The sequence below is a fragment of the Lontra canadensis genome, unplaced genomic scaffold, assembly GCF_010015895.1.
Source record: "Lontra canadensis isolate GAN:19392208 unplaced genomic scaffold, GSC_riverotter_1.0 scaffold1, whole genome shotgun sequence".
NCBI classification, from domain to species: domain Eukaryota; kingdom Metazoa; phylum Chordata; class Mammalia; order Carnivora; family Mustelidae; genus Lontra; species Lontra canadensis.
The window spans coordinates 129,899,960-129,972,048 of NW_022630995.1; the positions used below are offsets into that span (position 1 = coordinate 129,899,960).

Sequence of the window (72,089 nt, forward strand, 5' to 3'; positions counted from 1 at the left end):
GAAAAGGACTTCACGTCTTTCCTCTTTGGTTGTATTTCCTTAACAAAATTAGGCTCCGGAAGATACAGTTCCTTCTTTTCTCTCCCCAAATCTGTGCCATAAATTGACAAATTATTTAGAATTCTCCATTTGAACCTATCATATCCAGGACATTTCTGTTTGGGGAAGAAATAAGCTTTTCAATAAAACACTCCAGTTATACACGGTTTAATGCTTTCCTTTCCCCCTTCTTTTCACCCATGGAGAAACCTAATCTTGCAAAGCAGGAAAGCCTATAACTAGAAAAATTACTCTTTTCATATACAATTCAAGAATACTTCTTTCTCCTCCCTCCACTACCTCCTAGCTTTATATTTTCTATCAAGATATAAAATTTATAGTTTATATGTTACCTCAAAATGAAGTACTTAAAATTATTTCATAGCTAAAAAGCTAATATTATCTGACTAGACCATACTGAAATATTGGTCCATGATTGTTGTTTATACATATTGGGAAAAGAGAAAAACAAGTTGTAAATACTTACTCTGAATTCATTAAAACTCTTTTATTTTCTAGTGCCTAAAACATTTCAATTTGTCTAGGAAGAAAAAAAAAACAACCCTCTTATGAGGTGATTTGTTTAAAGTATTTTTCTATGAATTAGTACACAGAGAAAGTTACCATTTAGGGACATATAGAAAGAACACAGATGGTCACAGAGAATGATGACATTACCCTACCTCATTGAGACAGAAAAGCATGTCCCAACTTGCTCTGTGACATCTGCCATTAGGAAGAAGAGTGTTCTTTCACAGGGAGCTAAAACTCAACATCAGTCTACTTAGAAAGGTGTTTGTCATGACACCTCACAACTCCTGCATACGTCCCCAGGTGACTGCCATTCTCAGGGAGAGTGAGAGTGGCCCATAACTAGGTCCAGGGGAGGTAGGAATGGCCAGTGATACATGTCTGATCTTGTGATCTGAGGTGAAATGAAAATATAATTTCTTAATAGAGACTGTGCTTTTAAAATGTAGAGATGGAGTCTTTGTCATGTCCTCATTTTGTCTTTCTTCACTGCAAATGACATGTGAGGTGGCATCCTATCGGGTATGCAGATCTGCAGATCATTAAATAAGAAAGAAGACAGCTTTTCATTATTTATTTAGCCAGAACATACAGTACGTGAAATCTGTGGGTTGCAGACAAGGTTTCCATGGAAACTATTCTATATGAAAGAATGCCTGACCAGGCTGGAAGATTTGCTGTTACCATCACTGGCCATGGCGACATTTGCAAATCCCACCACCATCTTGACTTTAAAAGTAATTTGCATGGTAAATGGACTCTGTCTATCTTCTCACTGTTCTGGAAATCTTAGGTCAAGCAAAAGTGATGCTTATGTGTTTAGTGCATTTCTACAGATTTTAATGTGACTTTTAGTTTCGCTTTTGTTTTTTCTACCCATAAGAGTTACAGAGCTGCCTGAGTTTGTTTTTCCTTTCTACAATGACTAGTAATTGCGCTGATTTTCACATTTTGTAAATTAAACCCAAGAAATTACTTTTCAAAGGCTCCTTAGGGAATTACTTAAGTAGATCCTGCAAAAAAAAAAAAAAAAAAAAAAAAATCTTATGTATGAAATAGCCAGATGTGACTCCATCTCTTATATACATACCCTTTGTGGGTTTTTACAAAGTGGCAAATGTTGAATATATTCTAGATAGAAAGCTGAAAGATTGACTTGATGTTAAAAAATTGATGGATATCAGAATCAAGGGAGGAAGGAATGAGGTCCAGCAGAAAGGGAGGAAGCAGAGGGCACATTTCTTTGGTCATCGTCGACCCATTTAAAATATTTAAATTCAGGGATGCCTGGGTGTTTCAGTGGGTTAAGCTTCTGCCTTCTGTTCAGGTCATGATCTTGGGGTCTTCGGATTGAGTCCCACATTGGGCACCTTGCTCAGCAGGGAGCCTGTTTCTCTCTCTCTGCCTCCGCCTGCTTGTGCATGCTGGCTCTCTCTTACTCTCTCTCTCTCTCTGATAAATAAATTAATAAATAAATTAATAATAAAATCTTTAAAAAATGTTTTTAATTCAGAGAGCTACCCTGAGAAAACTTCCAGTAGGTTAATTCTCTACTTTGATCACTACTATTCCCTTCTCATCTCTGAGCATAAGGTAAACGCAATACGCAATCCTATTGTTTTTCTATTTTGTTTTGTTTTGAAGGCAGTGTCAGAGGCTTGAGTAACTAGAAGGAAGGAGTTGTCTTCAACTCCACTTCCAGTAGAGCAAGATGGGATGAAAGTTTAGAACTCCGTTTCAGACATGTTCAGATATTTGTTAGTCGGGTAGGTAAAGATGTCAAGTAGCCTGTGGATTTCTGAATCTGAGCAAAGTCTCGAAAAGAGATGAGTGTAATTAGAAAACAGAAATGCACCAGGCACAGAGCCCTGTGGCCCTCGCACTTTGAGAGAGGAAGAGAACAAACCAGAACAAAAGACCGAGAAGCAGAGTAACCTCACTGCCTCACCCCGGAGAGATCATTTGTATTTTTGTCCGGGTGAATGGCATCTCTTGGAGTTGTGCAATTGATGGCCCATCTGAGAAAGCATGACCAGTGAGACAGAATAAACAAGAGAGTCTGATATTCTAGAACCCAAGTGGAAAAAGCTTCAAAGAGCAGAAGTTGAAAAGTCCCCCAATAATGGGTCCGTGATTAAAGGAGCGAGACTGATACAAAGCAAAGGTCAAGCAAAGCTTTATTTCGTGCCAAGCATCAAGAATCAAACTGAACGTTCGGGGCTGCACCTCTTACAGAGAGGACGACCCCTCTCTGCTTCACAGACTAGCTTTTAAGGGCAAAGGCCATGTGGTTGGGCCTGGCCATGCACAGGTGGCCAATGAAATTTTAACACACAGAGAAAGCTGCACAGTCATGCTAGGTCACACATAAGTGACCAACTGAATTACAATTTACCCTATAGTAGACATTTGAACTAGCCTATCACCTTGGTCAGAATTGGCGCCCAAAAGGCTCCCAAAGGGTGGGGCACATACTCCTTGGTAGCTAGGGAGACAGTATGCGCCCCCCTCCCCACTGATTGGATGTCTCCACCTGGCCTGACCCACCCTTGTATTTGGGCTTTGTTACCTGGGACTAGTTTCTGGGACTTGTTTTTAAGTCAGTCCCCTGGGGGGAAGGTGGGCAGGGACAGTTTAAGTTTTACTACATAAACAACAAAATGACTGTTGAATCCAAGATGGAATCGCTCTGGCTAAATAGGCCCTTATAAAGTTAAGAGTGATGAAGGCAGAGATTCGACCAGCATAGTTTGCTTTGCAGAGGTCATTGATACCTTTGACAAGAACAGTTGCCTCTGATCAGTGGGGGACAAAAGCCTAATTAGAACACACTAAGTCAGAAACAGAAGAATTAGAGACTGGGATTATAGATCATTTTTAAATAGACTTTTTTTTTTTTCCCAAAAGAGAGCAGAGAAATAGGACTTCAGCAGGTAAATTGGGCCAAAAAAGAATGATTTCTTTTAAATTATAGGATGGAAGAAAAAATAGAAATAATCTATTGTTATTCCAGTAAGAGATATTATTATTATTATATATTACATGTAATATTTTATATCATTTCCAGGGAGGAAAGATTGGTGATGTAGGAGCAAGGAGGGGGAACTGTTGGAGCGATGTCTTTAGTAATCAAATATGGTGCAGAAAGACATGATATCCTTCAAATACAAGCAGCCTCTAAAGAAGACAATCACAGGGGACTGGAACAGATGCAGGTTGATAGATGAACATGGTGATGGGAATCTGAATGTTTTGTGAGGTGTCACAGATTGGGTTCTCTGGTGGCAAAACTGAGAAGTTCAGAATAGTGAATGTGCATTAGGGATCAAGACCTGAGGAAGGGAGGAGGAGGATATAGGATTGGGTTGGAAGAAAAATTCAAAGTACAATGCACTCTGAACAAAGCTTTAACCAAATCCCAGAGAGAGCTCTGAATTTGTCCCTCGGTGCCTTTATGCCACCCCCATTCCACTGTCCCTAAACAGACATTGGATCTGGGGTCCCTCTGGAAGTGTGCACTCGGGCTCTTGTTAGGTTGACCCCACAGTGCCTGCTTGCAGAGAAGCATAGCCTCTCCCAGTTCTCCTAGCAGCTGGGCTAACGGCTTTCCCCTTGAAGGGAGGGTGTGGAAAATATTCTCAAGGTCCTTTGCATAGAATCTTTTTTTTTTTTTTTCCAGAACATAAAAGCAAAAAAAATGGATACTTGTAAGTGAGGAAGGACAGTAAAATTGGGGGTGGGGGAAGTGGAGGGCTTAGCGCTAGAGGAAAGTTGTGAGTGACCCTATTGCCCGGACTGGTGAATGGGCTAGGGAAATACTATGCATTTCCAGGCAGTTTTAAGAGCCCATTTTATGTTTCGGAGTCAAGGTGCTTTAGTTTTCTCTAATCATGTTCAACTCTGTATGTGAAAAGAGTCAGAGAGTGAAAGAGAGGAAGAATAGAGAAATCACACAGTTAATAGGGGGCCCAATCATTGAGGGACTTGCAGGCCATTTAAGGCCCTTGTCTTCTTACTCTGAATGAGATAAGAAGCCATTTCAGAGTTATTTCCATCCTTTTTATTTTGAAAAATAATACACATATAGGAAATTGCATAGAATATAAATGGACAGCTCGTTAAATCATCATGAGGGGATCGCCCATATAACCCTATCCAGGTCAGAAAACAGCATGGCCAGCCCTGTGAAAGGTCCACTCTTGTCCTCTTCCAATTATTATTTCCTTCCCTGCGGTTAGTGGTATTTACTCTCTTGACATTTATGGTATTACTTTCTTGCTTTTTCTTTTAATAGTTGTGCTATCAAACCTTGAATCTGTAGACACTAAAGATTAGGTTAGCTAGTTTCTACTTTTCTTTTTTCATCTTCTCATAAATGGCATCCAACAATGTATTCTTTCTGTGTCTGGCATTTCTAGTCAACACTATGTTCATTCATGCTTTTGCATTTGTAAGTTCAGCCAACCACGGGATCAGACTTGGGTTCGGTTTTCAGAAATTTTCTAAACCTGCAGCTACAGAAGATAGTTTTGTGGTGGCAATTGTTTTTGCTTTTATCTCAGGACAACATAGAAGTAGTCTGAGTCCATACCCAGATTGTGAAATTAGAATGAATGTATTTATTTATTTTTAAAGATTTTATTTATTTGAGAGAGACAGAGGACAAGAGCTAGAGAGAGCATAAGCCGGGGGGAAGGGCAGAGGAAGAGGGAGAAGAAGACTCCCCGCTGAGCAGGGAGCCCAATTCAGGGACCCCATCCCAGGGTCCGGGGATCAAGACTTGAGCCCAAGGCAGATGCTTGTGGTTCCCCCTTGAGATCAGAAGTTAAAACCCAGAGCTCAGCTCTTCCTCTCTCCAAACCCTCAGGTGCAGTTAGAAGCAAACTGACTGCGGGAAAAGACTTTATTCTTCATTCCCGGGACAGTGTTTTATGGCAGCAACTACTTGATCACTTAAAACTTCTCTAAACAGGAGCTAACTAATTGCTGTATGCCAAGGGCTACTCCTGTTTTATTGACCATGACAATAGGTGGGTCAATGTTACCTTTAAATCTCGTTAGAAAAGCAACTCCAGATTTTTATCCTTAAAATTCTATTGCTTCTACTCAAATTCAATCCCACTCAAGGTTCAGTCAGAAAAATAGAACCATTAAAAGTATTATAAAAATAATAATAGCAAGTCAAGTCACTAACAGGATAGAGGCAAGGATCGTAGGAGCACGCAGGAAAACTCAAGTTATGTATGTCTAGCCACAGAAGTGGAACCACAATGGGGGATCTGTGGATTCGTGGGGAGCTACCCCCTCTGAGGAAACTGTAATAAAGCACTTGGTGGCAGCTGGGCCAGGAGCTGGATAGAGCTAGCAGCTGGGACCTATCTCTGTGTCTTTCAACTATGTCTGGGGCCAGGGGCTAACAGAGCATTTACCTTCTTTCACTTCCCCTCGTCCTGTCCTGCATGAGTGCCCCTTTGTTCAACTAAAATCCAAAACCTTGCAGAAAGGAGATCCTGGAAAATGTATTTCCCAGGCTTAACTAGGAGTAATAGTGCTAAATGGACAAGTTCAGCATATTCTGTTTATAGGATGAGCATTATTGACTGATTTCACATATAAAATCAACCTTACATTCCTGGAATAAACACTGCTTGGCAGTGTTGTTGTATCTATTTCTTTATATTTGCTGAATTCATATTGCCAAATACTTTGTGAGTAGTAGTATTTTTATATCTGTCTTTAAAAATGAGACCTACCTATAACTTTCCTTTTTTGTAATGTCCTTGTCAGATTTTGGCATCGAGTTTATGTTAATCTCATAAAATCAGAAATTCTCACATTGCTTCTTCTTTTTCTATTTTCTGGTAAAATTGCATATTTTTCCCTATAATATTTAGTAGGAAAAAACAATATCATTAACCCAGGATGAAACTATGAGGTGAGATCTCCTTATTAAGGCCCCCAGAGCTCTCAGTCATCTGGCCTTCAGTTCCTTTCCAGCTTTTGGGATTGTTTTCCTCCATTCCAGCCATACCCTCCACATCCATCATACCTATCTGCCTGCTGGCTTCTAAACATGTTCACCTGTTTTACACTTCCATAGTTTTTCTCAAGTTTATTCCTTATATTGTAAGAATCAGCTCCAGAATCATGTCCTCTGTAAATTATTCCCTATTTTCTCCCTTTCCCCATTCCTACCCAAGGTAGAATTGAACTGTTTCACCTCTATGTTCCCACCATACTCTGTACAAACATACACTTGTATGATACAGCACCTGGTACCCTTATTTGTGTATTTCCTACAATTGCTGTAATGGTTGTATCCCCAGCATCAAATGGATGACCAATAATAAGCACAAGACAAAGGTTTATTAAATAAATAAGCAGTTGGAAGCTCAGTGTTTCAGGACGCCTGGGTGGCTCAGTCAGTTAAGCATCTGCCTCCAGCTCAGGTCATGATCCCAGGGTCCTGGGATCAAGTCCCACATAGGCCCCTTGCTCAGCAGGAAGCCTGCTTCTCCCTCTCCCACTCCCTCTGTTTGTGTTCCCTCTCTTGCTATCTCTTCTGTCAAATAAATAACTAAAGTCTTAAAAAAAAAAACAAAACCCCAAAAATGTTAAAAATCTTAAAAAAAAAAAAAAAAGAAAAGAAAAGAAAAGAAAGAAAGCAAGCTTAATGGCTCTATAACCCCAAACTCCAATAGGGTGGTTAACCTAAAGAAATATAAACAGCAAATTATATGTACTTCTTTATCAGTTGTTACAAGAGATTCACAAGATTTGTGCTTCTGTTGTTTTTTTTTTTTTTTTCACATTTGCAAATGAATCTAGTGCATGATCTCAAGTGGCTTTCTCATCCTGAAGCCATTTTACAAAGTAGAGAAAATTTGGTGGGGAAAGCAAATCTCTCCTAAAATACTAAGCCTTCTCCTCTTAATCTTGAGTTTTAAATTCTCTGGAAACCTTATTATATATATGTATATCATCCATTATTCTTTGCTATCTATAAGATTAGCTCTCTAAAAGGTATATTTATGGATAGAGCGACATATATACAATCTTACTGGATGACCAATATAGAGATCAGTCAAAAAACCCCACAGTAAATATATCATTCTTAATAATTTGATAACCATATTTTGATATCATCTAAAATATGAATTTTAAGCATATTTATTATCTTGAGAAAAAAGATCATTAATTTTGCTGCCAAAATGCTATCATTTCCACATTAGTGTCGATAGAGTATTTATTATCAAAACCAGTTCTAAAAACAAGTGAATCCATTTTCTATCTATTTCTATCCATTTCTGATCTCTCTGGGCCATTTTTGAGGTACATCTAACTTGAAAATCTTTGCCAAAATAGATTTCTGATATCCTGAGAAATAGTTTGAAGTCATTAAATAAAAGAATTATCACTAATACTGTGGCATTCAACTGGAATGAACACATACCAACCACTGTATTCTAGAAACACAAAAGAGAATCCCACAGGTTATGAATCAGCAAGAAGCATCTGGCAACAAGGTTGAAACTACTCTCTCTTGAATACCTTTTGTGTGCTCAGAATACAGACAGATGTGATCAAACAGTGCTGGTCCTCAAGGAAATTATACTTCGATATGGGAGATTGATATAATCGGTTACAATGAAATGTCATGCGTATTATGACAATGTAAGTGGAGTACTCTATGAGAATTAAGCCTATTATTATACATCATGTTGCGTTTACAAAAACGAAACTTTTAAAATGAACATTTTGAAAGAGATAATGCTGCTTGACCACATTGGGAACAGTCTTTAAGTGCCCTTAGGGTCCAGGGCACTCAGTTCAGACAGCTATATGTAAATGTATCTAGATATATTATTTGACTAAAAATTCATGAAAACTAAAGAAGTATATCAACAAGCATGACTGAATTCACATTTTAATGAGCAAGCTATACACATTCCTTAACAAAAATAAATTATACAACTAAAACAGATGGTGATATATAATCTTCCACATCCTCTGTCCTGAGGAAATGGAGAAATGCCATTGCTGATTATGCCTGGACGGTCTCATCTTGACTTAATCTCCATTTCTCCTTCCAGAAATTTTTCTGGATCATTTTCTGTGTTCCATTCAGGTCCTTCCCTTTTCAATTGTTCCCATGTATGGACATTAAAGTATTTGTAGAAATGTCCTTAGACTTTGTTAATTTGGTCAAATTTTACCTCTCATCACAATATGCTTAGAATGGGGCCATAGACAACTAAATTTGTTAAACTGAAGATACTGTGCCTTTCTTGTAGTGTAAGAGTGATTTCCTATCTAGAGTCTAAATCATAAAGAAATTTCCCATTGGGTAGAAACAGACATGCTAGACATTTTCTAGACAACTATTAAATGTTTCCTCTACTTCTGGCCATAATCATTTGGAAGTTTTTCCTATACGGCCATTTGAAACCCAACATTGTCTAAGGCAACTGTTTAAGTTGAGGTCCATAGATAACATTCTTGTAGGTATAAAAATTCTATAAGAAATTGAAGGGAGATTTGCATAGAAAGAAATTTAGTTTCATAACTCAATGTTTCCCAAACTGTTGTCTTGGGGATCTACAACATTTTTCTTTTTTTTTTTTTTTAAAGGTTTTATTTATTTATCTGACAAAGAGAGCACAAGCAGGCAGAGCAGCAGGTAGAGGGAAAGGGAGAAGCAGGTTCCCCGCTGAGCAGGGAGCCTGATGCGGGACTTGATTCCAGAACCCTAGGATCATGACCATCTGCAGAAGGCAGATGCCCAACTGACTGAGCCATCAAGGCACCCCTCCTCAACAGGATTTGTGCATTATCAAATTTGAGAAACATTTATATTGTTATATATGCTCTAAAAGGAGAAAACCTTTTGAAAGACTCTCTCTTCATCCTCTTTCTTTTCATATATTACTTTAGAAACAAGATGAAAGTCAAGGACCCTCTCTCCTAGAAAAATGTACATCTCACAGGTTTTTAGTGGGTTCTAGATCACTGGGGAAACAAATCTCAGGTTAAGAACCACAATGTCTACACTAAAGAAAGTATTTTTCTAACCTAATACGAAATATTTTAATAGTTTTCTGGACCCCATGGTCTTTTCACAAATTGTCCTCTTAGCAAGACTAGAGATATCTCTGAGAAATGTTCACTAACATGAATTTCTGCCAGCTGTCATCCATGACAAATATTTCCCAAAATGTGTTCTGGTAAGTAATGGTACAGAGATATGGTCTACGAAGAAAAATAAATATGAGGAACAATTTTATATTTTATATATTTATATGTATGTTTATATATTTTATATTTTATAGTCTATATAGACTATATTTTATAGTCCATATATTACATTGAACCATGTAAAAGGCCTACTGCATAGGGAATTTCATATGGTTCAAACTAACTGTATTTGAATATGTTAATAAAGTTAATGCCTTGTTACTATCTTTGTCCCTTAAGTCTTTTTCTGTTCATAATCTTGACAAACAGAATTCATTTGAGCCTATGTTGTTGCCAATAAATATACTAGCATACAGTATACTCAGTCAAAAAGCAAACTGACACTAAGGAAAAATAATTATTTGCTTTGCATAAATCAGCTACAAACACAGCTTACATAAATAAGCCTCATGGTCCCAAATCCTGTTTAAGATGAAACACTGCATGACGCCTAGTCAAACAGATATTTGCAAGAGCAATGAGATGGGAGAGAGAAAATGTTTTCCCAGCACTCCTGTGTGTCATGGGAGCACACGATAAACAGTTTTAAAAGCTGCAATAACAGGTTCTGCACAGTGTAGTGGCTTTTGATGCAAAGAGAACATTTGAGAAGTTCATCTCTGTCATCCAAACATCACAGACCAACATCATCTGTTTATCACATTTTAATAGGGATTCTATTCCAATAGATTCTCTTCTTTTGTATTTGTTATATTTTGTTACTATTTGGTTATATGTCTTGCTAGAAACAATATTTAGCCCATATATCCTCTGTATAAATAAAAGGCTTTTACCATATAAGGTTAGTTTGCTCTGTTCAGGGCGGTGGGGGAGGGTAGGTGTCATGCAGCTAACTACAAAATAAACCATTTATTCCCATGTTATCAACCTTTTATGTAGAAACAAAAGGTACTAAAATACTCATAATAATCAGGCTTTTTTGTACTAGCCTTCAAAAAATATACATGTACATATACACATATAAGTACAATATGTATTTTTTATTGAATGTGCAGAAGAAAATTTTTTCTTCCTTGGCTACTTTTCATTATTTTAGTGTTTGATAAACAAATTTGCCCTTTGTTTCCAGGGCACTAAGTGACTATACATGTCTAATACACCAATGATAACAATTTAGGTCCGGAGTGCACACAGAGTCAAAAATGAGATGCAATTTCACTGTTGCAAGCAGCTCAAAACAAGTACTTTAGTCTGATGGAATATATTAAGAAGATATTTCTCAACTTTAATTTCAGGCACACTGTAGTAATTGTTTCCTTGGTTTTCTGGAACATGACTGCCACATAAGTCTGGGATCAGACTAGGTCTCAGAGTGAGAAGTAAAGAAAGGCTTTTGGAATTCTGGTAATTTATCTGCAGAAAAATTTTTTTTTTTTTTTACTCTCGCTGCATTAAATTATAATGTAGAATGTATTAAATCATAGATTGTGTGGCTGCAACATTACCTGGCAATGAATTTTCATAAATAATTCTATTTTATCCAGTCTACATTCTATTAAAATTGTCTTTTTATAATTATACTGCCGAGCTTCTGCGTCAGAAAAGATTTTGTGAATGTATAAATGTAAACACACAAATTCATTCTACAAAAATAATTGTTTTAAATTTGTAAATTTTCTTTCTTTTTTTTAAGGATCTACTATTTAATAATATACTAACTTATTTTTCTAGTACTTAATTGAAGGAGACCATAACTATTTTCAAAAATTCTAAATACCCTAACCATGTGAAGATAGCATCCTAAGCAAAAAATTTTCTCAAGTCAACCTCAGGTCCCTTGGTGAAAGAGACTGGGAATGGGTAAGAAGTAGACAAATAAGGAATTATTGCTCTTCCTGTGGTTGAATTCCTTGAATTGTGTTACCCAGAGGAGAGGCAGGATTGCGTTTTTCTACAACAAAAAAGATCTCAGTAATGGTACACTTTATAAACGAACTAGCAGAAAGCACTGAAAGCAGTTATGATTTTTTAATATAAATTTTATGTAACTGAATGCAAACATGAACATTATTGTCCAAAAGGACATATAAGTATGATGCATTATGGGGGCACCTGGGTGGCTCCATCAGTTAAGTGACAGATTCTTGAGTTTAGGCTTGGGGCTTGATCTCAGGGTCGCCAGATGGAGCCTGGGCTCTGCACTCCGCAGGGAGTCTGCTTGAGATTCTTTGTCTCCCTCTGAACCACCCCTCCACAGTGCTCACTAGCTCTCTCTCAAACAAATCCTTTAGAAAAAAATTCTCTATTTGCCCCTCCCCTCCACTGTTCTCTTTCTCTCTCAAAAAAAAAAAAAAAAAAAAAAGCATTACATCTGAGATTGTCTCTCTCTAAATCATTATAATTGTTATCTTAAGAAACCTTGTCCTTCAAAAATACACTAAGACTTTTAGCACCTTGAGATTTAAAATACCACTTCTATTTATTAGTTTAAAATTATAGTAGACTAGAACTTGGATTCTACTCATGTCTTACTCATCAAATGTTCTGAATTTTTTAATGTACTTAGCGTATACCAACTCGAAGCAAGCAACAACAAAAAAAATGTAGCACATAAAGCAGTGGAGGTAGAGGGCAGGGAAGAATAAATTAGAATGTGGGTGGGAAGAGGGAGAAAGAAGGGAAAGCATTCTATACTCCTCACTGACCCAAAACAATGGAGACCTTGGCACACAGGCACCCTGGTTATTCCTTTCATCTCCCCTATGTCCAATTAGGATTGACAATTAGGTCTACTAATATTTAGCTGCAAAGATACATTTTAGTATTTAAGCTTAACAATTAAGTACATGACTAAGAGACGTTCTTTGGTAGGTTCTGAACTACACATTCTATTGTGTAGAACCCAGTTCTTTCAATAGCTATTTCTATTAAGTAGACAAGTCATCCAGTTATCATGAACTTCACTATCCTTTCTGGGGAAAAAAAAAAGGCGGGGGGAGAGATTCATCTTGGTAAAACAAATATATTAGCTTAGGCAATCATTTTAATTTTGCCACTTGCAACAACATGGATGGATCTAGAGAGTATAATGCTAAGTGAAATAATTCAGAGCAAGACTAATACCATAGGATTTCATTCATATGTGGAATTTAAGAAACAAAACAAAGGAGAAAATACCAAGAAACACTCTTAACTACAGTGAACAAACAGATGGTTACCAGAAGAGGTGGGTGGGGGAATAGGGTTAATAGGGGAGGGGAATTAGAGTATACTTATAATGATGAGCACTAAGTATTGTATTGTCGAATCACCATATTATATACCTGAAACTAATATAACATTGCTATCTTAACTATCCTAGAAATGAAATTAAAAATAAAATTTAAAGAAAAAAAAAATTGGGAAAGCAGAAGACAAAAAAAAAAAAAAAAAAAAAAAAAAATCCCAGGTCTTATCTTACATCTACCGAACTGGAATCTGGGGATAAATTTCAAGAATGTACATTTTTAGTAAGCTTTCCAAACCTTAGGTGATTACTGTGGGTGATTTCTCGGCACCCTGAAGTTTCAAAATCCCTCAAGTATAAGGAAGAAGCACATTGGCTATAAGTACTTAAGGTAGTAACTTAACTGAAGGTGGATACCAAATGGTATCATTCAGTTCTGTTTCTTCAGATAATATATATCTACAGTCAGACACCAGTACTTGAGGCACAGAGGTTCCAAGATTTTTTTAAATGCTATGGCAATTACAATGGCTTGCTGACATACTATAATTGAATGTTACCATCTCACTCTTTCCATTCTTGTAGAAAAATTTTTTCTAGTACTTCTAGATATAATCTCAATATTCTAAAAATATTCTATCAACCAGGAAAAAAAAAAAAAAAAAAAGAGGACTGCCACAGACTATGAAGGTTAACTCCTAAAGAGAAACTACAAACACATTTCAAGAAACAATAATAAAGTACAACATATGATGAAGTCAACGTATACCAAAGCAAGAACTTCTCAGTTGGGTCCCAGGTACCTTACAGAGTCTCCCCAGCCTCAGGGATGTGAAGGGCCTGGGTGCAACCAGAGTCCATGGGGTTGTGATGAACGATTCCAGATTACCCCAGTGATGTGCATACAAGTATTATTTTCTAAGAGCATCAAGGAATTAAAGATTAGGAAGCAACAATTTAGTAGGAGGTACTGATGTGAGAATCAAGAAAACCAGGTTCAACGCCTTGTCATCCCACTGAGTAATCTTAAAATTACTTAACTTGGAATCCTTAGTTAGATTCCTCATTACTTGTTAAATGAGGAATAGTTTAAACTACTTCTAAGGCCTCTTCTAAGATTCCATAATCTCCCTTGTATTTACACTTCATGATGTAAAATAACACTCCATGGTAATTTAATTAAAAGCTCTAAATTCAGTCAGTAATTCAATAAATACTTATTAAGCACCTAATCTGTGCCAGGCAATGTGAGAATCTGGAAAACAGATACAGAATACAGTGTCCTAATAAGGAGTTACATATACTTTATTGGGAATAAATAATATATTTTATTATGAATAACCACTGTGTCCCTTTAAATAAATAGCAAAAGTCTACTGAATAATACTAAGTTCTAGAAACCTACATAGATAATAAAGCTTGCCTATGCATAATCAATGTGAACTTTTAATTAGAGTCAGAACATCTACCAATATTGAAGGCTTTTCTTCTCTGTACTCTTCATTTAAAAAAAAAAAAAAAAAGGGTCTGAGCACCTGGATGGCACAGTGGGTTGATGTCCAACTCTTGGTTTCAACTTGGGTTGTGACCTGAAGTCATGGAATCAAGCCCCGTTTCAGGCTGTGTGCTCAGTGCAGAGTCTGCTTGGGAATACCTCCCTCTACCCCTCCACCTCACACTCACTCTCTCTCATTTTCCCTCTTTAAAATAAATAAATCTTTTTTAAAAAATAAGACACATAAATTTATGTTTTTGCATTAACAATCAAATCACTTTTCAAAGTATACATTTGTAAAAATAATTTATTTTAAAGACTCTCAGTGGGACTTCAACATCTTATTTTCAGATATACTAAGAAGACAATGTGTTCAATAATTTTAACGCATGATGACAGTTGCTCCAGATCTATTAGACCTATATACATTGTTTAATTGAGCAAGGATAGGGAAAACAGGGATTCAGTTTTAATTAAATATTACACATTGGATTTTCTCTTCCACAAAAGTAAATTTTTCATATGGATACAATTTCACAAAGGTTACAAATATATATCAACTTACAACTGAAGGAAATATTTAGTATTTTACAAAAAATCTAGCTCCATAATTGCTTTCTTTAAAAAAAATCCTTCTCATATAATATAAAAAGTCCAGATTTCTCCAGAAACATACAGTCAGTCATCTAGTAGTAGGATCCAAAATGGGAAGAATTACTATCCCCAGAAGAGGGGGGTGGAGGCAATGGTGGAGGGGGTGGGGGTATAGAGTATGGTAAGGGAATTAATGGATGAGGTGCCATGTTAGGCGCAGCCCACCCCAGGTTTACAGATGCAGGTGGTGGTGGTGGAGGGAGTGGTGGTAGAGGAGGAGGGAGTGAAAAGCCGTGCATGTCAAACACTGGAGGAGGAAAGGGATACTGTGGCATGATAGGATTATCGTGTCTCTGAGGTGGAAATCCTGAAGTGTCCTGAAACATCATATGCTCTGAGTTATGAAACTGTGGCGACTGAGGCCTGCCATGGCAAGGTCGAGGATATCTACCCCGGGAAAATCCTCGTGTGAATTCTCTGTTACGATATCCTTTTGAATGCTCTGAAGCGGAGCTATGAACATTCCAGTTCTGATGTACTTCTGAAAAATTTTCACCTTTGAGTGAGGAAAAAAGCATAAAAACAAAATTAAAATTAATTTTAGTACATCAAAAAACACTGCGGAAAATTTCAATAATGTCGTTTCTTTAACCTCCAGTATTGTCTTATGGTAACTAAGAAAGCAAAAGCCTTAAAATTATCAATTAAAAATGAATCCAAAAGTCCAGAGGATCAGGAAGGACAAGAGATGTCTCATCAGAAACCAGAGAGAAGAGAAGAAGAAAGTGGCACAACATTTTCAAGTGCTGAAAGAAAATTCAATCTAGAATTCTAAATGTAATGAAAATACCCTCAGGAAAAAAAGGGAAACTAAAGACATCTACAATGAAGAAAAACTAATAATTTATCTCCAGCAGACCTACACTGATATAATGACTAAAGCAAGTTCTCTAAATAGAAACAATAAAGAAACCTGAAACACCAGGAAGGGAGAACACAGCAAAAATATGAGTAAATACAATAAAATGTCCTTCTCTGAGTTTTCTAAATTATGTTTAGAAATTTAATTTATTATTTAAATTATTGTTAAAACAAATATTATAATAAGTAATATGATTCTAATTCTATATATGAACTATTTAAGGCAATTTATGTTATAAACAAAAGAAAACAAGGGACATAAAGAGGTAAAGCTTCTAAGAGGTAAGGTTTCTACACTGCACACAAACTGGCAAAACAATGACACCAGTAGATTGTGATAAGTAACATATATACAATTTAATACCTAGGACAACCACTGAAAAAATTATACAGAGATACATTCAAATACACTACAGATAAATCAAAATGAATTCTAAAGAATGTTATAGTACTGACAGGCAGGCAGATATAGAAAACAGAAATGAAATACAGAGAGAATGAACAGAAAAGGGCAGACTTAAGCTTTAACATCAATAATTACATTAAATACAAATGGTCTAAATACATCAATTAAGACACAGGGAATGACTGGTAGAGTAGATTAAAAAATAAAATACTCATTTCAAAGGATGTAGTCAGGTTGAAAGTAAGAGGAGAGCAAAAGACACAACATGGAAACATTAATCAGAAGAAAGGAGTAGCAGGGTGCCTGGGTGGTTCAACTGGTTAAGCATCTACCTTCAGCTCAGGTCATGATCCCAGAGTCCTGGGATTAAGCCTCATGTTGGGCTCCCAGCTCAGCTGCTCAGCAGGGAGTCTGCTTCTCCCTCTCTCTCTGCCCCTCCCCCTGCTCTTCTCCCTCTCCTAGCAAATAAATCTTGAAAAGAAAAAAAAAAAAAAGGAGCAGCTACATTAATATCAGATAAAATAGATTTCAGAACAAAGAAAATCATCAGGGAAAGACAGAGACAAGAGAATTCAACAACATACATATGAAAAATTATACATTATGTCCACATCTGGTCTATTCCAGGGATGCAAAGATTGGTTCAATATTCTAAAACCAGTGTAATCTCCTCATTAACAGGCTACTGACAAAAAATGTCATCTTATCAAAGTACTGTCAAAATTTAATACTAACAAATTTTTTTAAAAAGCTCCAAAAAATAGGAATAGATGGAAACTTTCTTTACTTGACTACATCTACAAAACCCCAATACCTAAATTATACTTAACAATGAAAGACAATGTTTCCTCCTCTAATCAAGAAGAAAGCACATTTATTCAACAATAGTGCAAGAGACAAGACCTAGTAAAAGACCAAAAAATATATATTTATGTATGTATATATGTATATATATATGGTTTGAACAACAAAGAATATTTGCAACTGACATAGTTGGCTAAGCAGAAAATGTCAAAGAAAAAAACTCCTATAACTAGTGAGTTCAGGAAGGTCACAAGATAGAAGCTAACCAAACATTAACTTATTTCTGTACTCTAGCAACAAACACATGGACATTGAAATTAAAAATGTAAAACCATTTACAATGATTTGAAAAATGAAATGCTTAGGTGTATAATAACAACAACAAAAACAATACAGATTTGTATTCTAAACATGCAAAATGCTCCTGAAAAGAACCAAAGATCTAAATTAATAGAGATGTACAGCATTATTGTGCAATGGAAGACTCAATACAGTTAATTATCAATTCTCTCCAAACCAACACACAGGTTTAATATAATTCCTACCAAAATCCCACCAAGTTTAAAAAAAAAAAAAATCCCAGCAAGACTTTTGCCAATATAGAGAAGATTATTACACAATGCATATGGAAAAGCAAGGGAACCAGAACAGCTAAAATAACTTTGAAAACTTTTAGGGGAAAAAAAAAAACTAGGAAAAAAATTACAGAATGTAGGTCTAGACAAGAAATTCTCAGACTCCACAAAAGGAAAACAATAAACTGGGCTTAACAAATTTCAAATCTTTTGTCCTACAAATGGCCTTCTTGAGAGGATAAAAATACAAGTTACAGGCTGGAACAAATTATCTCATAACTCAAGAACAAAAAAGCAGAAATATAGTTAGAAAACGGGCAAGAGACATGAACAAATATATCACTGAAGAAGATACAGAGATAGCAAATCAGGACATGGAAATATGTTCAAAATCCTTAGCCATTAAGAAAATGCAAGTTAAAATCACAATTATCACTACACACCTATCAGAATGACTAAAATCAGAATAACTAAAATAAAAAATAGTGACAAAACCAAATGTTGGTGAGAATGCAAAGAAACTGAGTACATTGGTGATGGTAATCCAACTACTGTATAATCCAGCAATTGTTCTTAGATATTGATTCCAGAGAAATGAAAAGTTGTGTTCACACAAAAACCTGTACAAAAATACATACAACTTTGTTCCTATAACCAAAAAATGTTAACAATCCAGATGTTAATGCCTGACTGGTAAACAACTTGTAGTATATTCATACTATGGAATGCTATACCCATAAATGAAAAGAAATATACATGACAAATAAAACAATCTGGATGAATATCTAGGAAATTATGTTCAGTGACAAAAGCTAATCCCTAAAGGTAACATACTGGATGGCTCTATTTATGTAATCATTTTTGACATGACAAAATATATTACAGAAATGGAGAACAGATTAGTAATTGCTAAGAGTTAAGGAGGTGGGAGGGAGGGAAGTGGGAGTGACTATAAAAAGGCAGTATGAGTGATCCTTTTCTGTGGTGGAAATATTCTGTATCTTGACTGCCTAAAAGTCAGTATCCTGGTTGTGATACTGTACTGTATAGTTTTACAAGATGCTACCGTTTCAGGAAAGTAGGTAATGGACATGCAAGAAAATCTCAATTATTTCTTACAACTGCATAGGAATCTATAAAAAGTTTAATTTTTTAAAAAATAGGAAAGGTATAATAAACGGAAATGTATGTTAAGAAATAAAATACTTTAATAATACTTTAATAAATTTATTTATTGAATTTATTTTATTTATAAATTTATAAATTTATTAAAATACTTTAATAAATAAAATACTTTGAGTTGGGTATTAAGTATTATAGCATTTAATTCTAAACATGGAAGCAAAGAGGTTTCTTAAAAAAAAAAAAGTGCCCATATGCACAAATGACTAACGAGGCTTAGTTTTACCTCTAGATGCCATTTTTACATCTTAAACTTAAAAAACTAACGTTGAATATTCCTCATGACTCTCTTCTTACCACATCTTGTACTTTGTAACGCCTCCTATGTTAGATGGATGCCAGGAGGTAAAAGAGATCCCACATGTTTCCTTCAATTTTATCAGTTATCAACTTATATAAATGTTAAGTGAAGATAAAAAATTACTATATATTGCATTTACTCACCTGATTCATTAGATTCAGACTTGAATTTTTTCCGGCCTTGAATCTGAGATTTTTTCCTCTGTTTGGCTTCTTTTTCCTTTTCATCATCACTGAAATCTAAGGCCTCAAGAGGAAAAACATACAGATTATGTCAAATGGATTTACCAATTCATTGTTACATACTTGGACGTGAGAAGAACAGATCTATTATTTAACAATGACCCTGAAAGAATATTACTTTTTGATGTGTAATATTTTCTAGTATACATCTGAATTAACTATATATGACTCTTAATTAACATAGGCCAGAGTACTCAAGGCTTTTTTTAATTTTTCCTTAGAAAGTTTCAGATAGGGAATTCTCTACACACAGATGGTAACTTTAAAATGCCAATCTTTAACAACCTTCAGATATGGGTATTCCATAGCCAGAAGACTGCCTTACGCTTAAGAATCAAGATTCATCATAGCATCAGCTACCAAATAATGCTAAAGGGAAGGAACAGTGAGGAATATGAAAATAACATAAATGATCAGATCTAATATAAAAATAGAAGAAAATATTACATTTTTCATTCACTCAAAAATTCATACATGCCCATTATATGCCAGGCACTGTTCTAAACACTTTACAGGTACTAATTCTTTTAATAATATAATGTCAAGTACAGTAAGGGCTATAAATAAATAATGAAGCAAAGTAAGGGAAGATAAAATCACTGTGGATGTGATTTAGACTGGACTGCAGGGAAAGGCTTAGATATCTTCATCATTCTATCTTTAGAAGACAAAAATTCAGATAAATCCCTAATCATGAATTAGTAAGGCACAAAGGAAAGAAAAATTTCAAGGAGTGGGAATATGTGCAAAGGAATGGTATATTTGAGACATAAAACTGGTTCTGTAAAGCAAAGCAAAAGCTTCCTATATAGTGAAATCAGAGATGATGAAATTGGAGAATAAAGAACTCTATGGCCCAGTCACTAGGCATGTCCTAAGAGTAGGAGGAAGGTATTAAAGGATTTTAACTGGCTTTTTTTTTTTTTTATTTTAGAGAGATTGCTTTGGCAATATTTTGCTATCACTTCCTTAAGTCAGAAAAAAATTCACATGCTTCTTGTATACATAATAAATCTGCACTCAAATACACTTATTCAATTACAAATTACATATTCATATATTTGAAATGAATACCAAAATGAAGAAAACTCATGCCTTATACATAATCTATGATTAATATCAGGCAATAATTCTATACTACAAAATTTCATAATAAAATAAACTTTAAAATTTTCAAAAGTTTTCCCCTATTACAGAATTAAGAGACATTGTCAACTACTTCAAAAAAAACAAAATAAAAACAAAATAAAACCATGAAGTATGCTGGGATTTAATTTTAAAATTAACCTAATCACACCAAATCTATAAACAATTAACATTACTATAATTAGCAATTTCAAAGCTTAGGTCTAAAACAACAGGGATGTATTAGAATATTTTCATTTCCCAAGAAATATGTTTTAAGACCTTTGTGAATTTTCTCAAATACTTTAAAAACATGTAACTTCAATAATAAAATGACCTAAACATAACTAAATATTAAGTGAATCTTCAGAGCCTTAACAGAAATCATGTGTATACATAATATAAATTAGAAAACATAATCCCCTGACAATGTAGATACTAAACTAGGATCAGTCACTGGTTAAGTGACCCTGTCAGTTAGTGTTACCTGATTCACACCTCAGCAAAACTAGAAATTAACAGGAATCTTCAGCACTGCTTGAGAACATCTAAAATGAACAAAGTTAAATCTACAAACCCAAGAATTTATATATTGTGAAACTTCACCAGAATTCCTGATTATCTTTAAAAACTCTCACTTATAATAATTATATTTTCCCCTACAGTGTATAAATTTATACTATTTTAAGAAATGTATATACTCATTGCTACAATTTTTATATTTTAATTAAAAAAAGAGAAAATCTCCATGGAACGTTAAATAATTCCCAACTATTATTCCTGATTATTCCTGGTTATCCCACATCTCTAAAAAAACTGAGCATCAAGCTACTTTAGACATAAAATTAATCTTGCTGACATGGATTCAGGAAAGAAAATCCTCTTCTTAGGAACGTAATTATATTATAAAAAATGGAGAGGCGCATAGATTCTAATGATTTTGTACGTCCAAGAGAAAGCAGCTTATTATAAGCACCACTGAATGTATTCATGTCCCATATAGTTAATATACTAAATTTAAAAACAAAATTTTTTAAAATAATGACAATTCTGTTTTTATCAGCTGTCAATAAAATTGATTTTAAAAAATAGGAAGTTACAAGGAAAATGATAAACTGGTAATTATTAAGATGCAACAGAAAATATTGTTTTCCTAAAATGATCAATTAAAAACTCTTATCGAGGGGTATAAAATAGTCATCTTGGTGAGGAGGGGAAAGTACATGCTCCCACAGACGGCAGTATGACTGCCAAGCAGCATTAAGGATCTCCTTAAGGTCAAGACGAATTTATAAAATTAAGTTGTGAGGTGCCTGGGTGGCTGTGAGTTTCATGTATGCCTTCAGCTCAGGTCATGTCTCAGGGTCCTGGATCGAGCCCCCCTTCCTCTATCCCCAACCCCTCTTCCATGCATTCACACTCTCCTCAAATAAATAAATAAATAATCTAAAAAAAAAAAAATCCTGCTTCTCTTCCTAAAAGATTATGTAAAGAGACTTATACTTACTTCTGGTGGGGGTTCCTGATCATTCTTCCATGACGCATCTGATCCCCGATCCCTAGAAAGAGAAAAAAGTCAAAAGAAAACATGAAGTACTTAAGAAGTACGTAAGATTCTGTGTTTATAACTTAACAGTATAGAAAATAATGAAGTAAAAGACATGAGCTCAATCCTTAATTTTATAATATACATGAAAATAAGAGCAAAAAATAAAGGACTATGTATATGTTCTTCACCTTGTTTCAGAAGATGTGGAAAGCTCGTAAGAAAAACACAAGATCTGGACACATACAAATATTAGGACTGGGGTAATCAAAATGAGAAGCCAAGGCTATATGGTATGCAGAGGAAAGTGGTTTTGCAGTTCATAACCATCTCCAGATGCTATGACTTTGGTTGATACTTTCATGATACCTGAGTTTGGCTCATAAAACTCATGTCAACAAATGCGTATTCTGCACCAACTATAGGTCAGACACTGTTTCAGGTGCTAAGGATACAAAATGACCATGAAGCATTCCCTAAAATTTTACAAGTTTAATGCTAGAGATAACAACCTGAAATTCTTCTTCCACTATTTACCTGAGGAATATCAACAATATTCCATGAGGAACCAAAGCTTATTCCAACAGTATTTCTCAAAGCGAGAGGGTGGAATAAAAGCTATCTCATCTGGTATGGAGAAAGAATTCTGAAGAGTCTGAAGGACAGTATAATCACAAGCACTAATTAATTTTAGTGGAAAGTTTTTAACCAACAAAAATACATATATTATTAAGTATGACTATGATTTCTGAAAGTTCATCTTTATCTCTTTAATCATTTTTATTTTGTAAGTTTAACAATGTCTTGTTACTCAATTACATTAAAATACTACAAAAAATACTAGGAGTAAATGTGATCCTCATTGCTTTAAACTAGATCCCCAAAATAAATGAGATTCTCAGGAATTCATTCATTAAAATCATTACTATATTAAAGCATAATCTATGAAAATGAATGTACAAATGTCAGTGGGCTGGCAGAATAAGAAAATCATTAAGTCTGCTCTAAAATTTTGATTCAGAACTTTGACACTGTATATGGGGCATTATCAATGATTTTTTCTATCATTTTTAAAAAAAGCTTTTACTCACTAATGATAAGCTTACACCTATGCATTTAACATAGCTCCAATACTCTTTCTTGCATATATGCCATCTCATGGCCTATGTTGCCCTTGGCATGGGGTTTAAAGACATAAACAGGGAAAGTTCCCCATTAGTGCATTTACTACAGAAAATCAAAATCTGCTAAAGAAAAGATCTAGCAACATTTCAAAACACACTTTCAACAAGAGTAGTTCATGGGAGGCTAAAATTAAAACAGCCTTACAAGCCTTACAGCAGATAAACTAGAGAGGAGATGACCTTCTCTACCTCAAAGGCAAAGTACTCCACTGAGTGCCCATGCAGACACCATACTGCAGTCTAGAATAAAATAACCTTTGTCAGGTGGGGCTTCTGCCATGTGGGCCTAATTTCCCAATTCATTATTGTCTCTTTCCAGGAAAAAATTATTATTATTGCAAATAAAAAAAAAGGCTTCTCTTGTTTAAAATCTATTTAATAAATGTCTTTAGAGAAGCTTTTAAATTTGTTATTAGCTAAAATATTTTGTTAAAAACAAAAAAAGGGCATATCCGCAGCAACATCCTAGTAAAGCAGAATGAAATGCTATCTATTTAAGGCATGATTTTAAAACAAGACTTTTCTATTTAATTTACCTTTCTTTTCAGCGGTTGTTCAGAAAAATCAACCTTACCAACCTGAGAACAACTTAGGCAAAATGTTCCTCAGATAATTATATGGATTCTTAAACACGAGTTTAATGAATTATAATAAATAAAATTCAGAGACTTGATTTAATGTGTAAGCACTTTAGAGATTTTACACCATGCAATGAGGACTAGTACTTCTGAGGTAGCACTAAGGTTAGTGACTGACTGAAGTTCCCCTCTATGTTCTACAAAAACCACATTCCTAACACTTCAACTACACTTCAAGTTTCCTATCAAAAGAGAGCTAGACCTAAAAGAGACCTGTGTGTCAAACTGAGTGCAAAGTCTTTTTTGGATACCCACCCCTCCCCCAATCTTTTGTAGTGTTTCTTCCACTCCTACTAAATTTTACAATATTTTTAGTGGCTCATATTCATTACATCTTTCCAAAGCATTCAACCTTCTTTTTTTCTGAAAAAACTATTCTACTGGAACCATATATCACTGATTTACTATAAACAAATTATATAATTATAATAACAAGTTCAACTGATATAAGCAGCTCTACAGCTAACACTTAGCAACACAAATAACACATGGAAAATGCACAATTAATAAGTAGCATAAACATGCAGAAATATTACTATCCGTATGCCACAGGCATCGTTTAGCATCTACAAAAGGGAAAGCAGTAGTTTGTTGGTTAAATCAACCCTGTTTGAGGCACACGGGTGGCTCAGTCTGTTAAGCACCTGCCTTTGGCTTAGGTCATGATCTCAGGGTCCTGAGACAGAGCCCTGCACTGGGCTCCCTGCTCTGCAGGAAGTCAGCTTCTCCCTCTGCCCCTTCCCTCTCCCCCGCTTGTGCGCATGCTCTCCCCCTACTCTCAAAAGAAATACAAATTAAAAAAATAAATAAACGCTGTTTATCAACTTGATACACAACTTCTTAGGGACACATTTTTGTTGTCCTGTCTATAAATTTGTTATCTATAAGCAATATAAAATTTACTCATTTTTTTTCCCTTGAGAATTACCAAGTTTTACTAAATAGTTAAGCCTACAATGTAATCCAAGGAATAATTCTATTTAAAATGGAAAAGCATGGTTACTAATGCTGAATAGCATGTTTATAAAAAAAGGTATGCCACGGGAAAAAATGTGAATTCAAAAACTTTCTATGGCCCAAATGTAGTCCTACTACTTGATTATGTGATTTTGGGTAAAAGATACAAATCATCTCAACCTGTAAAATCTGGTAAGAAATTACAGCTTTCAGAGATGTTATTAGGAAAATAAATCAATGCTCTGGAACACAGATATTTAACAAGAAACTACCTTCACTGAAAATTATTCATAAAATATAAACATTAGATAAGCAAACAATAACTAATGTTGTCAGTGACATACTTACTGTTTAAGTTTTTCTGTGAATATGTACTGGGTGAAGTCTTTCATTGATGGGGCAAAATACATAGTGTCCTTTATTTTAATACCTTTACTCTCAATATGCTCTGAAGAATTAAACCGCAAGACGTAAAATGGATGTGCAACAGGTCCAAATATCTCAAATATCTATAAAATAGAAGAAACATAAATACCTTTAATATGTGAAATAACTCAGAAAGTCAGTCATTTTTTTTAAAAAACTGGTAATTGTTAAAATAAGGTAAATCTGTCATGTCAGAACAATAAAATTTTATTTATATTGAAGTCATTTTTGCATACTCAAAGTCTTCATATTTTGATTATAAATGTATCAACGCATTCCAGATTTCCTTTATGAATTTGAAACAAGTGTAACAAATTTGTTCCTTGATAAATTCAAATCATCTTGGTGGTGTACTAACTAGATACAAATTATGAAGGTTTTTTTTTAATCTTTACTCATTTAAATTGTAAAGGATAAAGAAAAGAATTATAATGTATAACTTTTGAAAAATAAAATGCAGTCACCTGGAATTTTGTAACACAAAACTTGACAAGCTTCTGCTTTAGTGGGTATTCAATCATTTCTGTTGTTTCTATACAGTAGTTAACATTTTTCATAAAGTAAAACCACAACTGTTTCTAATTCAAAACTGAGAAGAGTAGATTTGAACTTGAAGTTATTTCTCAAAAACCAGAGAAGCTTATACAGCTTTGAACTTTTATGTAAAGGAACTGTTTTTAGTACAGTCATATTTTATTTCTGAAAATGTTCTATGAATGATTACAGGAAGCCTCTTGTTTTCAAACTCTTCTCAGAATACCTAAATTTAAAAAAAAATGTTTCTAATAATAAATATATGGGGAACTTTCCAGAACGCTCGGTGAGACGCGGAGGAGCGGCGGCTACCCGAGCTGCGCCCAGCAACACGCTCCTTCCCGCTCCCCCACATCGGCCTCGGCCCTCTCACCGGCTGTAGAAAATGGTGAAAGAAACCACTTACTATGATGTTTTGGGGGTCAAACCCAATGCCACCCAAGAAGAATTGAAAAAGGCCTACAGGAAACTGGCCTTGAAGTACCACCCTGATAAGAATCCAAATGAAGGAGAGAAGTTTAAACAGATTTCTCAAGCTTATGAAGTACTCTCTGATGCAAAGAAAAGGGAATTATATGACAAAGGAGGTGAACAGGCAATTAAAGAAGGTGGAGCTGGTGGTGGTTTTGGCTCCCCCATGGACATCTTTGATATGTTTTTTGGAGGAGGAGGAAGAATGCAGAGAGAAAGGAGAGGTAAAAATGTTGTGCATCAGCTCTCAGTAACCTTAGAAGATTTATATAATGGTGCAACAAGAAAACTAGCTCTGCAAAAGAATGTGATTTGCGATAAATGTGAAGGCCGAGGTGGTAAGAAAGGAGCAGTTGAGTGTTGTCCCAATTGCCGAGGTACTGGAATACAAATAAGAATTCATCAGATAGGACCTGGAATGGTTCAGCAAATTCAGTCTGTGTGCATGGAGTGCCAGGGCCATGGGGAACGGATCAGTCCTAAAGATAGATGTAAAAGCTGCAATGGAAGGAAGATAGTTCGAGAGAAGAAGATTCTAGAAGTTCATATTGACAAAGGCATGAAAGATGGCCAGAAGATAACATTCCATGGTGAAGGAGACCAAGAACCAGGACTGGAACCAGGAGATATTATCATTGTTTTAGATCAGAAGGACCATGCTGTTTTTACTCGGCGAGGAGAAGACCTTTTCATGTGTATGGACATACAGCTGGTTGAAGCACTGTGCGGTTTCCAAAAGCCAATATCTACTCTGGACAACCGAACCATTGTCATCACCTCTCATCCAGGTCAAATTGTCAAGCATGGAGATATCAAGTGTGTGCTAAATGAAGGCATGCCAATTTATCGTAGGCCATATGAGAAGGGTCGCCTCATCATCGAATTTAAGGTAAACTTTCCTGAGAATGGCTTTCTGTCTCCTGATAAACTCTCTGCTGGAAAAACTCCTACCTGAGAGGAAGGAAGTAGAAGAGACTGATGAAATGGACCAGGTAGAACTGGTGGACTTTGATCCAAATCAGGAAAGACGGCGCCATTACAATGGGGAAGCATATGAGGATGATGAACATCATCCCAGGGGTGGTGTTCAGTGTCAGACCTCTTAATGGGGCCAGTGAATAACACTGCTGGCATTTTATGTGCAGTAGTGAATGAGTGAAGGACTATAATCATAGCTCACTACTTGCTATTGTTTTTGTTTTAATATTCAACTATAGTAGTGTTTTAAAAGTTAAATGAAGAATAAACTCAAATATAAAAGCTCTGACTTTGCCCTGTATGTATGATGACTTCAGTGTGGAAGATAAGTTTAATATTTGTAAAAACTGCTTTCAAAAAAAATCTCCCCTAGCATTTGTTAGGCCGTACCTTGTAATTAATTTCAGTTCTATGTATATGAAACAGCTCAGACTGAAATGCTAGGTGTATGTATTGACTTCATTGTATCACCCTTAATTGTTAAGCTATGAAGTTAAAACTTGTATTTAATTGGCAATCAGACAAAGAATTTGTAGAGAAGTGTTGGTCTGTAGTTATGTTAAGTGGGATTCATTGTGATGCCTCTGCATTTATTGCCTCAACTGTTACTTGAAGATGGCATGCTATGTAATTTGGCCTGTGGTATCAGTGATAGAAAGGATACCTCTTTAAAGAAAGGGTTTATCATATATGCTGCTGCTTGAGGGCTTGCACTTGTAGAATTGCATTCCCTTCTGTGCCATCTTTTTTTTTTCCCCTTTTTTTTTAATATATATACATACATATATATATATATCAGTCCTGGTTATACTTTTTTTCCTTCTCTTTGGACCATGATAAGCTTCAGAGTAGTGGCTTCGGGAGCAGGGTAACTTACAGTGAAGAGACATTTATGTGGAGAAGTTTGCATGTATGAGATAGGAAGGTTTTTGTTTGTTTTTAAGGTATGTTAACAGGCTTACTTTAAATAACGCTCCGAAGTAACTGTAATTTAATGTTGGTAGTATAGCAAATTATGACGAATAGCTTTAATTGTATGTTTAAAGTCATGTTCACAAGCTTAAATCTGGTTATCAGAATTAAGCATTTGGAATGTATGAATGTCTCCTTAATATACTGATTACAAAGCATTTCCAGTGTGTCACTACAGGCTTTTTTTTCCCCTAGATTGAAAGCATTGTCTTTTCACTAAGTAAGATAGATTTCTTTTTTAACTAGTTAAATGTGTAATACAAAATGTTACTTTAAAAAAAAATAAATAAATAAATAAATAAATAAATAAATATATGTATGTTATAGAAACTAGACAATGACCACTGTCAGTGTCAACCTTTCTAAGCTTTTTTTCTATTAATAATTTTTTTCTCCTGAGATCACACTGTAGCTTTGTATACTGTTCCCTTTTAAAACCTAAAGTTGCATTAAGTTTTTCCATCTTATACATATTCTCTGTAAGTATAATTTCAGTGGCTGTATCACAACCCTTTATAGATCTGGCACTATTTGACTTGTCTAATAGGACATTTAGGGAGCTTCCAATTTGTGCAATATGTAATAAATGATGCCCTGATAAACATCCTTTTATATATATTTCTATACTTAAGATTTCCCAAAAATTTATTTGTAAGGGGCAGAATTATTGGAGCCAAGAGTATGATTATCACCAAAACTCTGGATGTAAATTACTAAGTAACGTTCCAAATAGCCTGGACCATTTTAAACCTAGTGCACTGAAAGTGCCTGTTTTAGCACACTGTCAGTTCTTCATTTTTGATAGTAAATATTCTCATTTTGTTCTCTGAAAGTACACCATTTGGGATTTTATTAATTTTCAGTGAGGCATAAAACAGCTCACCCATCATGGTACCAATATTCTGAAAGTTTGAGTAACCCAAAAAGAACTCGTAACACTCAATAAAATTAAAATGCCAAAATATTCTGAAGCAACACTAATTGCATAAAAAATTTATTTATTTTTTTAAATTCTAAAAGGAAATAGCAAATTTGTTTTGAAAGGATTTAGAAACAAAGAGTAGTCCTCTTCCAACCAGAATTGCAAAGGACAGAGGGATATACTGCAACACAATTCTTACTGGTTCACATTACATAAAGTAATGGGTTATCTTACTTGTCACTTTTTAAAAAGTCATGTTAACGGCAAAAGCTAGAAAAATATATATGTTTAACAAAGAATTGGTAAATAAATGATAGTATATTTGTGCAGTGGAAGACAGTAGAATTTTTAAAATGAATAAACTAGACATATGTATACATTTGGGTAAACCTCAAAAATTATACTACTAAATATACTAAATATACTGAGTTAAAGAGTTTCATAAAAAGATACGAATGGAATTATAACGTGAATTTTAAAAATACGTTAATAGGTAACTTGTTCTATCGTATTTTTTTTTGCATATATATACTTATGTACTGAAAGTATAAAAATCTAGATAAAGAGAATACACAAGTATCTTCAGAATACTGGCTAACATGGGGATGAAGGGAAGTGAATGGATTAGAAAGAAAGGAAAACAGAGCTTCCAGTTCATGTACTGTATTTTATTTCTTTCAGAGAAGTCAGAAGAAAAAATAGCATAATAAAAACAATTGTTACATTTTATAAATTGTTAAATATGGTGTTTGAAATATTCTCTGGGGGGCGCCTGGGTGGCTCGGATGTTAAGCACCTGCTTTTGGCTCAGGTCTTGATATCCCAGGGTCCTGGGGTCAAGGCCCACATCAGGCTCCCTCTTTAGCGGGAAGCCTGCTTCTCTCTCTCCCACTCCCCCTGCTTGTGTTCCCTCTCTCATTCTCTTTCTCTCTGTCAAATAGCTAAATAAAATATTTTAAATAAATAAATAAATATTATTCTTTGTATTTTATGGTCAACATGACAGTTAAACATGGTGTCATGCTTATATTTATCTAATAATGATGATGTAGTAAGTTTTGCCACAGACTTACATGACATTTGCCTTTTTGTTAAATTGCCTGTTTGCATCCGTTGCCTCTATTTCTACTTGTGAGTGCCTATTACTGGTTGAAAATTCTGTTTGACTGTGAATAACAGAAACCTGGAAACAGCAACTGAAGCAAATTGGAAGTTTTATTTTTTCTCAGTCCAAAAGTCAGAAATCTAAGTTGGGTACAGTGGCTCCATGATGCCAGGGGCGAGTTGGACTCCCTGTGTCTTTCCACCAGCCATCCTCAGCACATTCTTGTTCACCCCTAGCATCACAGGATAGCTGCTTTGCTTCTAGGTAGGAAGTGGTAGAAATACTACCTGTGTCCAGGCAGGAAGAAGTGGAAGAAGGAAGAACGAAATGTATATACCAACATGTCCCCCCACAACCTCCCACTCGCCCCATACATTCATATTATTTTAAGCCTTCTTGAAAGTCTCAACCAAAAACATCCTCTTTTTTTCTCAGTGGCCAGAACTAGGTTAGATGACGACCTCTACTGAGGAACTCAGCAGTCTTTGTCTAACCCTTCCCCCAGACTGGCATTCCCTAGACAGATACTGAGAAGAAGCTGGTAAGCCAACTGACAAACAGGGATGGTGACAATTATAACACATGGCATTTACTGATCAAGTGTTTATATGCCAGGTGTGTGAGCTCTGTACACTTCATCTTGCTTAATCTTTACTGCAATCTTAAGAATTAAGTACCTATTGGGACGCCTGGGTGGCTCAGTTGGTTAAGCGGCTGCCTTCGGCTCAGGTCATGATCCCGGCATCCTGGGATCGAGTCCCACATCGGGCTCCTTGCTCGGCGGGGAGCCTGCTTCTCCCTCTGCCTCTGCCTGCCTCTCTGTCTGCCTGTGCTCGCTCGCCCTCTCTCCCTCTGTCTCTGACAAATAAATAAATTAAATCTTTAAATCTTTAAAAAAAAAAAAAAAAAAAAGAATTAAGTACCTATATTAATACCCATCCAAAGATAAAGAAAGGGAGACTCATGGTGGTAGAGTAACATGCTGAAGGTCATACGGTGGTGGAAGAGGAAACTTGAGGCCGGGTCTGTCTGACTCCTGGGTTGTCTGCTTTTAGCACTGCAAGTTTAATGTCTGAGCACCCACGTTAGTCCTGGAATAGTGGGGTCACCCACTGAAGCTCAAACAGTATTAAGGCAGGAGTTTAATTAAAGTTTGTTGAATGGTTTATCTAAAAAATTGTTTTTAATTTATAAAGTCTTAAAAACAATTCTTTTTTAAATTCCTTTGATAAATATCAATAAATCTTATTCTTCAAGTTTGGATAGGGATAAAAATTTGTTTAAAAAAATTCATGTATAATAATCACTGTTTGCAACCTGGTACATAAAGCTGTTTCCCAAAGATTGGTTTCCTGGACAAAATAATTCTGTTTCCTGAGAAATGATTTCACGAAAGAAATGCTTGATGAGCTTCAGGCTTATGCAGAAACTGGTCTGAACTAAAATATAAGCCGGCATTCAAAACACGTAGTTAAAATCAAAGCATACCTGGGGACTGTTCTTAAGATCTCAAGTGTTAATGAGCCCTACCTATGATAAAATTATTATAAGGTTTTAAGCAAAATAACTACACATATAACAGGTAACAGGAAGCTACTTTAGAGAATCCATGCATGGCTTATACCAAAACTGAGAAGTATTTATGCTCCTACCTCAAATAGCTATGAAACACTTAACAGAGTTGACATAAGCGATTTAAGCTAATCCAGAGTTACAGGAAAAAAAAAGGTTTAACAATATTTTAAACTACTATCACCTAAAAGTATAGATTTTAGATTGGGTAATACCTGAGAGCTAACTCTGAAGAACAACCTCAGACAAAGCAGGGGTCAGGCCAGCCCACTACATCTCATAGTTTCATTAAACCTTGTATCCTGGCTCACTCCTCAGACCTGCTTTGAGGATTCTGCAAGTTCCAAACCACCTGACTACAGATAAAAGGAAAGGAAGGAATGGCTGAGACAACAGGGTGAGAAAGGAAACTCAGGATAATAATGTCTAAGATACTTACTTTAAGGTAGGCAAGAAGCTTTCCTTATACTTTAAATAATAGTATATATTCCATAGAAACACTCATAAAAATTTAATCCAACTAATGTTTTATACTTGCCCTGTCCTTTGAAAGGTAGTTTTCAGGGTCTACAAACTTGGCTCTCGCTTACAAAACTTACCATCTCTTATTCAAAGGCAGTATCTTTCTGCTAAAGGACCTTAAAGGATTCTCGTCACACACAGAGATCACAAACATACACCACTACCACCTTATACAGATACAGTTTAAGGTCTGTTGGGAAAAAAAATGACAAGCACACAAGTAAATTCATCCCCCCAAATTCTCATTCCACAGCAATGTCTAGGCTTAGATATTTTGTATGCTCCATGGCAAAAGTTCTAGTGGTTGGGGGCCAGCCTGAGTCAGCTGGCTAGACATGCAGAGAGAGCACTCCAAGATAGAGAATAAGCTGCACACTGCCCTCTCCACACGTATGTTATATACTTACTGGTTAGCCTCAGAGGGACTAGGTAATCCTAGTTTCTTTAGGTAACAATAAACAGATCAAAGAATCTCCAGGCCCAGGACTAACGCTGAACACTGTGCAAATGGAACCAAGATCTGCATACTTCTGCTCTGAGAACAGAGCCTGGCCTTCAAAGAATGCCACTGACAAAGGCCTTACGGTTGTTGTTCCAGCTTAGCCACTTTTTGGCTAATGTACCAAAAGGGCAAAGGGGAAAATGAACCCCTCACAGCCATTCGGAATTATCTCTTATCAATCACTTTACAATAATCACTATGTGTTACTATTATTTCACAAGGTGCTGAGGGAAGAGAAAATAAACCACTGTATCAAAATAATATAGAGACTTTCAGAAAATCAATACATCCTACCAACCAAAAGTGTAATATATGCTTTTAAAAAAAAGGTCAGTAAAAATTCCAGCCCAACTCTAACAAACACTGAAAACTAAATGCAAAACAATAAGTAATTCATGGTATACAGGGATAATAAACTGTATAGGTTGGTCAATTTTTAAATGCTAAACATTAAAAATAAAATTTCATCATCACTTATCATGAGTAACTCTTCATCATGGGGATTGAAGGGCAAAAGGTAGAACACAAATCCAAGGTCACCTTCCTTAATTCAGTGGTAAGGGGGAGGAAGGTGGAAGGGAAATGCGTCAGACAGACTAACTAGGTTATAAACTCAATTTTGTTCCTTTTTCAAAGTTTTGTGATTTTTGAGTAAATGGGGATAATTCCATTTGCTTAGCGTTCCAATGAACTTAAAAAGATATACAAAATATGTATCCCTGTGCTTCATTACTACTGTTCAGAGTAGAGGGAAAAGAAAGGATGTGCAAAGGCTCGACACTGAAGGTAAAACTAATTTAGTACATAGATAAGATCTAAAACAGATTCAATTTCATTTTCTGGTGACTCATTTATTTAACTGATAGTTCCAACCCTCCCTATCCCTACACCATTATTTTGGAGAATCATGTCAAGGAACTTAGATGTATAATTAAATATTTTTTAAAGGCCTATCACTTCTTGAATTTACAAAGCTCTCCATGTAAGATTTAGAAATAGATTTAATTTTTCCCTCTAGACTTATGTCACATAACTAAAGTTAGAGGCATAAATGTTACATTTTCATCGGACTCCTTTCAAAGTCAAGTGACAAAAGAGCTGAATATTAACATTATTAGTCACAATTAAAAAACTAAAAATTCAAATGTACTGAGGGATATAAGAAATCTGAATTTAGAGGTTTTTAATTAGCAAAGTGTTGGGTATTTTTAAATTAAAATTGTCTCAGCTAGCTACTTAAAAAGACAACTGTCATGAAAATCATAAATAAAAGGAATCATGGAAATAATGTTTCAAATGAGTTAGAAAACCAAGAAATAAGTTTCCATTCCCTCTTCATCCCCTCCCATCTTCTATTACTTTCTGGAAGAGAGCAAAAAATGCTTTGCCTTTCTTTGTACCAGAGCAGAATACTGGTATTTCCTAAAGAATACATACCAGTCAGTGGGCATAGAGAGCTACATTCATGGCACAGTCACTGACTCATTTCCCATCCCTCTTCTCTCTAAACCTTCTCTGAGGTTAAGCCCCCCAGTGAATCTCTAACCACTTACAAAGACACCAGCAGACCTCATCCTTGAAAGAGAAAGACTGAACTTAGGTATCTGTAAGGGAAAAATGTATGATGCCATGCTTTAGGCATTAAAGTCTTTCTTCCCCTCACCAACTTTCTCAAGAACTGCCAAAATATATTAGCTCTAGACTCCAATTAATTCTGTTACTGATTGCTTTGCAATCCTAAGTCACTCATTTCTCTTTGGTAAATTAGCCTGTCAATCTAAACAAAAACAGAAACAAAACCAAAAAAGTATGTAGGCAGTACAAGGTAGGCAGGACCCTGATAAAAATCTGACCTCTTTCTAATCTGTATTAGAATGGGACAATAGGAAATAGCATGTAAAAGGGAAAACTGTATGAATGACCCAATAATAGAATTAAAAAGGTATGCTTTTTTTCCTGACTAGATGTAAATTAATTGTATCTCTTTAGAATAAGAAGGAAACGAACTATTAGTTATCTGGGAAAATGTAGAACCCAAAAAGTGACTTCCCCAAAGATAGCAGCTGGTTTATTATTTTTATTGTTTTCAACACAGTACATATTTACTTAGCACTTATAATTTACAAAGCATTATTCTTTACACAGTGGAGAATGTAAGGTGAATTAGAACTACCCCTAATGCCGAAAAAGAAATACTTAATTGGTATTTATAGTCTTGATCTTAGAGGTTTTAGATCCTCTGCTGACGGCTCAAAACTGCATATTTACTGGGTATATTGTGTAGTCTTCCATATTAAAGATGGACATGCAGAATTATTCCACTCGAAGGATATTAGGGACATGACTTTTTGGTGAGTACTGAAGTATAAATATTCCTAATTCCACAGAATGTGCTTACAGTGACACTTTGCAGCTATTACAGAAACCTTTTTCCCCCTTTTACATTTTTCCACTCTACAGATTCCATCTGAGGAAACCAAAGCCTAAAAAGTATTGAGAGGCCCCACTAAAAGGAACACACAAACCTAAAAAAGACTAAGAACTACTACACTGTAGAAAGTTTGCTACACTCAACTTTGAGTACCTGGAGGTATCCAATATGTAGACCCACTACTTCACAAGGTACGTGACAAAAAGGAAAAAACTGCATACCAACAGATATGAAGTACTGAAAAAATCAAGAATAAACTAAAACGAGAGCTCTAGACTGCTCATCTACTAAAATTAATAATTTTTTTTTTAGGATAGGGAAAATCAGAAAAACAAATCAACAACGAAAGAGAATAATTGTAAGATTTGCTTTTTTTTTTTTTTTTTACAAACCTTTCCTGCTGCCTGTCGATCACTTTTAAACAGCACAGTCTCCTCATTAACCGGAGGTAGGTTAGTCATAGATTCAATTATTACTGAAAAATGAAACAAAGGAGATTATTTCAAGATTTAATCAGAAGATCATATAAAATTTGAGTGGGAATTTTTAACATAATTTAAAATGGAATTTAAGGTGAGATAATACACCTCAGTAACTATTCCTCTTTAAACAACAGTCTATTTATTATCAAGTGGCACAAGGAAATAGATTCTACGTATCTTTAATAGAAAAAGCTACAACTCTAAGAAACAGAAACTAAAGTAAAAATTTTTACAGGAAGTTGGTATCAATCACTAAAAAGCCAAAATTTAAGTCATGTACATTTTCCCAAGCAATTTTCACCCAAGAAAGTAAAATCACATTTAGTCACAAACCCTTGTTTTAGGAAATATTAGTCTTCTTTCTCACTCTAGAAATTCTTTTCTACAAAGCACTGAGTACTTACTGATCTATGAAAAAGCTAAAGATTTCCCAAAAGCATCTTCCTCTGGAAGAGATGAAGAATGATAGAACTCATGGTAATTTGCCTCAAAATGCAACAGAATCATACCACTAGTCTATTATAACCTCCAATTCCTATAAAGGCCACATATGAGAAAACAATCAAGCTACCATAGCAAATAGAGAAGACAAACAAACAATAGGCTTAGAAAATTAGAGCAACAAAAGCAAGAATACTTGACACATTACACAGATAATGCCATGTCCACTTGAGAAATAAAATGTTAGTTTAGGTTATTAAAATTCATTTTAAAAATTTCAACTATATCCAATTAATTACAATAGTTGGTGCTTCTAAATTCTGAACATACATGTGCAGTAACAGATCACAGGTCAACATCTTTTGAGTTAGGTATGTTTCTGGGATAAAGATGATGAGTAAGGATTGATAATGATAGTGAGCACTAACAAAGCATTCATTTTCAATCATTTCTCCTCCATAATCCCATTCCCAAGGATCAAATTACATGAAAATAAAAGATCACCTAATCCAATTCCCTCATTTTATAGAAAGATGAGAAAACAGGGCTTAACACAGTAACATTATCACATGGCCAATTCCAGACCAAGTCATCATCAGAACCTAGAATAACCTAGATCCCTAGTTCCAATGCTCTTCCTTTAGCAACACAACTACTGACTGTGCTTCAAAACCATTTTTTTTTATTATTCTAGGCGGCATCTGCATACACATCAACCTAAAGTCTGTACCATACATTGATAAAAATTTCCAAGGCTATCAACAGTCAAAGTATCTACTAGTACAAGATCTTAACTTCATGAAATCTCTCTACTTCTACCTAAGTGGATAATATCTAACTAGCTTCTTGTATTTTCCAAATTAAATAAGAGAGAGAAAAAAAAAAACAAGCCAACAGAACTTGGAGAACATCTACAGAGTACAAAGCCAAATGCTCTCTTATTCTCCTAGGGTTCTTACTTGAACTCACATATTTTTTGCGTTGTATATTAATACTTATTATATTTTCCCTTTTGTAATTTGGTCCAAATCATACTATTTTAGTCTCAAAACAGGGTAGCATGTGCTGATTTTCAGTCAATCTTTATTCCCAGAAGCTTGAGAATTTTGTTAGTCTAATAGGGTATGCTAGTCAAAACTATCTTTAAAAAGCAATATCCTATGCATATTGTATGGTTCACATTTTTTTCTTGATAAACATGACATTTTTTCTACATACATTAAGTCTAATAAATGCTCAACTCACACTATCTAATCAAATGATTACTTAACTTATTTATGCATATTATTAAATGCCATAAGAGAACTCAAATATCATTAAATACCAGTAAATGTAATGACGCAAGAATCACATGAAGAGTTTAAATAATAATGATTTCTGTTTTAAAAAAAAAGTTTCAGGGGCACCTGGGTGGCTCAGTGGGTTGAAGCCTCTGCCTTCAGCTCAGCTCATGATCCCAGGGTCCTGGGATAGAGCCCCGCATCGCATCGGGCTCTCTGCTCAGCGGGGAGCCTGCTTCCCTTCCTCTCTCTCTGCCTGCCTCTCTGCCTACTTGTGAACTCTGTCAAATTAATTAATTTTAAAAAAAGTTTCATTTTAATCAGAATTTTGATTAATAAATGGCAAAAGCACAAAATTATGTAAGTATAAACTTTGTAAAATATTGGTATGGACACTGTTAGAAAAAGGTCAAAATCCAATTTCTACTACCGATCAGAAGGGCAAGTGAGTCAGGTTTTTCTGTGTCCCTTAAATCCTGTAAACTAAGGGGGCTGATGGATAATCTAGGTCTTTTATCCAGTTCAAATATCCTTTGACTTTGTCAACTCTGAGTTCTACTTTCAGATGGATCTTACTATGAGAGCTAATGGTAGCTACATGAACTTCAAGGCCTTCAGTATACCTATACTTCAAAACCTGGGGCTAAAGAAACCTATAATATCTAGTTCTCTTATAACCAACAGCTTTATATTTCATGACATTAAATCACAGAACTTTCTAATTTACATGTTTCTAAAATAAAATCAAAGGCAGTAGGCAGAACAATGTTCCCCCCACCAAAAGACACCCACACCCTAATCCCTGAAACTATAAATATGTTACCTTACATTAAAAAAAAAAAAGATTCTGCAGATGTTAGTAAAGTTAAGGACCTTGAGCTGTGGGAGATTATCCTGGATTATGCATGCAGGCCCAAATTAAGGAGTTAAAAGCAGCTAATCTTTCCAGGCTTTGGTCAGGGAGAGATGTGATAAAGGGAGAAGGGTCACAGAGAAGGTGTATTACTGGCTTTGAAGATGAAGGAAGGGGGCCACGAGTCAAGGAATACAGGCATCTTCTAGAAGGTGAAAGGGACAAGAAAATGAATTCTCCCCTAGAGGCTTCAGAAAGGAACTCAGCACTGATTTTAGCTCAGTGATAGCCACATCAGACTTCTGGCCTACAGAATTATAAAACAATAAATTTGTGTTGTTTAAGCCACTAAGTAGCAACTTAATAGCAATAAATAACAAATATACCAAATCAAAGAGAATTCTGGAGAAATGTCAGTAAAAGTAGACTTTGAATTTTAAAAAAGACACATTTATGAGTTACATATATAAGTAAAAAATAACTGCATCTATTCAAACTAAATGACTATAAAATGAAGTATTATTACATATGTCACAGAAAATGCACTAGTCATAAAATCTTTGATTTAATGAATGCATATCTGGATAGAAGTAATTTTATTCATAAAATTATTTACATACCTAATTGCTCAATAATACTTGAAACCATCCCAAGGGGCTTTAATTCAATATCTTCAGGCAGAATAATAGTGAGTTCTTCAACAGAAGGTAGCTCCTATAATATAAAAAAAAGCATTGATCTTCCTCTCCAGCTTCAACAACTAAAAAAAATAGGATATCATTTCCATTTAAAGACTAAACATTTCTGAAGATGTAACATTAAGCACTTATACCATCTCTTTGATGTTATCCCTTTTAGTGTCTGACAGTATTTCTTCCACCTCCAGTATCTCCCCACGTGAGTGATCCAACAGCATCTATACTTTAATCCAGCTACACTAAGAACATGGACAAAAGTACCTAGATTTTTCCAATCATACTTGAATGAGACAAAAAAATCAAAAAAGTTATTATTGTTAAGGAATCCGAAGTAAACAAACAAACAAAAAAAGACATTTCACTAAGTGATTCCCAGAGAAATAGTTCTATTGGTCACTACAATTTCTCCACAGAAGAAGCGTTCTCTCTCTTAGCTATCTTAATTTGGTTAATTAACTTGATGGGGATTAAGTAGTTGAAAAGAGAAAGAGCAATCTTTTCTGGGGCTGTGTGAAAAAGAGTAAATGTCTGGTTTCTTCAGAAAAAAATCTAGAGTTCCTGGGAAACAAAACAGGCTCCACCTGGAAAAGCTGTGAAGTGTCGCCTAGTATCTTCTATGTTAAAAACTAAATTCCTTTACATTTAAAAATTCCTCTTTTCTGACCCAACTACTAACTATACCTCAGTTCCCATAGAAACTAGATGTTGAAGTAGAGATTAAGTTGAAGAGATACCTAAGAATAAAACTGACCTTAGGCTTTAAGCTAAACAAATGGAACTTTCTATTTTTGACCTTTGCCAAAAGACCACAATTAACTTTTAGAAGAAGTTCTTCCTTAAGAAGACTTGAAAGTGTGAAGATCCTATTACTGGCATGTTGGGAGCTAGTCTGGGAAGAGAAAGAGAACTCTTGAAGGAATGTTGAAAAAGATGGGTAAAGCTGAAACAATACAGTTTATTACAGATGAATGGATCATGGGTAATCATTTTCCTCTTCAGGGACTCAAACAAGGTTTTTAACAAACCATATAACCAGAGTTAAAGTATAACTTGTTTCTGGGAGATGCTATTTTCTGATCAAGAATTACTTACAAACAACATACTAATGGTCTCAACCAACTCCACGGAGAAGACTTAACTTTTGCACGGTTAGTTTGGATGGTGTTGGAGGAAATGATTATATTTTATATGTCAGAATTTTTCTGAGTACTTTTAGGGAGAGGACAACCATTTGTCATTTTTGCATATTAAACATGGATAATTTTTTCTTGGCAAGACCATGGTTTGAAAGTGGCCCATGTGTGTATTAGCACAGAAAAGGGAGTACAGTTGTTAGAACTGGTGAAGAACACGTAACATGGAACAGCCTTGTTAAAAAGTTCTTAGCAAAAGAAACTGAGGTGGATAGAGACCCCTGGGCCTCAGCCCCTTCCTGTCTACTGCTCTCCATGGCTCCTGCTGAGGTGGAAGAAAAGACCAAATGGTCGACCGCTTGGTTAAGAAAAGAAAACAAGTTCCCAGGGATGACTTAGCGCTCTCCTCTGATGCTTCCATGTAGATTATACTTCCGCATAAAGGGGGCCAATGGCCCTGAGAAACCCCGAAAAAAGTCCTGTTACCATCCCCCATCACCCGTAACCATAAAAACTCACCTCTAACCTGCCGGGTGCTTAGTCTTTGGGGAATGATCCCACTGAGCCCACCAGTGAAAATAAAGCTGTGTTCTCCCAGATTTCCCTGTGCCTCTTGAGTTTCCCCAACAAAACCCCACTTTCAGTTAAATACAAGAATAGAGAACTCTAATGTTGGGAGACTGCAGACAGGACAGCTTTCATGACACTTTAGAGAACAAATCACACTGCCTCCTGCTTCTGGGAGAGGTAGCTCTCAGAAGTAGCGAATGGCATTTTCTAACGCAAAAGTATAGTAATAAAATCTGAAATCTCCCCCACTGACCAACCAAATCACAGTTAAATCCAGAGCAAAAACTTCTTGTACTTTTGGACTGTGATTAAGCTCACTGGTTAAATAGTCAGGATCATGTATGTAGAACAAAGGAAAAGGAAGTCTCCAAAGAGAAAGTGTCATTAGATCTTTTGGGAAACCTCTAAACTGAAGAGGAGGGTAAACCAAATACCATTAACACGTAGAACACAAAATCAATGTTACTCTCAAATAAATAAATGCTACTTGGCCACAGAATGAAAAGCTCCTGTTCTATATTTTCTATCAAGAGGAATGAAGGTCCATGCAATATAATTATGTTTTCGTATAGATCTAAACCCTGATACTGTGTTTGTTTTTTTAAGATTTTATTTATTTATTTTGACAGAGAGAGAAATCACAAGTAGGCAGAAAGGCAGGCAAAGAGAGGGGGAAGCAGGCTCCCTGCTGAGCAGAGAGCCAGATGCGGGGGCTCAATCCCAGGATCCTGAGATCATGACATGAGCCAAAGGCAGAGGCTTAACCCACTGAGCCACCCAGGCGCCCCAAACCTGATACTATTTGGATTTAACATTAAAATATAAAATACATGCTCCTGATTTTTAAAAAGGGGAAAAAATCAGTAGTACAGAAGGACTCAGAGTAATAAGCAAAAAGTCCGCTATCTTACTAGTTTCAACCTCCCAACATTCCAGGGGAATGTTGAACAAGAAAACCAAAGCTGGGGGCATCACACTGACAGACTTTAAAATATATTAGAAAAAGATGTGGAAATGGAAAAGACGGTGGAGGATTCGGGGGACTCTATTTCAACCAGTCCCCTTAATTTAGATAGATATCTACCAAACCATTCTGAATACCCACGCAACAATACCTCTCCACAGAGAGCTGTCAACAGTTTATCTTTCAAATATATTTACCATGCAGATATAAACTTTACATTTCTTTTTTCTTTTTTTAAAAGATTTTATTTATTTATTTGAGAGAGAGAGACCTAGCAAGAGGGGGAACACAAGCAGGAGGAGCTGCAGAGAGAGAGAGAGAGAGAGAGAGAGAGAGAGAGAAGCAGGCTCCCTGCTGAGCAGGGAGCCCAACACAGGGCTTAATTCCAGGACCCTAGGATCATGACCAGAGCCAAAGGCAGACGCTAAATGACTGAGCCAGCCAGGCGCCCCTAAACTTTACATTTCTAATGGTAAAATGTTTTATTTATATTCACATTATAATGCAAGCTACCCTTTTCATTTATATTTTGTACATCTTTCTACACCAAAACATAAACATCTAATTTTTTAGCCTTTCTTACAGTATACCACTATATAGACTGTTAACACCAGTCACCTGATAAAACATCTGCCTCTTTTTAATTTTTATCATTACACACAATGATAAAAAGAACTATCCTTCACATACATCTTCATGTAACTTCTGTGATAAATCCCTGTAAGTGGAACTACTAGGTCCAAAGATAAAAACATTCTTAACTTTGACAGATACTGACAAGTTTCTTTTCAAAAATGTTGTCAATTAATAATGCCACAAATGAGAGATTTTCTCACATTCTCACGATCACTGAGAAGCAAACTGCAAACCTTTGCCAGTGTGACAGGTCTATGATACAAAACAGCATCTTGCTTTTAATTTCTTTATTAATCATGAAGACTATGCAGCCTTGCATGTTTCCTGGCTATCCAAATGTGTTTATAAATTGTTTGTATATTTTATATATTTTTCTTTAAGAGGACTTATCCTTCGGGGCGCCTGGGTGACTCAGTGGGTTAAGCCGCTGCCTTCAGCTCAGGTCATGATCTCGGGTTCCTGGGATCGAGTCCCGCATCGGGCTCTCTGCTCAGCAGGGAGCCTGCTTCCCTCTCTCTCTCTCTGCCTGCCTCTCTGTCTAGTTGTGATCTCTCTCTCTCTGTCAAATAAATAAATAAATAAATCTTTAAAAAAAAAAGAGGACTTATCCTTCTATTAATATTTTATAAGGGGACTTTGGGTTAAAGAACATTTGGCTTTTATCAAATATGAAGAAAATATCCACTCCCTTTCCTCCCAGAATGGTTTTTAGTATTTAAGTTGTTTAATGAACGTCAGCATTTTTTTATATAGCATATTTTTATATAGTCAAATATATCAAGCTTTTTTTTTTTTTTTTTTGGCTTTTGAGACATATGTCACAGTGCGAAAGACCTTCACTATTCCAAAATCACTTTTTGAATTCACTCTATTTTCATTGCTTCTCCAATTTCATTTTTAATATTTGCATATTTGGACCATTCGTAATTTTATTCTTGTATAAAAGCAAGACACAGATGGGCTTTATCTTTATCCATATTACTGGCCAATTATTCCCACATTACAGAATAATCCATCTTTTCCCCTACTGATAAGAAAAATAAACTTTAACACATACTAAATGTACTTATATATTTGGGTTTTTTACTGAAATCTCCTTTCATTTCTACTAATCTTTTTCAGTGTCAGTACTAAACTCTTTCAACAACTGTGCCTCTTGTTACATGTTTAATATTTGGGAATAAGGCTAGTTCCTTTATGTATTCCATCCATATTTTTCCCCATGGAATTTTTCTAAGTATTCTCATGTTTACTTCACTAGACAAACTTTAAAATCATTTTGTCATATCATATTAGTCTTGTTAGTATTGATTAAAATTACACTTAATTAGATTGTCTTAGGTCCTAAATAATCCTTAGGTTTATTTGAAGCCATCTCATACCTTATTTGCTATAATTTTGTAATTATTTAATATCTTTTATTGCTATTATAAACACATCCTTTATACGGTATCATTTGAACACAAGAAAGCATCATGCTGAAACTTGTATCTAATGATCTTCTTGTGTAATTCCAAAAAAAATAAGTCCTCCTCTTCTTTTTCAATATTATATTTTTGACTTTTCAAATTGTATTGACTGGTATGTCCACAATATCAAGTGTCAAGAAACTGTAATGATAGTGGGCATGATATATGACTACTTATTAGAAAAGTTTCAAATGTTAAGCATAACAATGTCTCTTAATTGAAATTTCTTTTTTTAAAAGGTTTAAAAAGTGACCTTCTATTCCTACTTGTGTTCCTATTTCTGTTTTTTTAAATAAGACTGTTGAATTTCATCTAATACCTTTTCACTGTCTTTTGAGATCAATATTACGTAATTTACCACAAGCAAAACAGGTCAGCTCCAGGGTCTGATGAAATGCTGATGTTCTCCTCCCGTAAGGATGTCTATGAGACACATCTAGCAATGAGGAAGACAGGGGAAGATATACAAAGCCAGAATATTTGTAGTGACATAGGGACCCACTTTTGTGGTCAAAAGCATAGTCTGTCAGGATTCCTTAAATCCTGTTATCCTGTTTCCAACCTATGTATTAACAGGACAAAACTGCCTACAAATGGGGAAGATCTCTGTCTCATATACAACTAAACTTAGAGAAAAAACAGAGAGATACATCTGTGATCACCACCATACCTCCAATCCTAGTTCAGTGATCCCAGTACCCTATAACACTAGAATGTATATACAGCTTTCTAAGCATTCCTAAAAAAAGACCAATGAAGGCATTAAACGGCCTCTTGATAGTAAAAGACCTACCCCGTAAGAGTGGTGTGCATGAAATCTCCATCCCAAATACTTTGCAGAATATAAAAGGTACACAAAGAACTAAATATTGTACATAAAACTTATAAGAAATAAATGAAATCAGCCTAGTACAATTCCAGATCAAAAGCCTATCATGGAATTTACCTCTGAAAGTGCAGTTATGTCAAGCACTGTATTTGCTTTGAAAATGGCAGACATTTGGGGGCTGGATCAAGAAGAGATATATTTGTCCCATTTAAGCAAGCATGCTTTCCATAATGATTTTTGTCAGGCTTGAAAAGGCAGAACTTTAGAAGGTTTAAAAGGAAAAGTTCCTGGGACTACCACGTCAGTATATGATCTTGTGTTAGTATTTGGATGTCAGGGTTACTTTCTCTTCCGTAACTGTGAAATCTGAAGTACTACACCTCCACCAAGCCTAGTTACTCTTTATTAAATTATCCTAATTTTCTTTTTCGTAAACACATCACTGTCTAACATCCCATGTGTTTTCTTGCCTAAAGTCCATTTCCCTAACTAGACAATAAATTCAACAACAAACAGGACTTGGTCAGACTTGCTCATTAGTACAGCACCCACAACAATGACTAGCACATAGTAGTTGTTTAACATATATTTATTAAATGAAATGACTTATTAGTCTGAGTTAAACAAAATTCTCAGAAGCAATCACAGTCTTTTTCAATTGGAACAAAATCAGATAATGAATATATAATTCCCAGAATTGAAGAGGATCCTCAAGGAATTTAAGTTAAAAAGGCAGGCTTCTAAGGAAGCTTCATTGCCCAGGACTAATGCAGATACCTCAGGTGTGCAGCGGCAAACATTCTTAGAATTATTAGATTACCACCTGGCTCCCTGGTAACATGGCAGCTGTTTGACAGCTGTTCCCAGTAAGGCAATGAATAAATCTGCTCAGTCGCATACTCTCTTTCAAGAAATAAAAATCTAACACTTTACTTTTCCATGAGTAAGGAAAGGATCACAGCAAAGAGGAAAAACATACAAACTCCAATAAGGAAAAAACGAATACCCAGAAAACATATTGAAGGACATTACCACTCTTGACGGGACACACAGGATATAAAGAATTAGAAGAAAAAGGCACTCTGACAAACTAAAAAACTGAAGGCAGAGGTGATAAGGGAAACCTGGGATATAAAGACCTTCTTTATCATATAAGCAAAATCCCAAATGTCCTGAAAATAAAAGACAAGAAGGCTATTTACTGCAGGTAAGGAAGATTAAAGTATGAGCCTGGATTACCCTACAACCCTCATGGAAAGATGGATGGTGGGTAAGAAAGGCCCCTTTTATTCTGCTTATCCAATACCAGACACTAACTACATTTGATTACTTAAATTTCATTAACTAAAATTAAGTAAAATTTAAAAGGCAGTGTTTGGTTAGATTAGCCACTTTTCAAATGCTCAACTGCTACAGTATTAACACAGTGTGGATATAGAACATTTCCACCACTGCAGGAAACTCTATTGAACAGCGCTGCTTTACATTCTCATGCATCCAAAAAGCCCTCCATTACAAAACATACACCCAGGTATTAATAGACCACTCTATTTTCAGCCATTAATACAAATATAATTTTAAGGCCACATTATAACATCATACACCATAGTCCTACAAAATCTTAATGATAACCTGAAAACTTAACCTGGGAAATGAAGATCTGTGATAAATCTCTATTTTTACCACTGTTACTTCCCCCAAATTAAAAAGAAACTAAAACCTATCTTGGGTGTGGATTATATACAACTAGATATAAACATCCATGCTATCATTTAAATCAAGGTAATACTACACTTACTGACTCAAAACAAATGTTATACGTAGTAACAAAGAATAGGCAAGGAAAGGAAGAAAAATACTTAATTCTCTTCTTTAGCAAAAGGAAAGACCACATGGAAATAAAAATCCCCAGATACATAATACCATTTGGCAAGAAATTACTAAAATTCACCATACTAAAGAAATTAAATCACGTATTTTCTACAACCTACAGTTCTAAGTCAAAAGCTCTATTAAAAGACAATATGGTCCAATATGGTCCAATGCAATTTAAGAAATCTTACATTATGATACAATCATCTATCACCATGACAAAATACACTACATTATTCAGAAACCAAATAATCAAGGAAGTTAAAATGATCAAATTCAAATTCTAATGCTGCTAGGTACACATGTCTACGCAAGTACTAAAAATACAGCAGACTGCAATCTGCTTGCCCCTACTCAAATAACTACCTCGGGCAAATCACTCTTTCTGGAAATCAGTTTTCTTATCTCTAAATAGGGAGAAAACTGAGCAAAAGTTCTGAATATTTCATGCAAATGTCTAATACAATTTTAAAAATGTTTAACTGCATGTAATGAAAAAGACAGCACATTAAGATAGAAAATTATGTACCAGTCTCAAACACAATTACGATAATTCTGGATAACAGATACCCCTAACTATGGCATTAAAGAAATGCACAGTCCTACCTATACTTCTGAGATATCCATGAAAGACCAATTATTGTATTACAAGAATATTATATTCAGATTCCTGAACATCTGAACATCTGGCCTACAAGGTTGTTCAGTTAGGCAAAACATTCACATGAGTACCATATATTAAAAATCTTTCCTATTAAAAAATCAAACTGTAGACACACTAGTTAAAAAATGGATGCCTAAGACTTCCAGTGCAAAAATGGAAGGAGCTAATGGGTCAAAATGACCCTCTGAAAAGATGATATTTGTACATTACAATGACCTTGCATTTCCTAGCTCTTTGAAGACTTATTACTGGGCAAAAAAAAAAAAAAAATCAATAATTTATGATTTTCTGAGGCATAAATAATTATGATTTTCTTATCTAAAGAACTTTGATTTGGGTTTTCACTCACAAATCTACGAAAGCGGGGGGACGCCTGGGTGGCTCAGTGGGTTGGGCCTCTGCCTTCGGCTCAGGTCATGATCCCAGGGTCCTGGGATCAAGCCCCACATTGGGCTCTTTGCTCGGCAGGGAGCCTGCTTCCTCCTCTCTCTTTCTCTGCCTGCCTCTTTGCCTGCTTGTGATCTCTGTCAAATAAATAAATAAAATACTAAAAAAAAAAAATCTACGAAAAGGGCAGCAGGGAGTAATGGGAAAGGAATCAAACATTCCAAATGGCAACTAACACTTTCTGGTGCTAGACTGGGTCAATTTTTTAAAAGTGAGGAAAGTGGAATAAAATTATCTGGCCACTTTCCTTACATTACCCAAGAATGGAGGACATGCATGTGGCAGCCAATTACCTGATCCTATTAGGTGAGCCTTCACTTTTCAGATATGGTTGGAAAGAAGGATCCAATCCCTGGAGTATTGAGAGCCATGATTGGAAACTTTTTTTTTTCCCCTATAGCTGGTAAAACATATTGGAAAAAAGAATGGATTAGATCTGTACACTATGTGGTAACTAAGACCACATGTAACATTTAGTCTACTTCATCAACTTAACAATCCAAAAGTACTTTTATAATGTCTCATGGACCTCAATACACATTAATTGCCCTTATTAATTATACTAAGGTGTATGACACTAAACTTAAGATTGAGACTAGCCCATTAAATATTTTCACCTAAAAAATAAAAACAAATACTTCTTTGCAGTGTCTTTGTATTTTTTCTTTTTTAATAAATACTATGTTCTTACCCTGGTTTTCTCTAAAGCTACTGTCAGAAACAAAGTTTACAAGATTATCTTTAAAAGGTGACTCACAGAAAAATTATAATCCATCTCAATAAGAAAAAAACCAATGATATAATACTAAGCATTATCTTTTACGTTAACTGAGGAGTCCATATTTCATCAAATCCAAGACAGTGACTTTATCACAAAGATAAAAGCACTGCCAAGTAACTGTAAAATGTTAACAATTACTAGTTCCGAATTTTAGAAGTGACAACATCAGGTGTATGGATGATGTATGAACAAAGAAACCCTCCCTGAGCCCCTACTATGTAACCAACGCTATGAATACAACTGTCATGCAACAGACTCTAGCTATTCAGTGGGAAAGTTCATATTCTCTTGTCACCTTTCCATACCTATCCTATCCATCTTGCAATCTAGGATAACCTCCTTGACCCTTGCACTGCAAATTACCTCTTCTTCCACTCAATCCCACAACTTTTTATGTCCAGTACCATTCATCCTGCGGTCAATCATTAACTTTCTGGTGTTACTTTGCTATTAGCAAAAGTGTGTATGCTCACTCTCTAGCCAGATTTCCTTTTAACAGACATTTGTTTTTAACCTCTAAAGCAAAGAGAACTTATTAAAGTCTACTGAGGAATGGAGGAATCTAATAAATGGAATGCTTATGTATAATATATGTATGATATATGCACACACACACACACACACACACACACACACACACAACATACATGCTTACTTTACTAAATAAAACACCAGGGCGCCTGGCTGGCTCAGTGGATTAAGCCTCTGCCTTCAGCTCAGGTCATGATCCCAGGATCCTGGGATCGAGTCCTGCACCGGGCTCTCTGCTCAGCAGGGAGCCTGCTTCCTCCTGTCTCTCTCCGCCTACTTGTGATCTCTGTCAAATAAATAAATAAATAAAATCTTTAAAATAAATAAATAAATAAATAAACACTATCTGAAGTTTAAGGGATCATTTCTGTTTGCTATAAGCTTTACTAAAATAATTTTGTCTAATGAAGCACAAAATTCTAATTTTTAAAAAAATCTGAGCACTATTTTTTAAAGATCACCAACTATTAATTTAAAAATATCTCCTCTCAAGTACATAAGTCATAATCTCTTAAATATGACATTTTGAAAAGAATGTTAAAAAGCATCATCAGTATTCTATGATACTATGTAGTAATTTCAAATACACTTAGAGTCATAAAATGCTGAAGTTGAAAGAGGCCTGCACTTAGGGCAAAACTTGTACTAGGCCTTGGAAACAACATATTTAGTCAACAATTATTAAGTGAAGACCATGGTAGGTTGTAATTTCATGGGCAGTGGGAGATAAAAAAGTATGAAAGAATCTGCTGTAACTTCTGACCACTTCAGGTGGCCCAGGTATTTCCATATCCTCAAATTAGATGTTTTATGATATGGGTCTGCATTGCCAAAATTAGGAAGAAAATAGAGTGTACTCAACCTAAGTATAATTACAAAATGCATTTCTTTTATAATATAATATAGGCAATCTCCAAATTACGAAGGTACCAATAACTGCCTACAAGCCTTATATTTTTTCTTAGTGATGCTATATTATGTGTATAAATACACATTAATATGCCTACTGCAGTATTATCCATTTTTTATCCCCATAAGCACCGTAGCCATAACTTTTAAATGTTACGAAAAACCTTTCAGGTTTTCAGAATAGAAAATAATAGGCATTAATTTATAAAATTCATTTCTGATTAAGGTTCTGAAATGTCAAAATCCCATTAATGTTTTTATGATTCTAGATTTTTAATTACACCTGATTTATTTCAATAAACAGTTCAGGGCATAAATTGCTGAGAAAATTTCTCAAAAAGGACCTGATTTTCCAATTCACTTAAACACTGAATAAACCCTGTGTGGTTTAATGTAGTTTCAAAGCTGTAATACATATGCTACTTTATATTTACTGTGTAGGTTATATATAAATCTTCTCCGCATTAAAGAGGAGTTTATGATCAAAAGAATAATTCCACTTGGTTAAATTTAACAGCATGTATTACATAACTGTGACATTATAAAAAGAGCCAACTAAGACTAATCTCCTTTTCAATGCCTCTATAGCAAACCATTCCCTTTTTTTTCCTCTTCTCCTCACCCCTTTTTCTAAATCAAGATATAACATATCTTGTCATCCCAAGGGACCAATGCAACTCTCTAAGGTTTAATTCTAAAAGAACAATCTTGAGATTACTTCACTGAGGTTCCCATATACTTACCATTAAAGATCTGCAATAATTAGTAGTTAGATCACCAGAATCTAACTTTCCAACAATGTCAAAGATTAAAAAGCTAGATCCGGGGTGGGGGGGGGTATTCTTGCTTGACAAACAGACTAACTGGAGGTAAAAATTAACTCAGCACGCCTGAACAGCAATAGGAAACAGCCCAGAATATAAGACACTTTAAAGAGCTGGGACATAAAACTGGGTTAAACTGGACATGCCTAGGTTCCAGACATCTCTAAAGAACCAGCACAAACTGTGAAATTGATAGAACCGCTTGGCCCATTTTAATTTATGCATACCTTTTTGCAAAGACAACATGGATACAATGTTTTACTAATTTTCCTCAGCATTTCATTAGAAAATTAAATAGAATATATAGATTAAACAGCTCCAAGCACAATCCCTGCTAGGAGGATATACCAGTATGACCTACACAAAACGGTACATTTGACACTGGCTAGAGCTGATTTTAACAAGAGGACGGGACAGTTCCCAAGAAAAGTGGATTGTCATTTTCAAATAACAGACAAAACAAAAACAAAAAACAAACACACAAAAAACCTAATCTACTAAGTAAAAGGATTGTCCCAAAAGTCAGCAAAGAAATATAGCACTAACTGGCTGGCTTAAGGGGAAGATCAAAGTAGAAGACACTATTTAGAGCCAGGGTCACAGCAATCTACATGCAAGCTAGAATTTAAAAGATTAATCTACAGTTAGAGGTCAGCGAGTAAAGAAAGAATAAAATGACACTCAGAAAACCATGACCCTATCTAAGAGGCATATAAAAGAAACAGCCTAACTGTCCTCACTAGCTATCCTAATTCCCCATGGTTCCTTATCCAAGTAAGTTTACAATGTATCCTCTTTCTCTTGAGGTAAGTGGAGTCTTCATTGCTCACAACCACAGGAGTCCAACATAAGACATGTGTGATAACCCCTCCCAAGTATTTCCCTTTTACACTCTACACAGGATTACTATTATTACTGACTAAACAGCATCCCTTTCTGAAATGGACAGAAGACTTCCTTTCCTGTGACAGAGAAGCCAATCATTGTGGTTTGCATGGGGTTGGTATCACCCACCCAACCCTCATGCTCCTCAAAATACCCACACATTCACACTCCCTTTCTGTCAACTGGCTTTTACATGTTCCCGCCCTCACACTTGCCCATGTGCTTTCTCTAAAGTACTCACTTTCCTACATACTCTCCCACACAAACAAAAGTGACTATGTGACTCATGCCCAAGCAATCCAAAGACACATTCCACTAGCCTCAATGATGTGTTCAGGACTGTGTACCAGGCCCCAGATAAACCAGCACAAATCCTCCCTGTGACTTTCATACAGGAGTATCAATGGCCAAACTGCCAGCCCCATGGAGAAAAACCTACAAAGCAAGAAAGCAGCAGAGTCTTAAAGATACTGAATACATGTAGCCTTATCATCCTGGTCTTCAGGGCCAAGTTATTCTCTTCCCTTAAATCCTGAAGGAGTCCTAACATACTCTTTTACAGCCCCAAGTCAAAGATTTATGGCAATCCAGGAAACTCATTCCTCTACTTAACTCTAGTAGCAGTGGTCTAAAAGACTAGGAACTTCTAGTAACTGACTTCCTAATTATGTAAATATAAAATAAAGTGAACAGCTACTCAAGAATTGGGACACCTGGGTGGCTCAGTGGGTTAAGCCTCTGCCTTCGGCTCAGGTCACGGTCTCAGGGTCCTAGGAAGGAGCCCCGCATCGGGCTCTCTGCTCGGCAGGGAGCCTGCTTCCCCCGCTCTCTCTGCCTGCCTCTCTGCCTACTTGTGATCTCTCTCTGTCAAATAAATAAAATCTTTAAAAAAAAAAAAAAACAATCCAAAGTTGAAAAACAGAGACTATAATTGCTTCTTCCATCCTTCCCAAAGATCCCTAGGAACTGGCACAAAAAGGAACAGACTGGCCCACTGTTCAAGTTTCAAAAGCTAACATACCTTTCCAGCAAAAACATAATTTTCTGATATAAGCCCAAGATACACTCTCACAATTCAAAAGCACTTCCAAAATTATATCTGTCTTTAGTTTATTTACTGTCTGCCTCTCTACACCGGGCACTACGAGAGTAGAAACTTGAGGGCCTTGTTTACAGCACCTAGTATATGGCCAGTGTGCTATAACAGTTTAAGAATAAAGGAACATAAGATGCCTGTTGTTCTCTCACTCCTTCTGTGATCATCTATCACTTTTGACTGACAACCTATTATCTGTCAAGCATTCTACTAGACACTATGGGAACTACAAAGATCAGATATAAACTCAGCCCTCCACAACGTGGATCCTGGCCTCTGCATGAACAATGACCCTTTTAGTTTTCTGAGGAAAATATGATCACTCTACCAAGAAAAATACTTAAACATATAGACTAAGATTTTGCATTAAATTTCAAGAGATTCAAAAGGTATGAATTCCAGGTCAAGTAAGATAAATAAGAAAATGATACATACAAAAAGTACTGTGGTCCTCTCTGGAAAACAGAGTGGATGTTCCTCAAAAAGCTGAAAATAGAGCCACCCTATGACCCAGCGATTGCACTACTGGGTATATACCCTAAAGATACAAACATGGTGCTCCAAAGGGACACGTGCACCCAAATGTTTATAGCAGCAATGTCCACAATAGCCAAATTATGGAAAGAACCTAGATGTCCAACAACAGATGAATGGATAAAGAAGATGTGGTATAGATACACAATGGAATACTATGCAGCCATCAAAAAAGTGAAATCTTGCCATTTGCGACAACATGGATGGAACTAGAGGGTATCATACTTAGCGAAATAAGTCAATCGGAGAAAGACAACTATCATATGATCTCCCTGATATGAGGAAGTGGAGATGCAACATGGGGATTTGGAGGGTAGGAAAAGAAAAAAATGAAAGAAGATGGGATCAGGAGGGAGACAAACTATAAAAGACTCAATCTCACAAAACAGGCTGAGGGTTGCTGGGGGGAGTGGGGTTGGGAGAGGGTTGTGGGGTTATGGACACTGGGGAAGGTATGTGCTATGGTAAGTGCTGTGAAATGTGTAAACCTGGCGATTCACAGACCTGTACCCCTGGGATAAAAATACATTATATGTTTATTAAAAAATTTAAAAATTAATAAAAAAAAAAAGAATTCTGATAAACCATCATACATCTTGGGCATTTTAAATGGGGGGGAAAAAAGTGCTGTGGTCCTGTATTTGTTGATTTTTATAGTCTGAGAAAACTTAAGTAGAAAGATGACCAAGATATAAGAGAAAGACCAAAGAAGTCTCCCAATAATTCAGAAGTTGGGAAAGTCTTTGTATAAAAAGACTAGTAAGGGACAGTAATGTCTGTAGCATGAAAACAAGAACCACTGATGAAGCTGCATAAACTTCAAAGGGTTCTCAATACATAAAGCGGGGTTTTCAATACATAAAGTGTGAGTGAGATAGGAAAATTCTCATTACAAGCAAAGAGGAAGAAATAATATAATATAGGCAGAATCCAGGCACGAAAAGGTGCCCAATTTGCTTGACATTTTTAAAATGTTTTCAAACCTTGCATTAAACTGTTTCATTGATTTAAACATTACATAATAGATGTAATTAGTGATCATTAAATTTTTAAAAAGCATTAGTAGTAACTAAGTACATGTGGGTGTAGGGAGAATAAACATATGGCAATACAGCCTATATTCTGAAATCCTGAGGAGACGTTTCTCTTGGATCATGAGGTTTCAACCAAACTACCATCATTGTTCTAGGATAAGAGGAGGAAATTACCATGTAAGAGTCAACTTTACAAACCAACCCTATCAAGTGCCAATAAATACTATTCTATAATCAAAGAGTTTTCTCCATCTGCAACAAAAATGCTTCGAAAACTTCAAGTTAATAAGAGTCCTAAGAAACTCAACCCATCTAATTTTACTTCCTATTTCCCTTAAACATAATCAATTAAAAAGATTTCAATTACTACTGAGCAAAATTTTCTGACTTGTGGACCAAAAAAACTCCAAACAAACAAACAAACAAAAAAACCAAGGTTGTAAATCTACATGAGAAATCTTTGTAGCAAAGATAAAAACCAAAAAATAGCAAGCTTAAGTTGATGTCCATCAAGAACAATTATCAAATATTAGTTAGAAGCAACCTTAGAAACCTTAGCAACCAGATCAATTACAAAAAAAAAAAACAAAAAACAAAACAACAAAAAAAAAAGCATAGAAAAAGTATGCCCAATAAGAGGCTGAGCTGAGAAATCTTCAAATTTACAGAGCCAGATACAGGCCAAATTACATCAATATTAGTATCATAACAAATATTTTATAATATTCAAATCCTAAGTACTTACATTAAGGAGTAACTCATCTTTTGTTTTAAGAGGAAAATTCTTATTTTCCTTCTCAGTTTGTAAATCATCTTCTCCATCTGACAGCAGTGGAGGAAGTGATATACAAGAGGAAGATGATGACGAAGATGATGAGGATGAGGAGGAGCTTGAACTATCTGAATCTGTTTCACTGTAGGGAAGAAAAAGTCAAAAACTTAGTAACATTATTACTGAGGTATTAAATTATAATTTTTCAACTAGGAAGTATCTATATGTAGTTATTGTTGCTGATATAATTCAAAAGCTAGCATTTCGAAGTTGACTATAATATTTGGAAAGTAGTATTTAATCCATTGATAGTATTTTCAAAATGCCTGCTATAACCCAAATTCTATTATTTTAAGTCTCATACATCACACGTTGTCTTAATATAGTTAAACACATGAAAAATCACTTACAAAAGAGAGGTCTGCCAAGAACCTTTCTTATTAGTCATCAATGAACCAGATCACTTAATTGCCAATAAAATGTTCTGTCTTCATACAACCTGGAAACTCCTGAAAGTTACCAACCATGTTGACCACTCAACTCTAAAAATTCCCTTAGCCCTTGGCTTTACAGCAATTGTTACCAGTAATCCTCTTAGTTTAAATTTCGTTTGCTGGCGTTCTCCCTTAGCCCATTTTATGTGCTGTTTTTTATAGTCCCACCCTCATTTTCTCTTCTCTCTATCCTCTTCCCATGGATAACATCATTCACTCAAATCATTTCAATCATCAACCATGTATAGGCAACTCCTAAATCATCAGCTTTGATATTGATAACTCTACGCTCCACCCTAATCTCCAGATGCACACTGGCCGCCTCTGTATGAGTAACCTACACTTACCTCATTCTAGGAACAAGTTTAAAAAAAGAAAATATTCTCCTTACTGAACCCGCTTCTGTCCTGCCTCTATTTTATTTCATTGCTTAGTCTTCAATCCTGTCACTACAGGTAAAAAACCTGAAATCATTTTGAGCCAATGCTGTCTCAGTCAATGATAACATCCTACCTTCAAATGGCAAACATCACTCCTATTCCATTTCTCAATCCCATTTCCACTGTTATTATGACCGTATTTAGGGAGGAATCCTTATTTCTCACCTATTTTTCGGTAATAATTATATAACAGAAGTAAATACTCGTAGTCTCTTCCCACAACAATCAACCCTTCCTCCTACTGCTGTTACCTTCCTTCACCCTCTCATGACCTTCCATCCTAATCAGTTTACACACTTGCTTTAAAAAAAAAAATCCATGACTGGACATTAGATATGAAGGAATTATCAATTTTGTTATGTGTGATAACTATGATTACATAAAAGAATGTCCCCTTAGAGAATGCATGCTGAAACATTTAGGGAGAAAGTGTCGTAATATCTGTAAATGACTTTAAAAGGGCTCAACAACATACACATGTGAAACTAAGTTCTAAAATGTTATTAAGTGTTAACTCAAAGTGATGGCTATATGTTCACACCATTCTTTCCATTTTTTATTAAGAAAACATTAAACACAGAGAAAAGCTTTACAAATTTCTCCATAAAGCTATACTGTGTACAAGATAAAGACTATCTCAGAGCCCTTTGCAATCATGTTTGTGGTAACCTTCACAACCCTGTCTTCTGCCACATCTAGCACAGAAGCATATAAAACATCCCAAATTCCGTTTAATTTCACTATCTCATGCTGCTACTTGTGCTATTTCCTCTGAATGGAATGTCCGTAGGGCAAAAAATTCCATTCCTCTTTATAAGCTCAACTCAAATATTATCTCCCCTGAAGTCATCCCCTATCCACCAAAAGTAGATTTACTTCTTTCTGTATCTCCCAGAGCATTTTTTTCAAACTGCCTACTACAGCCTGTCTTGTACTCTCCATAATTCAGTGGAAAACATGTCTTTTCAGATGGATTATGAAGTGCTTGAAACAAAGGCACTAGTTTTGGCAAGTATGATCTTTTTCTACTATAGGGGTAAATGGGCAGCCCATTCACAATCAGACTCCTTTCTATTATTACTATATTATGAATCTTTTCCTCTTTCCCATATCATTCCTATTGGCAAATTCTACAGTACCTCTGCTGAATTCCTCCAGCAATGGTCTCATTTCTCTCCTTTAAGTTTCTTGACAGAGTTGTTAACATATGCTATCTCTGCTCCTTTATTTCCCATTCAGTCTTTACCCCAAAACTGGCTTCCATCACCACCATTCTTTTACAAGGTCACCAACAATATCCATGTTGTCAAGTCCAGTGGACATCTTTCTGTCATCTTAACTTTTCAACAACATCTGACATGATTCCCCCTTCCTTCCCCAAAAAACTCCCCTATTTTTGCATCCACTATGCTACCGTGGTATTCTACCCTCACGTATCTTCTCCTGTTTCCCTGGTTTTAAATATGACCTTCACTTAAAAGAGACTAAATCAACATAACATCCAAATGCACTGTTTGAGAATCTTGTTTGAATGCCAATTCGAACAAACCAAATGTTAAAAGACAGCCAGAGAAATGTGAATGCCGACTATTAGGTGGTATTAAGAAATTAGGATTAATTTTACTACGTTTACTACATGGTGGTTACGTAACAAGTACTTTATCAGTTAGAAATGTAAAGAACATATAGAGAAGGTGACGTACGTTTGAGATTTGCACTAAAAATCTCAGGTTAAAAAAATGTTAGAGGGGCGGCTGGGTGGCTCAGTGGATTAAGCCTCCTTTGGCTCAGGTCATGATCTCAGGGTCCTGGGATCAAGCCCTGCATCAGGCTTTCTGCTTAGCAGGGAGTGTGCTTCCTACCCCCACCCCACCACACCGCCTGCCTCTCTACTTGTGATCTCTGTCAAATAAATAAATAAATAAATAAAATCTTTTAAAAAAATGTTAGAAATACTAGATAAAACAAGATTAGAAAATACTGGAAACCATTTAAGTGTGGTGATGAGTACACTTATTTTATTATTCATTGTTATAAGTATATTATATTACTCTCTACTTTTAACGAATTTGAAAAAGTACATAGTAAGAAGTTAAAGTAAATCCTATCTGTAATCTGTACAAATTTATGTCTCCAGTCTAGAATTGTCCTCTCAACTTTAAACTCATTATCCTATTATTTCCAATTAGCTGTCAAAGAAATCTCAAATTAACTGCCCAAATTAAACACTCCAAATTAAACACTCAACCTATCTGGGATGAGTCTTCAGCCCTCATCCCAGATAGGTTACTCCCCATTTCCTTAAACAGTACTGTCATCCACCCAGTTGATGCCTCCCTATCAAGCCCACTACCCCATCTATTATGGTGACTTCAAAATACTTAACCCTGACAACCATGGTCACCTGATGGACTCATACAGCATCTTTCCAACTCTCTCCACACTAAGCCTTGTGACACTCATGCTTCTCTGCTTTCACTCTTGAACCCAGTTCAAGTCCTTCTCTACAGAACAAAGCTTATTAGAATATTAACCTGAGCATGCCAATTCTCTGCTTAAAATTCAGTAGCTTCCCTAACACTCAGAATTAAAACTTGAACATGGCTACACTGTCTTACATGGCTGGGCTCTCCTATTACTTTCTCCATGCCTTGTCTGTTCCTTCATTGTAATTTTCACCACCTCTAATCTATGCATTGATTTATTTAGTTTTATTTGTCATCCTTCTCACTAGTATCTAAGGGCAGGGATATTTTGTTCATCTATTCAGTATCCCACGTAAAACACTCAAATACTTGTAGACAACGTTCAGTATGATTTAGTAACATCCTACGATTTTAAGTCCTCTCTCTCCATAGGATTCATATTCAAAAGACAAGACGGCGTGGGGTTGCTGTCTATAAAACTTACCCAGATCATACAGCTATGCGAAATAACAATGTTTCCCTAATTTCGTGAACACATGCTCCCTGCAAGGATTCTACAAAAATTATCAGGAGCCAAACTGGAAATGTATGAAATCCTTTAACTGGTCCTTAATTCATCTGGTTCAAAAAACAAGGCCACACTTTAAACCTGCCTTTAAAAAAAAAAAAAAAAAAAAAAAAGATCTGACACAAAATTCAAAGTTATAACCACAAAAAGACACGTCAAAATGAGTGGCTATCGAAATAATCCAATATCCTCAGGGTTTGTTTTTGTTTTTGCGATCTATACATAAGACTTTTCAGACTCCCAAACTGAGGAAAGAAGAGGGATCTGATTATTAATCTCGGATTCCCAATGCAATTTACAGAGTAAAGAAGAGGAATGGGCGGTCCAAGCTACTGGTCAGCACATGCGCAGAGAGCTTCAGCTACCTCTCCTCTCTCCCAGGCCCACGCGGGCACGCTCTCAGTCCCCGAACCCGTTTCCCCCCCCACTATAGCTCCAGGACCCCCAGGCACCCGACCTGTCCGAGTCTGAATCCGAGTCCGAAGTCTCTATAGAGTCTGGGGTCCCCGCCTGCTCTGCTGCGCCCGGGGCGGTGACGCAGTTCCCTCCGGGTGGAGGTTCTGGCCTTGACTGCGGCGCGAGTTCACGCGGCTGCTCCTCCGCAGGCTGAGACTCCGCGGCCTGTCCGGTGTCCGGGGACGCCTCATCCGACTGCAGTGACGGCCGTGGCTCTGGAACAGGTACAGAGCCCGGGGACTGCACCGCCTGACCTTGGCCATCCCCCAAACCGGTGCCATTAAATTTAAGAGTTTCCAGCTGAGCGGCGGCGGCCTCCACTACTTCCATGGCGTCGCTCCACAGACCCAGTCAGGCTCACGTTCAGGGCCCTTAGACAGGCTCGCGCCTCGCTAGGGAAAAGATAGAACAACCGTGCGGGTTGCAACCACACCTGGGCCCCACTTCCCGCGTTTCTCCGGTAACTGCACGCTGAACTGCCTGGAGACACGCCCCCGCCGCTTAGAGAGCGGCACTTCCGGGGGAGCGTACTACGTGACGTAACGCGCTTGCGCTCATTGGGAGCGGGGGGCAGGGCTTTTGGAAACAAGATCTCGCCGATTTCATTACCTCTTAGAGCTGCGGCTGGTTTGGTGGGGTAAAGTGGCTCGGCGTTCCTTTTGCTGGATGTGGGCCAATTATACTCGAAGCGGAAATTTGAAGGAGGGCTTGTAGACCGGGGAGAGTCTCTTCGTAAGAAATTTGAGCCAGGAAATCTTCAACAGACACTTCTAGTAAACTTCATTAAGGTTAAATGAAGTTAAATCGGTAGATAGCAAGCACATTAACTATTCATCTCAGAAAAATTACTACAACTATTCCTTGTGTTTTTCCAAAGCATTCTCAAAAAGAGCAGTAATAGTGGACGTAATGTTGCTGTTCGTTGATGTTATGGCAATGTGTATATGGTAGTTGACGCCACTTCATAGAAAGGGTGGGATGGGAGTAAAATGAACTAACTGCTTGGGAAACGATTACTCTAGTTCATAAGGTTGGTAAGCAAAAAATTCTTCGGAATGAGGCAGAGATCAGAATTTTACCGTTTCCTTTTAGATCTTCAGTTTGATGCATCAACCCCTCCAGCAGTAATAAATAATAATTCTCGTTACCATTTATTAAGCATGCATATGTGCCAGGGACAGTGCTAAAGATTTTATCAGTTATTCACTGAGAATGTATTTCTGCTCACATCACAGTAGCAGACTTTCATAGAGACTTAAGAGTAAGGCATAGTCTTTTATTTTAAGGAGCTTACTCTTTAATTGAAGTAAAAAGGTCAAATGCGGGGGAGATAACTAGAAAGATATTTGAAATGTGGAATACAGGATGCAAGTTCAGCCATCATAGGAAGTTAAGTAAAACTGGTGGGCTGTGTCTTTGAAAGCCTCCAAAGAGAAAAAGGAATTTGAACTCGAGATAGCAGTCTTTAAAGCCGTTATTAACTAAAGCTCAGTGTTCGCAGGTAAACAGGCCTATGTTCAAATTTCAGCCCTACCATTTCCTAGTTGGTGTAATTGTAACTTTGAGCAGGTAACCTAACATACCTAATGCTCGTTTTCCTTACCTATAAAATGGAGATAAAAATACTGTATTGTGGGCACCTGGGTGGCCCAGTGGGTTAAATGGCTGCCTTCAGCTCAGGTTATGATCCCAGAGTCTGGGGACAGTGCCCCATAAGGGGTTCCCTGCTTAAGGGAGAGCCTGTTTGTGTCTCTGCTTGTTGCTCTGCCTACTTCTGCTCTCTGTCAAGTAATTAAAAATTTTTTAAAAAGGGAATGTAAAAAAAATACTATCTCGTTTAGTTCATGTGAGCACTAATTAAGGTTTTATAAAAGAAAATGGCATGTATCATACACAAATTAGTGTGAGAAATGGTTGGTAAATAGAACAATGAATGAACTTATGAATAAAATACTTCAGCAACAATGATCTTGCAAAGATATGCCGTATGAATGCGAAGAAAAAGAATTTAAGTCAGAATATCTTTCCCTCTAGGTAAAAGTCTGTTGCATGTTTCCAGGAATTAAGCATGGAAAGTCTGAACCAGGGTTAGAGTCAATGTAATAGAGTAAAGAAAATCCCCAACATCAGAACAATCAAAGTACTCTAAAATTTCTAACCGAGAAAACCAGAAAGAAGTTGGTATTACCAATGAATACAGAGAAGTTGGAATGAGATGATGAATTTGTGGTGTTGAGTTTGAGGAAAAATTGGATAGTTAATTGAAAATGCCAGGAGGCATTTGAAAATATGAGACTAGAATCCAGTAGAAAGATTACATTCAGAAGCATAAATTTGGGAGCAATTAAAATATCAATTTGTTCATTCAGAAATGTATTATAGTGAAAGCATGTACTATAGTAGGGAATGTATAAATGGGAATATGAAAGAGAGAAATCACATGTAATTTTCTGTTTACATCCCTAAATATTTGCAGTCACTCAGAATAAAATCCAGCCAGACTCCTTACCCTGCTTGATCTGGCTGCTGCTTCTCTCTCCTCTATTTCCATCTCCTACTGCTTTCCCCACCCTTATGCCACTCATCTCACTAGTCTTAATCTCCTTTCCACACACCAAGCTGATACTTTATATATGGCATTTTCACTCTGCTCTAATTATTTCTCTTCACATTAATATGGTTTATGACCTCATTTTCCTCATTTCTCTACTAAGATATTATACCACAAATAGGGTTTTCCTGACCACCCAGTCTAAGAATACCACCTATTACCAATCACTCTAGTTGGTTGCTCTTTTTTTTTAATAGTACATATTAAAAACTATCACATTTACTTATTTCTTTGTTGTCTGTTTTCCTACAAAACTAAGTCTGATGAACTCAAGGTATTTGTCTAACTCACAACTGTCAGTGTCCAGAACCATAACAAATCCTAAAAAGATTTTTTAAATGGAAAAATGAAAGAGAAAACAAATAATGAAGTTTTATGAAACAATCACAGTAAAAAGAGAAATGACTTACAGATACCTAAGTTATTCATTCAGTTTAAATGAATCTAATGATATCTAAGAAAGGCTACTACTGGTTCCGAATAAAAATCTCTTTTTTGTTTTCCAGTTGGGATGCTCTCCATGTTTTGGGATAAGAGTAGCCGTACTGGGGCACCTGGGTGCCTCATTGGGTTAAAGCTTCTGCCTTCGGCTCAGGTCATGATCCCAGGGTCCTAGGATCGAGCCCCAAATTGAGCTCCACATTGAGCCCCACATCAAGCCCCAATCAAGCGCCACATCGGCCTCTCTGCTCAGCAGGGAACCTGCTTCCCCCTCTCTCTCTGCCTGCCTCTCTGCCTACTTTTGATCTCTGTCTGTCAAATAAATACATAAAATTTTAAAAAAAAGAATAATACCTCTGCTTAGATTCAGCCTATGTTATTATTTTGTGATTGATATTTTTTAAGCTCTTGAATGTTTCAAAATACCTTGAGCTCTTGAATGTTTCAAAATACTTTGAATTTATCTACTTCCAGACAGAGCCTGCCCCTCTTACTGCATTACTTCCAACAGCTGCTAAACAGCCTGAAATCTTTAGACTGAGGCTAAAAGCTAAAAAAAAAAAAAAAAAAAAAAAAAAAATCCTAGAAAGAATAAGTAGTTTATGGGATCACTATTCAAATTAAGAAAGTTTGTCTTGAATTAAATTATGAATTAAAAGCCATATTATATTTCAAAGCGAACTTGTGAAACACCTAAACATATTCTTTGAAGTACAAAAACAAGGCTTATGAGAAGAAATTAATTTGACTCAAAATTTTGCAAGCTCACCCATCTCCACTTATAATAAAGATTGTGAAATTTTACAAAAACAAAAAACAAACTGATAACCAGCTCTTAGTGCCATTTTCACTGATTTGCAGTGTCTTGCTTCTCAAAATGTAAATAAGCAGCTTTGGCATCATGTGGAAATTTGTTAAAGATGGCCAACACTCAGGGTCCGCCTTCTGAGTTAGAATCTGCATTTTAACAAGATTCGGCCTGTGATTTGCAGGCGCAATAAAGTTTAGGAAACTGCCGTGGTGGCTACATAAGTGTGGGAAACCTTCCTGGACAAACATAGTACTTAAAAGTAAAATGAGTGAAAGCCTTTTGCAAGAAGAGTTGAAGTGCTACACCATTGAGTGTAAGCTAAAAAAATGATCAAGGGCACCTGAGTGGCTCAGTCCATTAAGTATCTGACTCTTGATTTCAGCTCAGGTCATGATCTCAGAGTCCGGGGATCAAAGCTCATGTAGGGCTCTGCACTGGGTGTGGAGCCTGCTTTGGATTCTCTCTCCTCTCCTTTCCCTCTGGCCATCCCCCTCTAATAAATAAATAAATAAATAGACTGAGCAGTTTGTTGTCATTATGTCTACTTGGATGCCCCAAAGGCACCTCAAACTCTAATATCCAAGACTGATCACAGCATCCTTTTCCCTATATTTCTTCTCCTTTATCTCCTATTCTGGTAATGCCACCAGTATCTACCTAGCCACTCACTATATACTAAGTCCGACCCTCATCAATTTGCTGTGTGACTTAATCCAAGTCACCTAATTTTCTCTGTCTAATATTTATTCATTCATTCAATAAATATCCACCAGACACCATATTTGTGTCAGGTGCTGCACTAGGTATTGGGAATAAAGTGATAAAACAGGAAAGGCCCTAGAGCTCATGGAACTCAGAATATAAAATTTCAGTTTTAAGTGATGAGTAGTCACAAGAACATAGCTCAACAGACCTTTCAGAGTGTATCAGGAACCAAAGTGAGAGTTAGGGAATCAGAAGTGAACATTCCAGATTGCTTACATGTGTTGGGTTTCAAGTAAGATTTCATTTGAAGAAAAGATTTAATGGTAGAAGAAAAAAAAACACCAATAATTGAAACTTAAGACCTTTTCTAGAAATGTGATTTCATATAGTCATTGGTTTTTATTTTCAAATTTTTTGAATTCAAGAATTTTTATAGAATATCCTGACACAGTGATTGATCTGTTTATGTTTTTGTTTAAAAAGACATGAATAGACACATGCATAGTTAGAAGTGTACAATGCCCTTGTTAAATGGAAATAGATTTCCTAATATTTGCAATATAATGATTAGAAGCACTGTTTTTCACTCTCTCCACTTGTGGCATTTGTGATACCATTCTTATATTTCTCCCCTTTCTAATTTCTTTTTGTTTTCTTAGTTTTACTTTTGGCTTTTTCTCCATTCTCTCTTAACTGTTGATGTACTTGTTAGTCTCACCTGTCTATAACCTATCCTCTACACTCTTGCCAGAATAAGATATCTGACAGGCAAATATGATCATATAATTTTTCTGGTTTAAATCTTTCAATAATTTACCATTGTCTTAAGATAAATGAACACTCTTAAATACGGCTTGAAAACATAAAATTGTAAATCAGTCACCCAAGAAGTGATGATGAAAATGAAGAAGATGTTGTCAGAAACTATTTTAAGCAAAGCGTGTAGACAGGGAAATAAAAGTTGGGCTGGTTTCCCTTCTCTTGAACTGGAAATTTTGTGATTTCTACATTCAACATACTATTCTCAAATATGATAAAATATACAGAATGTGATTTTCTAATACCTGAGTGCCCTTGAGATTTGGAACCATAGACTTTATCTTAGACCACCTTCAGAACTCACATATTTTTCTGTTTGTTTGTTTCAGGGGTAAAATTTAGTGATTCATCACTTACAGATAACACACAGTGCTCATCACAAGTGTACTCATTAATACCCATCACACATTTAGCCCATTCCCCCACCAACCTCCCCTCCAGCAACCTTCAGTTTGTTCTCTTAACTATACAGTCCCTTATGGTTTGCCTCCCTCTCTGTTTTTATCTTATTCTTGACACTTGAAAATAATCCCCTGTTGATTGCATTAGATCATCCTCTCACCCGTTTTCATGGCTGTTATTTTTAAGTCCTCCAAACCACACTGCATTTAAAAATTCCAGTTGATGTCAGTCTTTTCAGGGACTCCTCAAAGCTCTCTAAAGACAAATAGACACTCCCATTGCCCACTGCTACTAGAACAACTAGATGGACTATATAACAGGTCCTTGAAAAATGTCTCCAGGGAAACAAATCCTTTAGACATGATTATAGGATTACCTCTTTCCCTGGAGACAGAATTCATGTATACCTGTTGCTGTGGACTAAATATCTGTGTGCCCCCAAAACTCATAGTTGAAACCTAATCCTTGATGTGATGGAATTGGGAAGTGGAGCCTTTGGGAGATGATTAAATCATGAGGGCTTGGATTAAAGACCGGAGAGAACACCTCTGCTTTTCTAGCCACCTGAGATTTAAAAATGCAGTGAGCATTCTGCGAATAGGAAGGGAGCTCTTGGGGCACCTGGGTGGCTCAGTGGGTTAAACCTCTGCCTTTGGCTTAGGTCATGATCTCAGGGTCTTCGCTCAGCAGGGAGCCTGCTTCCCCCGTCTCCCTACCTGCCTCTCTGCCAACTTGTGATCTCTGTCTCTGTCAAATAAATTTTAAAAACCTTAAAAAAAAAAAAAAAAAAGGAAGGGAGCTTTCATTGGAACCAGAGCACGTTGGCACCCTGATCTCACACTTCAAGCCTCCGAACTGTGAGAAATAATTTTTTTGTTTTTAAGAAGTCCACAATAGTTCATTTTAGCAGCCCAAACTAAGATACCAATACTCCATGGCATACTTCCAACAGGATATTAAATTGGAATTTTTGGATGAAGCAGCAGAATATAGGTGGCCCTGCATTCAAGAACGTGCTAGACTCCCTTGAAGGAGGGATTTCAAAGGAAACAGCCAACATTCATTTACCAAAACCTTAAATTCTCCTTACATCAGAAATAGGAAAAAGTAGAAAGATGGACAGGGGATTTTAGGAAGTGGTTTTGATGAAGAAAGTTGATGGATGGAAAGTTGGGGATTGTGATTCCCACCCCACCCTCAATCTGCCTTCCTTCTTCTCTCCGCTTTTTCCCAGCAACACAGGAATGACCAGAGAAACTAGAGTGATAGCAAGCTGGAAAAGGAGGAGAAATAGTAGGGCAGAAAAAAAGAGAAAAGGAATACCATGTCCCCCTTCCTACTGTCAACAATCAGCTCAAAAAGGCTTCATCTCGAGGGAAGTGTGAAGATTTGATGTTGAAATCAAATTTAGAGGTTTGCTTTTTATGTAAGAGACATTGTTATTTCTGTTTGCCACGTTAAAAGATCAGGGACACCTGGGTGGCTCAGTCAGTTAAGCGGCTGCCTTCGGCTCAAGTCATGATCCCAGAGTCCTAGGATCGAGTCCCACATCAGGCTCCTTGCTCAGTGGGAAGCCTGCTTCTCCCTCTGCCTGCTGCTCCCCTTACTTGTGCTGTCTCTCTCTCTGATAAATAAATAATATCTTTAAAAAAAAAAAAGATCATAGGATTTTCTTTTATAGCACAGTTACCAGGAAAATCAGAGGAATTGAGTTTTCACACAAACAGAAGGATTGCTCCCATTGGGCAGATTTAATGGGACAATGGAAGAAGTAAGGTTTGTTTTCTGGATTACACTGTTTGAGTCCATTGTGTTCAAAATAACAGTTCTATAGCCTTGACCCTAGACTTTCCCAGCCATTTGCCCTTCCAAACCTAAAAGAGCTCCCCTAATGTACCGCACTCTTTTATAGTTAAGGCCAAACACCCCTCAAAACCTCCCAGAAAGACATGCTCTGCTGAGAGCTGAAGGTAAGTCAAAGAAAGCCACAAACTGCTGCAAAGTGAGTGACCAGGTTCTTGATCCATAACAGAGAACAAGTGTTATTAATCTCATCACTTTCTTGCCTAAAATCCCTCACTTTGTATATCAATTTCATTTTTCTTCATTCTTTATTATGCCTTACATTTCCATATGGTCTTATTCCTCTGTCTCAAACCAGTCCTGACATTTCAGCTTTGGTCACCGGGTAGGTTATAGGCCTGAGGGGGCATAACTAGGGCCCCTAGACCCCACAAGCACAGTCCAACCTAGGCAATTCTGTGTTTACAGCAGAAAAGGGAAGGGATAAGAGTGAGAGATTATACCATTCCTGGCAAGGCAATTTCCACAACAAGCTCACGGCTTTAGGTTAAAAAGGGTCTCAGAAGGTTAACATTTTACTATATATTATCAGTTTCACCTCATGTGTCTACATATACATATGTGTCTGTGCATGTGTCTATATGATCATAGCCCATTTGAACGTTAGCAGCAGACATGATGCCTCTATACCCTTAAATATTTCAGTGCATGGTTCCTATAAAGAGAACATTTTATGTGTAAACAAAATTATCAATTGTACACAATAATCAATTATTTATTTAGAGAACAGGGCAGTTATTTTGAAGATTGTCCCTTAACTAGGATTTCTCTGATGTTTTCTCATTATTTGGTTCATGTAATATATTTATTTTGCAAGGATATCACAAAGGCAATGCTATGTTTCTATCAGCCAATTACATCAGAAGACACACAAGTTTGAATTTTGCCATTATGGTGATGTTAATTTTAGGTAAGCTGGATAAACAGCCAATGGGAGATCTTCATACTCTGATTCTTCTTAAAGAATCTTTAGCTACTCTGAAATTGTTCCAAAAAAATACAAAATCTAACTCTATGTCAGTATAATTTTAAAAACAAAAATTAAAATAAAGGCTTAAAGAAGTTTTCCAAAAAAGGGAGTGGTGTCTGAAACATGTTGAACTGCTCAACACAAACCATACTCAAACCCAAACTATACTATAAATCTCTTGTTTAACACTTTATTCTTCTGGTGAACTCGATATAATTTTTTTTGTAGTCCGGGCTCATCAGGCTTAGCTTTCATTATTATATACCTATTTACACTTTTGAACCTTTTAAATGTCGTCTCTTTATTCCATCAACACAGCTCAAAGCCACCTGGTCTAATATTGCTTCAGAATCTCTACTTAACCTCCCTTAACCCAGTGACACATTCATGTGAGCAGTGCTGCCACCAATTTGGTTCATCTGTGCATCAAGTTGTTAAGAAGAAATGATAGGCCCCAAATGGAGTCACTTATGCTAAGCCCCTGTCACCAAACCAATGCTTAATATCTAACCTAATTTTACTTTCAAACTTCTCCTGGGAATGTAGTCTTAACCAGTCAGTCCAGAATTTTCTGGTCAGCAGTGATGAGGTAATCTGCCTCATAAAACCTTTCCATTCCCCAAAAGAAGGTAAATGAAACTTCTCTTTCCTAAACCCTTCCCCCTCTGCCTATAACAGCTTCCCATCTTGTACAGCTCCTCAGAGTTCCTTTGGCTTGCTAGATGTGATGACACATGATTCATGAATCATTGAATAAAGCCAGTTATATCTTCAGAATTTACTTGGTTGAACTTGGTTGAATGGATTTGCTGGTGTCAGCTGGATCTAAAATGAACTTCTGATGGCATTCAGGGACAATGAAAAACAAGCATGGTACTCTGTGAACCCTTTCAAGTTCACAGTCTTCTTGCTATTTTTGAAGGCCATGAGCAAGTCCACTTTGTTCTGAGCTCCATTGTCTATACATTGAGCTCCTGACCTCATTGGTTTTCTGGTTCAGGGCTTAGGAGACAGTTTGAACTGTCAGATGATTCCATCTGGAACCTGCATCCCTAACCCTTGGTTCCGTCCAAAATTCCCCAGTTGTTTGGAATCTCTTTTTCTAGTTCTGGTCCATAATCCCCATTTACTGAAGTCTGCTAGTTTAATCTATGCTGGAATTCGCTATTGGTAAACATAGGCTATTTATTCTCTTGGCCAGGAAATGATAATACCTCTCGGTTACTGCTAGTCTAATTGGGATTTACATGTTTGTTTGCCCTGTTTTGTGTAGATAAAGACTAGTTGCTAATGAGAATCTTGGGAAGGAAAAAGCCACAAAAACTGGCAGGCGAAAGTTGAACACTTAAAGGCGGTCTTAGAGTGCTTCCCAGCTAACTCCAAGACTCCCATGTGGGGATTAGTTGGTCATAGAATGAGTTAGATTGACCCTAGGCCACCCATCAACCTCAAGATAATTTGTGTGGAATGAGGTACACTGTGAAACACCACATAACCCCAACCAAGTGACACATCCTCTTAGGTATTAGTTTGGCTTGAGAGACCCAAAGGCTTAGCTAAAATGACAACAACAACAGTAATAGTATTCTCAAAATTCAACAAGTTATGCCCACCATCTTCTAGCATACCTGCTTAGTTTAGGTCTAAGAACTGTGTTCCTGGAAGCTATTAATATCCACAAAAATGGCAAAATTTTACTAACGACAATCTAGAACTGAATGGCCATTATGGGGAATATTCCTATTAAATAGGATTGTTTACTTAAGAAGTACACTAAAAAGTAAGAGCTCCCATATCAAACAAACGGAATGGGATTCCTGTTTTAATTGGTATATATATGCTTCCAAAGGCTTCAACATTCCAAAATAGCTTAATTAAAAAAATTCATTTGCAAAGAAAAAATTCATTGCAAAAGACTAATGGAAATTTAAAGACACAAAATCATAAACAAAAGCCTGCCAAACTATTAGTTTTACAGCTATAACAGCTCCAAGGCCAGACACCTAAAATAAAATAACACCTGCCTCTCCAACCCGCACATCCCAGTCTCCTAGGGATCCATCCTTAAAATATTGGCCCAGGAATCCATATCTCAGTTATAATCAGCTGGAAAAAAGATTGTGCTCAAAAGGCTTACACAAATTTTTCAATATCAATTCCAATGACTTCAAATATATTCTTAAAGCTGGGCCCTTATATGGGTCCCTCCCAAAGCTGACCTGACTCAGAGGGATTTTCTGATAAACTGCTGTGTTATTCTCTCAGAAGGGAAAACTAAAATTAAAAATGATGAAAAACCTTGCCAAATTCTGGTAAATACTGGAGCTACAGATGGGATCCTAGCAAAATTGGCAGAAGCAGGTTAAGGATGAGAATTCTTACCAGTCAGCTCTCCTGGATCTCTGCTATAGTACCCAGTAGAAAGAGAAAAATAAAATATCTTTTTCACCCTCTTTGAGAACACCTTTTCAGTCCAAGGGGTTGTTCAATACTGTCAGAAACGTTTTTTATTTGTTCTGGCTAAAAACTACAAAGTAACTCTGTGGTTAGAAAATTGGTCTATTACAGAGCCTGATAGGAAATTTCTTTTTTAGGCCTTCTCCCCAAAGTAAAATAAAATTATAAACTGAGAGGAAAAGAAAAACTTTCTAAAGCCGTTGTTAAAAGATTTATGGGTGGATCAACTTAGGAGGTCATTTAAGTTGCAACCCCATTCCTTGAGGAAATGAGAAGAACAGTCTTTATATTATAAATATTTACAAAACTAGAAATGCAACTCTAGAGGCAGTTCAGAATCTATCTATTGTCATTTTACCAAGGGCAAATCTTCCCCTATTTATCTTAAAAGGCTGGTAACTTATATTCTTCCTGATGTCTCTGAGATGTAAATGTTAAAATACAAACTCCAGGGAACTAATTCTTGGGGGTCGGGGAAGTCATTTGGAATTCGGACTAATGAGAAATCTTAAGTGTATAGAAGTTGTAAGGTCTCTGTGTATGTCTCTAAATATCTATTATCTATCTCTCTATCTATCATATGTGCATGTGTTGTAGGTGTGTGGTATTTTCTACCTCTGAATGGTATTGTCAAAATTAATGTGTAAAAGCATTCTATTTAATTATACATATATATAAAATTATATATATAATACATATATTGAATATTGATATCGATATCTAACTATAGATAGATATTTAAGATTTATTTATTTATTTATTTGAGAGAGCTAGAGAAAGAGCGTGAGTTGGGGGATGGGCAGAGGGAGAGATTCTCCAGTGGGCTTGGGGCTGAGAGACTGACATGGGCCTCTATCTCACAACCCAGAGATCATGACCTGAACCAAAACAAACAGTCGTGGCTCAGCCAACTGAGCCAGCCAGGCGCCCCTCTATTTAGTTAGTTTAAAGAAAATCAGAACCTTACTTATAGAAATTAAGTACTCAAAAAAACCTTCAAAAACGATAAAAACTAACTCAACTGTTTTTCATGTTCACACAATCTGGGATAATCTTTAGCAAATAAAAGATAGTTTAAGTTTGATTTAATTAAAATAGGCATGTCTTCAGAGTCACCACCATTAACTATAATGAGGACATACAGCATCTACCTAGGTTTGCGAGTCAAATAAGTTCATGTTATCTCTTATAAATTTTGTCAGAAAAAGGAAAAAAAAAGAATAGCTTGGGATGATGGTTGGCTTTGTCTAAAGTCTCATAAAGACCTTGTAGGTGCAGCGAGCAAAATGCAGTGTCTCCTGTCAAGCAGGGGTGGGTGCTTGATATGGGTGGGTCGAGGGTGGGTGGGTGCAGGCGGTGACGCAAACAGTTAAGGTATGGCAGCTGCGAGATACCGCCGGGACGAGCGTCAGCTGACACCTCAGAACAGGTAACAGACAGGACCGGAGGAGGACTGTGGGGACCCGAAAACGATCACATCAAAAGGGGAGGATCTGGGGAGCAAACTGTCAGACTCTTCAGACATG

At 36.2% G+C, this 72,089-nt stretch overlaps 1 protein-coding gene and 1 pseudogene across 1 annotated transcript; one reads left to right on the forward strand and one right to left on the reverse strand.

Moving 5' to 3' along the window:
* Positions 1-14,775: 14,775 nt before the first annotated feature.
* Positions 14,776-59,967, reverse strand: NAF1 (nuclear assembly factor 1 ribonucleoprotein). The gene is made up of 8 exons (XM_032863496.1): positions 59,486-59,967; positions 55,074-55,242; positions 39,073-39,166; positions 35,789-35,871; positions 25,310-25,470; positions 22,144-22,195; positions 19,413-19,515; positions 14,776-15,636 (listed from the first exon to the last, which is right to left on the reverse strand). The coding sequence occupies exons 1-8, from the start codon at positions 59,812-59,814 to the stop codon at positions 15,173-15,175; spliced, it is 1,455 nt and encodes a 484-aa protein (XP_032719387.1). The 5' UTR covers positions 59,815-59,967; the 3' UTR covers positions 14,776-15,172.
* Positions 26,249-27,652, forward strand: LOC116871093 (annotated as a pseudogene).
* Positions 59,968-72,089: the final 12,122 nt, after the last annotated feature.

What these genes read in the sequence shown, in the direction of transcription:
- NAF1 (XM_032863496.1), bottom strand. Translation starts at nt 59,814, where the DNA reads ATGGAAGTAGTGGAGGCCGCCGCCGCTCAGCTGGAAACTCTTAAATTT. An exon ending in ATCGACAGGCAGCAGGAAAG is followed by an intron (nt 25,471 to 35,788) that starts GTTTGTAAAAAA and finishes TCTATTTTATAG; the next exon opens with ATATTTGAGATATTTGGACC. An exon ending in TTCACAGAAAAACTTAAACA is followed by an intron (nt 22,196 to 25,309) that starts GTAAGTATGTCA and finishes TTCTCTTTCTAG; the next exon opens with GGATCGGGGATCAGATGCGT.